General features: G+C 42.0%; 1 protein-coding gene across 3 annotated transcripts; it reads left to right on the plus strand.

Annotated features, from left to right (window-relative positions):
• The first annotated feature begins 25296 nt into the window (after positions 1-25296).
• G2E3 (G2/M-phase specific E3 ubiquitin protein ligase) lies at positions 25297-54591 on the plus strand. Of its 3 annotated transcripts, XM_048485471.1 has the most exons (20): positions 25337-25428; positions 25565-25630; positions 29533-29695; positions 31004-31141; positions 32111-32207; positions 34265-34320; positions 36024-36121; positions 37078-37179; positions 38098-38222; positions 39141-39303; positions 40923-41029; positions 41693-41809; positions 44430-44554; positions 44655-44787; positions 48814-48933; positions 49554-49864; positions 51491-51672; positions 51961-52133; positions 52840-53039; positions 53203-54591. In XM_048485471.1, the coding sequence occupies exons 6-20, from the start codon at positions 34284-34286 to the stop codon at positions 53460-53462; spliced, it is 2253 nt and encodes a 750-aa protein (XP_048341428.1). In that variant the 5' UTR covers positions 25337-25428; positions 25565-25630; positions 29533-29695; positions 31004-31141; positions 32111-32207; positions 34265-34283; the 3' UTR covers positions 53463-54591. The 3 variants fall into 3 exon arrangements, with proteins under 3 accessions (XP_048341427.1, XP_048341428.1, XP_048341425.1); XM_048485468.1 differs by lacking the exon at positions 31004-31141; XM_048485470.1 differs by lacking the exons at positions 25565-25630; positions 31004-31141 and having other exon boundaries at positions 25297-25428.
• The last annotated feature ends 8127 nt before the right edge of the window (positions 54592-62718 follow it).

A 62718-nucleotide genomic window follows, 5' to 3' on the forward strand; every position in this document is an offset into this window, starting at 1 on the left:
TTAACGCCTACATACATCATTTCAACAACGCTAAAACAAGGCATCAAGCATTCAAATAGAGCTACACTTACTGTACAAAATGTAAAGGCTGTGACAAGCTTAAAAAGGCAATAAAATGTGAAGTTATGGCTGTGTGCTTTCTCCACCTATGATTCCTGTAAAACTGTGAGTCACCACACGCAACAAAAACTGAGATCTTTTTAATACTGGCATCTTGCAAATCAGTCAGTTTCTCCCATTTTAAAAGTCCTAGCAGATCAAATCCTTTGTAGGGTAGAAATATCTGGACACCATGGACTGGTAAATCTGGAAGTCTTTCAAAATAAAAACTGGAAAAAATTAAGTACTTTAGTCATGCACTAGTGATTTTCCCAAGGGCTAAACCAATTGGGATTTCACCATGCACCAACAGGAAAGGTGGGATAGAAATGTTTTAATAAATCTATATATATATAAAGCTAACCATTTGTTTGTTGGTCTTGCCCTAACGCCAAAATGGCTGGACGGATCACCCCCAAATTTTCACGACGTCCCTCCCTGTTGCGGGCAGGTAATCGGACCTTCAAATCGCCAAAGGTCCATACATGAGCCAGATAAAACGTCTTTTTCCTGGCGCACAAGGCCATGAAGCTGGCTGTGTTTAACTGTCACCCTGAGAATGTTCATGCAGCCTGTCTGCGGCCTGAGGACTTAGAATGTTCGTGCAGATGGGCAGAGATGAGCAGTGAAAACAGTAAATAGGTAATACTGTTAGGTAATACAAGTGGAGGTGAAACACATACACACTTTGCCGTGTGAGACGTCAGGTGGGGTTCCCCCCCTCCCACGCAGGTAACTTTCACTCTCTGTGCCTCACCCACTGCTACCACACAATACACATCCAGCTCATCCTCACACACCTCACTCTGCCCTCCCTCACATCCAACCACCACTTACCCACTTCCTCACCCATATTCGCCACAGCTCTCTTTTACTAAAAGCAAGCTGGAGTTTGCCTTTTTCTTCTAAGAAAATCCGCGGGGTGGGGGCGAACCAACACTACTGGCTCCACTTCTTTTGCACATGGCCCTTTAAGAACCCAGGGAGCTGGACTCAATCTGAGCCCCTCACTACCCTGCCTCTGCTGCCTGACTGGGATAGCCTCCTTGCCCCAGTTCTGCCTTACCCAAGCCAGGACTGTGCGTGTCAACCAGCCTCATGGACAGCAGGATTCGCACTCTGGACAGTTCCATTGTGGAATGGAAAGGGTTACCTTATACTAAAAACCAAGACAGTACCATATAATAATGTGAATTGAAAAGGGAAAGATGGACCACCCCAGAAGAAGAAGAAGAAGAAGAAGAAGAAGAAGAAGAAGAAGAAGAAGAAGAAGAAGAAGAAGAAGAAGAAGAAGAAGAAGAAGAAGAGGAGGAGGAGGAGGAGGAGGAGGAGGAGGAGGAGGAGGAGGAGGAGTTTGGATTTATATCCCCCCTTTCTCTCCTGTAGGAGACTCAAAGGGGCTTACAACCTCCTTGCCCTTCACCCCTCTCAACAAACACCCTGTGAGGTGGGTGGAGCTGAGAGAGCTCCGAAAATCTGTGACTATCCCAAGGTCACACAGCTGGTGTGTGTGGGAGTGCACAGGCTAATCTGAATTCCCCAGATAAGCCTCCACAACTCCAGCTACAGAGCTGGGAATCAAGCCCGGTTCCTCCAGATCAGAGTGCACCTGCTCTTAGCCACTATGCCACTGCTGTTCCCAAAAGGCTATGCTGAGGATCATTGGACCTACATGGACATCTGTGTGGGTTGCAGACTGTGATGAGAAGGACAATTGCCACGGCAACGTGTGGCCGGGCCCCGCTAGTAAATAAATAAAATAGGTACATTTTATAAGATTAAAAAAGGTGAGGGAGTGACAGTTGCATTGTAACAAAAAAGCTGAAGAGGGAGTATTTAAAGCTTGATTCATGTTACATTTGATTTATTTACTTTTTCACTGTATTTCTATACTGCTTTTCCTTACTGTTTAAAGCAGTTTTCAGTCAAACAAGTAAAAAAAACCTGATTGGAAATATGACATATTAAAAACAGTAACACAATTAAACGCCATTAGCACCAGTAAGGAAACAATACCGTTTTAGACTCAATTGGTTGAGAGAAGAGGCAGCTCTTACTTCAACTGGCAACACATTCCATAAAAACAAGGCTACCACACAAAACATTCTTGCCCAGGCAATGATGGCTCTTACTGCCTTTTAGGAGGGAAAAGAGCACAACCCTTCTGGTGACTCGTAAGATGAAAGGTATGAAACTGTTAAGAATTTTAAAGGTCAAAATTTTCTTGAGACTGTACACCTGACAATATGTTTTCCCTTGTGGGCTTTAGTTCATGAAAATTGTCACAATACTATAAGTAGTTTTAAAGGTGTCTCAACATGAAGTGTAAAGTAATCCTAATTTAAAGTGTACATTAAGTGCACTAGAATAATGAAAGGAGTTTAGCCAAGGCTTACTGAGGGGGACACAAGGGGCCTAGAGCCCCAGTGCCACTACCTGGCGATGCATTGCTGCAACCCCCCCTTACAACTGCTCCCCGGTCCCTTTTGGGCCTGGAACACAGTTAAAGAGCAGCTATTCCTGAACTCCATGAGAAGCTTGGGAGGGAGTCAGCTGGGTTGGCCCAACCCCCATACTCCACATGGATTTCGTGGGGCCAGGCACTCTGCCTCAATCTTCACATGGAATTCAGAGTGGCCATTTGTTTCTGGCCTCAGCTGGCTGGGGCAAACTGAATACACAGCCTGACCTCCTCCATTTTTATACTGTTGGCTCCATCCCCAAGCTCCACCTGTGGTCAGGAGAAGTCAAAAGTATAAATGTAGAGGAGGACTGGCTGTGTGCTCAGTCTGAGGCCAGGCACAAATAGGGTCTTGCTGCCTGCTCTGATCTCCAGGTGAAGATCAGGCATAACTGGTCTCACACCCAAACTCCAAATCAAGATGGGGAAGGGCAAGCCCCTGCTCCCAGTCACATGGAGGTTTGGGGGGCAGGGTGAGCCGTGCTCGCTGGTATGCTCCCCAACAGGGCAGGCTCCAGCTGTGGAGGGGGTCATGGCATCAAGGGCTTGCCCAGAGCATAATTTAACGAGCTATGTGGCCTATGCCCCTGCATGTAGTATAGCTTTTTGAATATCAGATCTTCCATTTAAGCAAAGTTTGGAACACCACATACTTGGAAACATTCAATTGGATTCACCCAGCTTTTCTTCTGGTGAAGGCAGATTTACAGGAACTAACGCCATGTAGAATGAGGGCTGTACTAAAGAGGGGATTAAGATGAGATTGAGTGAAATGTGTGGCTGGATCTAACTCATAGTCTAATTAATTTATGAGATTATATTTAAAAAATTAGGACATTTAAATGTTTTATTTATTCTATGGGGCATCTGATGTACTTTAAAAATGTGATCTGCATGACGATGAATGGAGCTAATCTTTACACCAAGGCAATTCATTGCAAAGAGGCAGAGGTATGTTCTGTCCCCAACAAAAAATTATCAAAATGAATCTGAATTTAAAATGTTATAGTAGCACTAAAGTGAATGGATCTAAATGGATTCAGACAACTTGCCCATGCTACCCATCAAGTAATGGAACAAGAACAAGAGGATCAAGGCCTCAATTATAATAATTACAGTAATAATTCTTTCACTGACATAAGCCATCAGAGAAGAAACAGGAGTGCTGAAGGGGCAGCAAAAAAGTACTGTAACAGAGTGAGCATAATCACACAACACAAAAACATTCACACACATTTGGACTCCCCAACTTTGTTCAGAGGCTCAAACATGACTAATTCTGCATAAACCTGGTGAAAGGTACAGTCAAATCATACCCAATTTGTGGCAATGCCATAGGGTTTTCAAAGCAAGAGACGGTCAGAGATGGTTTGCCTCACATAGCAACCCTGGACTTACTTGGCGGTCTCCCATCCAACTACTAACCAAGGCCGACCTTGCTTTCCAGCCAAGATTTGATGAGATCTGGATAATCATCAAAATTAGGACAAATCAAAATTAGGACAAATCTATCCAGGCACAAATGTACTCAAAATTAAATCCCATAGAAACTCAACAAGATATACTTCTGAATAAACACACTTAGCACTGCACTGTGAAAGAACAGGTAACTTTTATAAAATCTATGTTTTCAATTAGTTACATTACTATGGAATATTTATAACACCACATACTTTTATATGCAAGAATTAATTCCATTTTTAGTCTTTGCCGTATTTTAAAATCTTTTCTTCCCTTCCTTGCAATATGTCAGTACCTCTCTAGCAGGTTAATCCCAGGAGGTCCTGTAACCGCAATTACTGCATTTAAATATTCCACATATCTGTCAAGGCTCAAAAGTATTCTGTGGTGTCAGTTTAAATATAAATACCTATAATTCTAGCTAATCATCATCACTTCTAGTCAGTTTTGAAAACTCACTTGATGTCTATTTTGTGTTGCGACCGCATGCCGCTTAGGTTGCAGCGTTCACCATTGATTTATTGGTTAAGAGTTTACCCAAAGCACTTCTGCCACACGTCAGTGTTCCTGTACAGACAGTACAGACCTTTTCACAGAGGTAAACTTGTCAATATAATTTCCCCACCTAATCGTTCCAAAAATTGCTCTGGTTTTTATACAGAGCTGTAAGAGCGGTTGGAGTTGTTATACAAATACTGTATAACAGGGTCTACTGACAAAAACACAAGCTTTTCATTGCTGTTTCCTTTGCTTCTAAAAAGGAGCCATTTATATTTACTAGCAATGTACTGGCTGTCAATACCTTTCGGTTCTTTTGCCTTTTTAAGCCAGGGCCAATTCTGTACTGTTTGTAATGACATCTTGTAAACGGCCTGAATGACCATGCAGCGGAAAACAAGCCTTTGAATTGTCGGTGGAGTTCCAGCCACATAATTTTGACCTGAGACATGTCACAAGGGCACCATGTTTACCTCAAAGTTGGATGTGTCTGTGTGTCTACATTTATTTATCCTACTTCAATAGCCCTTGCAGTGCAGATAAAAGTGCAATTATTTCTACAACAATGAAAGATTCAGGGTGCCAGAACTAATATCCTTGTGCCCGGCACCAATGAAAAGCACTTCAAAGCTTTTAATCTCCATGACAACCTACATCATATTCTTCAATAAAACGCCACTTTACACAAACATACTCTTTATGCACACCTATTATATGTTCATAAATATCACTTGCATTGCACACTGAACAACCTGTTCTTTAGTGCCCTTGAGTTCTTTTTCTTGCAAAATTAATCAATCAGCTGCACAGTTCAAATTGAACTTAATTTGATGTTCTTATGCTTCTAGTTCACTGCAGAATAAGTAAGAGAAACAGATAGTGAAATTGGAAAGGCCTCTGAGTTTCTCAAAGCCAGTTATAGTCAAGCCAGATTTAACATTTCAGCTTAGCTAAGGACAGGATTGCCAAAAGGTCTGAAGGAAAATGTCCTGTCTATTGAATAGAGACTTAATGTGTGGAAATTGGTCGTCGTGGAATGGATGTAAATAAAACTGCATTCTAGTAAGCCTCTATTAAAGTGAAGGAGATTTTTATAGCTAAGGAAATGAACATGAACCTATACATTTTCATTTCCTTGGTAGTTCTTCAGTGTTTTATCCCTATCTTGAGTCCTTTTATCTTAAACATCAGAATTTGGAATATACTTTTGTGCTACTATGACATTTGCTTATGCTTTTTGTCATCTGTTTTATTGTTTGTTTGGCAACCAGCTGTCAAATGCTTGTTTTCCATTGCATGGTCATTTAGTCCATTTATAACAGCCAGCATGGTGTAGTGGTTAAGAGCAGTGGACACTAATCTGGAGAAGTGGGTTTTATTCCCCACTCCTCCACATGAGCAGTGGACTCTTACCTGGTGAACTGGGTTTGTTTCCCCATGTCCTCCACAAGAGGCCTGCTAGGTGACCTTGGGCTAGTCACAGTTCTCTTTCATCTTCACCACCTCATAAGGTACCTGTTGTGAGAAAGGGAAAGGAAGGCGATTTTGAGACTCTTTACAGCCATTTTGAGACTCTTTACAGGAGAGAAATGTGTGGTATAAAAACCAACTCCTTCTCTTTCTTCTTCCTCTTCTTCTTCCTCCTCCCTTTCTTTTCATGAATTAAAATGTGCCTGAACTAAATACCTACTTCTATCCTAAAGCTATATGTGGGCTGGCATTATCCATTATCAGTCTAGTTTTGAAAATTTGAGAGGGATACCTTGTTTGGGGGTGCAGGGCAGCCTGGTACAATATGGTTAAGGCTTTACCCTTCCTGAAGTAAGTAGTCACCACCTCTTTGATCCAACCCAACAATATGTAATTTACTAGGATGGTCAAGGATCAAGCATCCAAGTGAAGGATTGTTCCCCTCTCAAGAACAACTTCAGGACACAACAACCAAGGAACTATAACTAGACTGGCTAACTGCTACCAACTGCAAAGATGAAAAGTTTGAATGCTGAGTTGCAAACAAATATTGAATGTCATATTGTGTCCTCCACTCTGAAGAAAATGTGAATTTCAAGCACACTAAGTTCAATTTTCAAACCTGCTCTTTGCAACTAAAAACATCCCCATTTAAAAATATACATTCAAGAATTCAGTTATCAAAAGCAATGCAAAACACATAAGTAACAATCATATTTGATTCCACATTCAAATGTAGGCCTGGGGAGGGAAGGAGGTGGCCTGGACAGGTGCCGTGGCTGTCTTTAGGCGCCTCCTTCCAAGCTGGGTCAGCGCAGAGGAGGAGGGGGGTGGGGGTGAGTTTGCACCCCCTTCACATCATTGTTTGACCCCACCTGTCCACATGGGTGGTACGCCACTGCTGTGTGTTAAATGATAAAAATAACATCACAAGAAGAGCCCTGCTGGATCAGAACATGGGCCCATATAGACCAGAAGAACACTGTTTCATGCAGTGGCCAGGGAGAGATTGTCTATTCAGACCACCCAGAAAAATCCTGGCACAATGATGGCCTGGAGTGACCACTTCCCACACACACACACTACCACCACCACCCTAACCCCAAGTGAGGGATGGCCATAGCCCCTGTTTGGGTGGGACTTGCAGCTACCACTCTGGCAAGCTAATAGCTTCAGTGAGTGAGACAGCTACCTCAGCCCCTTCAGGGGTGAGGGAGCCACCACAGTGAAAGAGATGGCTGCCCTGCCTCCATGCAGGGCAGAGCAGCTGGCCCCATGAGCAAGTTACAACACAAAACAACACATGCACCAAATCAGCAGTGAAAACTAACTTTATTCATATACTTTTAAAATGGAAATGGAAGACGGATGAGCTGCAAGCAGAGGAAACCTCCATGGCAACCTTCTGCAAATGGTGGGTGGCATAGAGAGTCCTAAAGCAGCAGAAAATGGCTGGTGCAAGTTGCTGAGAAACAAAACATGAGAGCTTTAAAGTCAGGCGGGAAAAATAAAACGTTTCCTGCTTTCCACACAGAAGGCAGAAACCATCTTTAATCTGTTTTGAGGTGGGAAAGATCTAAAAAAACCTGGGTTGAGCAGAAATAAAATATCCTGAAGACATGAAATAAAATAAAATATCCTGAAGAGATAAAAGCTGTACAAACTTCCTCCCCAAAACACTTATTTTAACGTGCTCAAGATGTTTTTTTCTGCTGTGCAGAAATGATTTTCTTTTAAACTTGATAATGATTCTGTCTTTAATAACAGTTTCTACTAATTTGCTTGGGACAGTCATTAGGCTAACTGCCCTAATTTCCTGGTTCCTCTCTGAACCCCTTTTTAAAAATCACTGTGGCTCATTCCGCACATGCAGAATAATGCACTTTCAAACTGCTTTCAGTGCTCTTTGAAGCTGTGCGGAATGGCAAGATCCACTTGCAAACAGTTGTGAAAGTGGTTTGAAAACGCATTATTTTGCGTGTGCGGAAGGGGCCATTTGACATTTGTTAACTTTCGAATTGGCCAGTGCATTGGCCAGCACACAGTCTGATTTTAGCAACCATTAGATCAATATTTCACATTTGAGAGCCTTTAAATAACCTCCAGTATCATCTGAACATGGAAACATTAGTTTCCAGTTTACCTCACAGGTCTATAACTTTTTCTTCCTCCAGAGAGCTTCCATGGCAAAATGAGAATTTTAATCTGGATCTCCCAGATCCCAGCCTGATACTCTAATCATTCTAACTGTACAATCCTGGCTAATTATCAGAAATCCTTCTCAAAAATAACAGATTTAGGATGGGAATGTACCCATTTTTTACGGTGAACACAAATGTAAATATTCAATCAGTTTCTCTGCCATTCCTCATCCATTTTTAAGCAATCCTTGCATTTATTTGTCATGCAAAGGTTCAACTGCCTCCTATGTGATATCCTCCTGATATATTTGAAAATTTTTCTTTCTTTCTTTCTTTCTTTCTTTCTTTCTTCTTTCTTTCTTAGGAGTGGGTAATGGTTTTTAGCAATCTGGTCCTCCAACTGTCTTTTTTCTCACTAATATCAGCATAGCTTTGTTTTGCCAGACCCTGTGCTCCTTTCTGTTTATCTCATGCACAGAAACCTTCCACTATTAAAATAAAGACTGACTTAAACATGTGTAGGGGAAATCTAATAAATGGAATGAAAGGCAGAACTTTAAACCTTTAGACTGCCCAATTAAATCAATGCAAATGCTTTGGAAAAAACTTCAGCAACTTTTTTTGTGATATTACCAAGATCTTACAGGGGTATGATTCCTCAAAGCCACCAGAGTGGGCTATGACATCACTATAGATAAAGGTGGGGGTTTTTTAAAAAAAAAAGTCATGCAACATATACAATTGGCTACAACTAACATTATACATTGAAACAAATCATGCCCATCATCAGGCTGTGAAATAACATAATAAGTATAAGGTTTAAAGTGGACCAAAGGACTTCCTTATAAAACACATTTATGTGAACCTAGCCCTTTTCTTGAAGAAACTGTTTTATATACTTAGTGCCTAACTATTATTTGCACTGTGTAAGAGGTCCTGAGTCAAAGATCCAGTTTGTAGAAATTCACTGCTGACATTTACAGGACCTTCAATTAACTAATGAAATCATTTCTTGCCTCCTTTTTTTCTGCTTTATTATACTGCCGTGAAAAAATTACATACTTTGCCTCTTCAGAAAATGGGCTCATTCTTTTTTCAGCACACTGCCTATGGAGAACAAAAAGTTTTAGGAATGGGGCGAAGATAATACTTGAAACTGTAGTTTCTAGCTATATATAATTATTTTCAATGGAGCAAAATCATAATGAGAATAGCTTTATTGTCATATTTTCACTAGTGGGTGTGAAGAATGATTTAACTTACAAGTGCTGATTATGTAATTGTATTGATATAGGGCACACAGCCTACTCTGCCTCATGTATCATCGAGACTGACAAGAGGAGGTGTAGAAAACCCCACATACTTCTGGTTTCACAAAGGAGAAAGGTGCTTTTCACAGTGAGCCACTAAAGTTCTTGATCACAGATATGCATATAATAAAGAGAACATTTCAGTTCCATGTGGTGCAATTTAGAAATTAATTAGGTGAAGCAAAGCAGTGTATGCACAATGTGGCTGCATATGAGAGATTACCACTGATCTGAAAATAAAGCCATAAGCTCTGCTGAATTGAATTGGCATATGATCTACATCCAAATAATCTTCTTGTTTATTTTGTTCATGCTTTACTGATGACATACCATAATAAAGAAAGCTTCGGGGGTAAATATACAACGCTTACAAATATTTGAGTCAGCTGAATGAGGCAGTGCTTGAAAACTAGCACCCAAGGGGTTTACACAAGAACAGAGGACAGTGCACAGTTGTAAAGATCCTCTAGCTTTTGTGTGACAACAACCACTGAGATCTGAGGAGAATTTGGGCGTATCTAAGCAATTACAATATTGATGAGCCTTTCAAGCCATGGTCTCTGTAAATCAAAAGTGGTGATGGAGCAGGGGTGGACTGAGATATCAAAACAGCCCTGGAAAATGTCCTCTCTTCCCTGTTAGAGGGAGGACTTGTTGGGGCCAAACCTGATGGCATCCATTATACATCTCTCTACTGCAGAATTAGTATGACTCAGCAAGGCCCTGTGGTGTCAACCACATGAATTGCTTGGGCAAGTCATTGCCACATGACTTAGCCAGGACTGGTGGCAGCCACTGTGGAATACATCAAGGCAACTTGCCCCTAAACAAGTCTGCTGAGCACAGCAGGGGCTGTTAAGCTTGGTAGCAGCAGCTATCACACAACTCTGCCAGGCCTGATAGCAGACACCATCATATGACTCTCCTGGTGACTTACTACCAGCAATTTGGCTAGGCCCAGCAGCCACTTCTAACCACTTGCTACTCACCAGGGCTTAGCAGATGACTTGCCCTGCTGCTCCCATAGAGGCTTCCCGGTGACATGGGAAGGCTTGCAAAGTGCAAAAGTCTCCTTGCCAATGAGAAACTTCTATGGGCTGCAGTGGAGCTACACCATCTAAAAGGGTAACTTAAGTTCCAACTGTTGCCCACCGGTATAACGTCAACAAAAGCCAGGAGGGAGCCAACTAAAGTCGGCTCCTCCCCTGGCCATGCCCCCACTACATCAGTGGCAGCAGGGGAATGGGACACTGGTGTGGCACCAGAGGTGGGATCCAGCAGGTTCTCACCAGTTCCCGAGAGTGGGTTACTAATTATTTGCATGTGCCGAGAGGGGGTTACTAATTGGGTCTGCTTTTCCATTAGAAATTCCGTTCGGTCCAAAAATCATAAAGTCCTGTTGTTTCCTATGTGGCTGGTTAGTGAAGGTAGAAAACGGAATAATTCTCCCTGTTGGGCCATTTTAAAAACATGTTTTAGAAATATGGTAAAGTTCCTTGTTTAAGAAAAGTATCCTTCTTTTGATTTGTAGAAACAAAATTAAGTATTTGAATCCCACCACCGTGGGAACCTATTACTAAAATTTTTGGATTCCACCACTGCGTGGCACCCAGCACAGCATTGCAATGCTGGGAGCGGTAGTGGTGGCAACCACACTCCAGCAGGATCAGCCCTCTGCCGGGGTAAATGCCCCAGGGAGGACAAATCTGCTGATGCAGTGCCATGCCATTCCCAAGAGTAAATTTGAACACCCACCCACCCCCTTTGGATGGGGCTGTATATCTGTTTGCATTCTTTTTCTATTATTTATTTATTTATTTTCAGTAGGAAAAACAGAAGTTTATCTGTTTTCCACCAAATTGGGAAAAATAGTCCTTGCCAACATAAGAATTCTTTGCCAATTTCCACCATAAAGGATATATCATTCCCATTTTATGGAAAACCTTGGTTACACAGAGAGCATAGGGAGCCAAAAATAGCTAATTTTTCCTCCTTTAAGTGGTAACATATGTCAGTGTATGAATAAAATACAGCGCATAGATGAGGAGAACAAATCCTTGCTGTGCTTGGTTGATTTCACCATTTTGCTCCTGTCCCGTTATACTTCTGCTGTTGAAGCCTAGACTGGAAAAAAAATGCTTCAATAACCACAATATTTTTAAATATCCTGCTTTTCTTCCCAGTTGGGATCCTAAGGGACTTTTCACATTGTTCACCCCTCCTCCACTTAACCTGCTCAATAACATTGTCTGGGTAGGTTATGCTGTGGTGGCCATAGCTCACCTGGTGGGTTTCCATGGTTAAGAGAGGTCACCCCAGTTCCTAGTCCTATACCACACCAGCTCTCAGTAAGGTACTGGTGGCATCACTGGCGTAATGCCCATTGGGCAAGGTGGGCAGCTGCCCAGGGCATCACCTTGTGGGGGGCATCAAAATGCTGCGTTCGTTTTTGGGTATTTTAATGGTTTTCCATTTTTAGCCTGCAGGGGGCGCAGTTTTTAGGCTAGCGGCACCAAAATTTCAGCGTATCACCAGGAGACTGTTCTTATGCTACCCCCCAAGTTTGGTGAGGTTGAAAGCTTTGAGACTGTGCCTTCAGAAATGTGCCCCCCGCAGCCTGCAACCTCCATTGACAGCAATGCAGAAAACTCAATGCAGAACAAAGATTCTTGGGCAAATTTCTAGGATGTTCTTGCAGGGGGTGCATTTTTGGATGTATCGGCACCAAAATTTCAGGGTATCATCTGGAGATGATGGCACCCCTCAAGTCTGGTGCAGTTTGGTTCAGGGGGGCCAAAGTTATGGACCCTCAAAGGGTAGCCCCCATCTCCTTAGCAAAGAATGGGGGATGGAGCACCCCCTTTGAGGGTCCATAACTTTGGACCCCCTAAACCAAACTGCACCAAATTTTGGGGGTACCATAAGGACAGTTTCTAGATGATACTCTAAAATTTTGGTGCCGATACATCCAAAATGCGCCCCTTGCAGGAACATCCCAGAAATTTGCCCAAGAATCTTTGTTCTGCATTGAGTTTTCTGTATTGCTATCCATGGGGGTTGCAGGCTGGGGGGGGGGACATTTCTGAAGGCACAGTCTCAAAACTTTCAGGGTCTCATCAGGAGACTGCCCTGATGATACCCCCCAGGTTTGGTGCAGTTTGGTTCAGGGGGGCCAAAGTTATGGACCCTCAAAACTGTAGCCCCCATCTCCTATTAGCTCCCATTGGAAACAATGGGGGATGGGGCACCTCCTTTGGGAGTCCATAACTTTGGACTCCCTGAACCAAACCTCACCAAACCTGGGGGGTCGCATAAGGACAGTCTACTGATGATACGCTGAAATTGAGGTGCTGATATGTCTAAAAATTCACCCCCTGCAGGCACCAATGTCCTGGTGCCAAAAAAAATTGGTCGTGGTGGAGTGGCCGTCCATGGGGGGGGGGGGCATCCAACTCAGGTTTTGCCCAGGGCTACAGTTTGCCCAGGGCTGCCTCGTTACGCCCCTGGGTGGCATAGAGTTTTGTTTTCCTTGCATGTACACTCTATTTTCACCAGTCACAAGGAGAGGTTACCTTTTTTCCCCTATTGAACTAACAGCAATTGGAGAAGATGTATTGTCGAAGGCTTTCACGGCCGGAATCACTGGGGTGCTGTGTGGTTTCTGGGCTGTATGGCCGGGTTCTTGCAGCATTCTCTCCTGACGTTTCGCCTGCATCGGTGGCTGACATCTTCAGAGATGCAAGCGAAACGGCAGGAGAGAATGCTGCTAGAACACGGCCATACAGCCCGGAAACCACACAGCACCCCAATTGGAGAAGACTTCCAGGAGGTGAGGAGGAGCCACTGGTTTTACATGGAATTGCATTGGGAGATCTCAAATCACTTACACCAACGAATCGGTAGATGGGTCTCAAATCACTTACACCAACGAATTTGTAGATGGGTCTTCCAAGTGGCTAACATTCTTGCATTTGGGTCTGCACAGCTACAAAGACCACTCATCTAATTTAAAAACACAAACTATACATTGCCAAAATTAGCAGGACCAGTTGAGTAAAACTATGTATTTTTTGTACATAGTTGCACGTAGGATTGTGCAATTATCGTGCAACTAGTTGCACCCAGGATCGGAGTCTGCAAAGCAAACATCTTAGGGCAACCTTCAGCAAATGGGGGCAGGGAGAATCCCTTCAGCCGTACAGAAAATGTCGGGCACAAACTGAGGGTGAAAATGACCAGAGAGCAAAATGGTCAGGCAGAAAACAGCCTCTTCTCCCCTCTGACACCTTAGCTGTCTGGAAAGCACACCAGAACTTACCACTTTTTAAAACATCCCTCGGACGTCTTATTTTTGGGTGTGCGAAATTTTTAAGACATCCCACAGACATCTTTTTTGTGCCAGGAGGAATGGATAAATGTGTTGCTATGATGTTTAAAGAGGATCTAACCACTTGCCAGTTATCACATAGTAAAGAACACAGTCAAAGGCTCACTTGCCAGAAAAGAATTTATTTTATTGCATCTTGGGAAGGAACAGAAGGTAGATGATGACATAACAAGAATGATAGTTCAACATTAACCAAGGAACTGCATAGCAAGGGCAGAGGCCTGATTCTGAGAAAAGCCTGGTTCAAGAGCAGCTTTGCAGTGGGAGCACGTCTGTTCTTCACAGTTATGCTTAAATTCCGGCTTGGATACCCCCTCACCTCTGCTTAAATTATCACATCCACGCAACAAGATATATTTGTCAAGTCATTTTGTAATTAATAACATTATCCGCAAATCTCTCCTATGAACTAAGAAATTCTCTGCCTCCATCTAGTGGTGACTTATTTGCAGACCTTCTATGAAGTAGAGTTTATAGTTCTACTACTGAGGAGAACTTTACAGACTATTTTCTATGTAGATATCTCTTGAATAGGAAATTGTGCGCATCCCACATTTTCACAATCAAGTATAATGAGTATATCTATTTTGCTTCAGGAAACTGACTGTACTCAGGGCTTCCCATCACATGTACATGTAATTAATGTTCATGCGTGTGTTTGTCACATATGATAATATTAAGATACGAAAATGGTAATGGGTTATGTACAGTGGTGGGATTCAGCCTATTCGCACCTATTCGGTAGAACCGGTAGCTAATTTTTTGTCTAGTTCAAAGAACTGGTTGTAATCCTGCCACTGAGTCCTTTTGGAATCGGTTGTTAAATTATTTGAATCCTGCCACTGGTTAAGTGGCTCTGAAAACAGATTATCTGGGTTTTTCTTTGTGTTTTACCTAATCCCTTTCTTTGCTATAGTCCCATCCCACTTTGCTATTCCCCATCTACATCACATGCTCCCCCATATAGCCTTGCTGGTGGGGGATCAAATTGCATCCCTCATACATTTTTCAGCCATGGAAAAGGTGGTTGGATACAACCATATTATATTACTAGTAATAAAGCCCATTGCTAGAGGAAATTCAATGGGGTCTAGAAAAGGGGGGTGCAGTGACCAAGCATTTTCCCCTGCAATGGGCTTTACTGCTGCTTCACACACACCCCACCACCACCACTGGCATTAGCAAATGTTGAAAGCTGCTTGTAAGGATGGCAGAAGCAGGGGTGTGTGCGGCAGAAGTGGCAGGGGTATGGCAGAATGTACACTAATGAAAGTTAGAATAGTACAGTGGCTAGCATGTCAGACTACAATGAGGAAGACTCTAGTTTTAATCCCTGGAAGCTTGCTGGGTACCCTTAGACCAGTCACCACATTCAGCCTATCTCCCATGGCCTAAAATGGAGAAGGGAAAAAAACTGGGGTACATACAACTGGGGTGGGATTCAGCCTGTTCGCACCAGTTTGGGGGAACCGGTAGCTAGATGAATCCCACCACCCACTCGGCTCTTCCTCCCCCTCCCTCCCCCCTCATCTGGCTTCCCATCCCCTCTCCAACTGGGGCGCTCCCTCCCTCCAAAAATCTCCAGGTTCTGCCTCCCTTTTCCCTCTGCCACTCCACCAAAATAGCCACAAAGTCAAATGGAGGAGTGCCCGCCGCCTCCTTGTCCACTTCACTGGCACACCAGGAGGACAGCAAGGGCGGCAGCAGAGGGAGAGGCAGCGTGGCCTGGACCCCTGCCAGGTTGCTCTGCCACCCCTGCCCCTCATGGGCCTGGCCAGCCCCTTACCCAGGGGGGCGGCACTGGGGGCAATGTGGCAGCCAGGCCAGTGGTACAGCGTAGGTGACTGCTGCTGGGTGCTAGGCGCACTGCTAGTCTTCTCAGACAGCGCCAAGCACAAGCAGGCATCCACCTCCCCCGAAGGCCACGCCTACCTGGAAAAGGCCCCCCTGGGCCACAGATCAAGCTGCAGCTGCTGCCTTCCTTCACCTTCCCCTGGCCCAACATTGAAAAGGAGGGCACAGCAACCAGGTAAGTGGGCAGCAGCAGTGGCAGTAGGTGGGCAGGCGGGCAGCGGGTGGGTACTCGTCATGGGGGGTGCACCATAGGGGTGCAAACCGATGGTTGATTTATCAGAATCCCACCACTGGGTACATATGGATCCCACCACTGGGTACATACATTTTGATAAACTGAAGTTGAATCCTGAGAAGATGAAAAGGCTACTGATGGACAGAAGGGTTACTACTGACCTGGGGTTAGAGGAGTCACCTGTTCTGGGTTGGATTGCACTGTAGACCTAGGGCTACTGCTGGATAAGCAGGCAGTGGTGGTACCCACAACAGCCCTTTAAAAACGTAATCTGCTTAGTCAGAGGTAGAATCCCCACAGTCAATTAATCACGTGATACTCACGCGAAATATCAATGTTTCAGCAAGAGCTCCCCACTGCTCAACCGCCAAACACGGATTCATCCTGATTCTGGAGCTCCCACTCCTCCTTATCACGTGTTTTCTAAGAACCTGCATGGAAGTGCACCTTTTTAAAAAATACACGCCAAAACCAGATTGGTGGGGAGGTTCGGGGGTTGAAAGTATACTTATTTTCCCACCGTAGGGAGCCTTCCAGCCAATCAGAGCATGGCAGGCTGTGCACAATGCGCGCGCAGCCCTTTTTTAAATTTCGCGCCAGTGGCGGCTATGTTGAAACGTGGCTGCATGGAATGTGATTTCTGTGCCAACTGTAAACTAAAATTAGACCTTTGTGCCAATGCAACTGCATGGGTAAAGAGTGCCGAAAAACTTGAAGCTGCACAAAAACATAGCTTAGCGTATGTGGGGAAATTCTATCTATGCATGCGCGTAGTGATGTAGCTGTGCAAAAAAAGTTTTTAAAAATTCCTGCCCCAACACAACACAACAGGCAATCAGGACGAGGAAGAACAGAGCCACTGAGCAGATCACGCGTTCGTGGGGAGTGCTGCACTGTTTGAAACTGTGATAGACATCAATGTCCCCATCAGACACACGCTGTAGTGGGGAGGGTGAAACTGCGAAGAAAAGGTTTTGTTTCTTTTGAAACCTGGTTGTATCTGGCTTTAATTTCTCAGTGGGGATTTCACCAGATACAGCCTTTCCTGGGCAGGAAAGATCTGACCACTGTGTTGCATGCCCTGGTAACACTGAGTCAGATTGCCACAATGTCCTCTTCTGTCCTTGAAAAGTGTTCAGAAACTTCAGTTGGTACGGAATGCTGCATCCAGAATATTAACTGGAGTGTTAATTAGAGGACATATCACTCCAGTCTTGGTCCATCTGCACAGGTTTTCAATTTGCTTCTGTACCCCATTCAAGGATCTATGAAGTTATGGTGGACACCAATGCAATGCATTGTTATTAATCTGTTTTAATGGGGTTTATTGTAATTATTGTTTTTGTCGTGTTGTTCACCGCCCAGAGCTCTTCGGGGGAAGGGCGGTATATAAGACTAATTATAAATAAATAAAGAAAGAAAGAATAAAGGAAGGAAGCAAGGAAGCAAGGAAGCAAGGAAGCAAGGAAGGTAGGTAGGTGCTGGTATTGACCTTTAAAGTCCTATATGGTTTGGTAACAGCATAACTTAAGAAATGTCTCTTTCTATACAAACCTACCAGACCACTATAGTAATCTTCTGATGCCCTGTTTTGAGCGTCCTTGTTTTATAAGGATAAACATGGAGCAACCTGAGAGAGGGCCTTTTCAATCGTGTTGTCATAATTCTGGAAATCCCTTCGCAGGGATATTCATCTGTCCCACTCTGTCATTATCTTTTGACAGGTAATGAGTTCTTTTATGTTTTGTCTTCTTTTCCCCTCAATGATCCCCCCTTTCCTGCGTTATGCTTCTATTTGCTGTCTTGTCTTTTATATGTGTGTTTTTAGCTCTGGCTTTTAAATGATTATGATGCATTTTTATTAGGCTTGTTTTAATAGTTAGTTGCCTTGGTGGCCCTGACTGGGCAGAAATGTGGGATATGAGTACTGTAAATAAATTTAATAGGAATAACTGTCTCCAGAATGAAAGTCTGCATGTGAGTAACTGACATCAGTTGTGGCCAGAGGTGTTCAGATGAATCCAAGCCACATTTATAGATTGTTTCAAGTGATTGCAAAATGAGCCATTCACAGAGTTTGTTAGCATGTTACTGTTACTGATAATAAACAGATACCTTTGCATGAATGGGGGTACAGGTTTATATACACACTAGTTGAAAAGATTAATTAAACAGCCAGTCATCATATTTCTCACAATCACTAATTTGCACATCTAAAATTACATTTTCAGTTTGCAGATAAATGTTGTAACAGTGAATGCTGCTTAGTCTCAAAGCATGGTGCAAGAAATTTTTTTATTAGATGCAACAGCAACCCAATGTCTACTGTGTTCAGTGGACTCTCATTTAATTGGGCTCGTGATAAATCTGAACACTCACATCCAGATGCACCATTAAAAGTGTGATTGAAGAAAAAGAAAATGAAGAACAACTTATCCTACTCCCTGTTTCAAAGTCCAAGGAATGTAGCAGGATGTTGCTGCATTCATATAAACACATTATGCTTGTGACCCATGTTAGAACAAAGTAATGCAAACGTACAAGCAACATCTGAGTTCTCCTTGGTGAAACCGTATGGTCACACAGCAGGGGAAATATCATTCCCAGACACTGCAGCTCACGTAGCTATTATCCAAGCAACCCTGTAACAAGAGACCTGAAATTGCTGTTTTGTGAAAAATTTCCTGCTGCTAAGAAGGTGGTGTGTTTGAATTTAAAAGGCACCCAGCACAGCCAGAGGTTATTTCGGGATCAAAACACTCACCCAAGGATGTGAGAATATAACAGACGAGATTTTTTTTCCAGTCATGTTCTGTGGTAAACAACAAACTGATTCACCTAAGAAGTGCTCTACTGGAAGAGAAGAACTGGGAAATGTAATGACCACAAAGGAGTAGGGAAACTCAGCTTTATATATTTTTCCTCTTTAAGTATTACAGCCTATGAATTAATTATCTATTGATTTGATAATTAAGGTAGCATTTTATCAATAGTTTGGATTTGTTAGTCTTAAACTCCCTGAAAGTTTGCACTGTGAAAAAAGAATGTTCAGTGACCAACAGCAGCCGAAATGTCATCAGGACCATAGCAAACTAGTATATGAACACTAGTGTCCATAATGCCTCATTATGAAGAAGGTATCCACCAACATTTAGGTGTGATATAAGTGCAAGGGGTAGTCTAACAGTGAATGGGTAGCAGATCAGGAGCATGACGTGGGCTTATGCATTCCTTCACTCACATAAACTCCCCGCGTCCTTTCCTTGCTGAAACCAACATCATGTTTGCACTAATCATGGTTAGCTTTTAAATACCAATTCAAAAATATTATTGCATGATGTTTTGCAAACCCTTGTTAAGAACACACAAGGGATGCAGACATAACTGTATGCCTTGTTAATGTTAACAAGGGAAAGTAAACTGGAACTAGGCAAAGGAGATCACTGTTATATCCCCAGTGGCTTACACGGCAACCCTGGAAGGGTGGTTGCAGCGAGGTCTCCAGTTCCATGGCCAGCAAGTCAAAAGCTACGCTCCCCCGACCTCTGTGAAATCCCCCTATGCAACACAATGGGCTGTGTCTCCCATTTTGCCAGTGTAAGTCTGTGCCAGCAACTGGGGACATGCTTGAGCTGAAAGGGCTCAGGAAGATGACTACAGCCAGTTTCGCCCCTACCAGTACTCCTCTGGTGCCAGCACAGGGTCCTGATGCCATGGCTGCATTTGCGCCCAGGTGTTGAGCTGCTGCATGGCTCCCTAATACCAATGAAACTCCCTCTGTTCTGGCATATGACCCTGCACTGCCACCAGTGTCACACCACCTCCACGAGTGTTTTGCCCCACCCCTACCCCAGGATTGCACTGTTAAAGACCTCAGATGCCCAGGCTGAGAATTATAGGACCAGAAAACAAAGGTACTCGTGCACTGGAGATGCAACACTAAAAAAGGGAGCGTAAAAAAGATTTACCGTTGAACACATTGGTTCATGAACATCAACACTCACAAAACTATAAGGAGAAAAGCACCTTACCACATATAGGTAAAAAGACATGTTTTGCAAATTCTATAAGGATAGCACATTAAAACAGCAAATCACACAATACACATTCAGCCACTGATCGTGATACATTCAGCTAATATCACAGTGGGGACAGGTAGCTAGCTGGAATCCATTCTGAAACTGATCTTCAGAAAACTGCCAAGTTGTTTGCAGGATCCCATCTGTTTATTTAGACACCTTGGTTCATTGTAGCAATGGCTATAATTCAATTTTTTAAAAACCCATTATTGTCTATCTACTTTCAAGAGGCCTTGGATAACTTCAGCAATATTTATAGCTAACAATTATATATACGTAGGACTGAAAGCCCAGAGGCTGACCAAAAAACTTTTACAAAACTACTTTATGAAAAAGATGAGAATGGGAGGGGATAAATTTAGTTCAGAGATAAAAATTTCCACAGTTCTCTGTATGTGAGACCATACCAATAATACAAATAGAATTTGAAAAACAAATCCAAAACTCCAAATTGTGTTAGGATATACTACAAAATTACAGCTACTAGACTTATTTGAATTGTTACAACTTCTTTCTTTCCAAACTGGTTTCCTGCAGATGCAGGGTCAGTTTTGTCACTGTCTCTTCCAAGCTCACAATTTTGAGTGTCTTCTGGGGTAAGGTTCTTTGCCCAGGTCTTCATTGAAGTAGGTCTTCATTGATTGTGTCCATCCACCGTTTTTTGGGTCTGCCATGTGGGAGGCATCCACCAGGTTCAAGGTGCAGAGCTGTCTTTGCTACAGATGTTTCTTCACAGCGCATGACGTGGCCATACCAACTTAGCCGTGCCTGCCTCATATACTGGTCAACTGGTGTTATTTTAAGTCTTTGCCGTATGTCATCATTCAGCACATGGTCGAACAGCGTCAGGTTTAGCATCCATCAAAGCATCCTCATTTCTATGACATGAAGGGCTTGTTCATGTTTTCTTGTTGCTGGCCAGCATTCGGCTCCGTACAGTGCTACTGGGAGAACAACTGTTTTGTAGATTTTGGCCTTGAGGTGTTCAGGTATTTTCTTGCCACACAAGATGCCAGTGGTTTGCCACCATTTAAGCCACACAGAGTTGACTCATGACGGGGCATCTGTCAATGTGTTTCCATCAGCTAAAACCAGTGATCCAAGGTATTTGAATTCGGTGACCTTGTTTAATTCCTGGCTGCTGATTTCGATTGTTCCATCTTTTTGGGGGCCACATTCGAGGTATTCAGTTTTTGGAATGTTCAGACGTAATCCATATTCTGTGAGCCGATTGTTCCATGACTGCAACTGTTGCTGTAGCGCCTGGCAGTCTTTGTTGGCAAGTACGACATCATCAGCATACAGAAGTGTCCATGGGTGTGCCGTCTGCAAGTCAGCGGTAAGAGTATCCATGCAGAGTATAAACAGCAATGGTGATAGGGCAGAGCCTTGATGTACGCTGACAGATTCCTGCTGGACACCGCACCTTGCTTGTTGCTTTGCTATATAGCATTTGCATCCATTGCACATATTCTTCTGAGATTCCATGTGTTCGAAGTGCATGCCATATAAGAGCATGAGGGGCCCTATCAAAGGCTTTCTCCAGGTCCAGGAAAGCCAGGTGCAGCGGTATTTTCTTTTCTCTATGTTTTTCCATTAACAGCTGGGGGGCTTGTACAGCATCAGTAGTACCACAGCCCTTGATGAAGCCACACTGGTTTGGTGTGATGGATATGTGATTTTGCATTTGTTGATCTAATATTCTCTCAAATATTTTCATTGCATGACAGAGTAGGCATATTGCTCTGTAGTTTGTACAGTCGTATATGTCTCCTTTTCTTTTCCAGATAGGTATGGTTGTGCTGGTTGTCCAGGGATTAGGGAGTTTCTTTTCTTCAATGATGCAATTAAACAGAGAAGCAAGAAAAGTGGCACCCTTCTCTTTGAGCATTTTTCATATTTCTATTGGAACGTCATCTGGGCCAGGGGTTTTCCTGTTCTTCATTTTCTTGGTGGCCTCGTTTACCTCTGTGGCAGTGATCAGTGGAACTTGGCCTGAGGTTGGCAGTGCACTTATTATTGGTGGATGGGGGAACTCCGTGTTGCTGAATCTAAAAAGCCTCACTTTGGAATAACAATTTGTTTAGATCACAGTAGCAATAATGCCTAATATGTACTATCTCAATAGCCTAAAATAAAAAAATCCCTAGATTTATGATGTTTCAAAAAATATTACTCAGGACTTCAGATGTTGTAAATTTACCATTTTAAAAGTCACTTGTTTTTATCTGTACCTACATTAGTGTTTAGCCCTGATCTGGACAGCCCAGGCTAGCCTGGTCTTGTCAAATATAAGAAGCTGTACGTAGTCAAACCTGGCAAGTATTTAGATGGGGGCCTCCAAGGAATACCAGGATCATGACACAATGGCAAACCACCTCTGAACATTTCATTCTTTGAAAACCTCACTAGGGGTTACCAGATTTGTCTCTCCACGCCTGCATTTCTGCTGGGTGACCTGGAGCTAGTCACAGTTCATTCAGAACTATCTCAGCCCCCCCTACCTCACTGTGTGGGGAAAGGAAGGGAAAGAGGTTGTAAACCCCTTAGAGTCTCCTTACGGGAGAGAAAGGAACGTATAAATCCAAACTCTTTTTTATCTTGCTAACCAGATATTATATGCTACTGATTTTTTAAACTGCATTTCCATGTACTATTCTTTGATGCTCTTTTTCTAATCGATATGATAGCAAGCCTAAAAAAAACCCTCTCCCCCATTTTAATGATCTCACCAGGAATTCTAATTCTGCGAAGACACTAATTGCTCTATCAGTTTGATAAAATGAACCATTAGCAATAGCCTGATATGGAAAATTAACTACTGAACTGAGGCATCAAATTTATAAAACACATTATAAAAACACATTCTGGTGGTGGTGTTTTAAATCAATGCTTGCTAGCAAGTTTTTTTGAATTGCTTTCTTGGGGATGTACTAAAAAGAATGATAGGATTTCCTGCTGAAAATAATGAGAAAGGCATGAAGGGCCATTGGAAGTATCGGGAATGCCAAATGGTATTGCATGAGCTCCATTGAAATACAATACAGAGCCAAAAACAGCTGCAAAGAAAATGTGGAATGATTTTCAATTGCAACGGGGGCGCGCCTGGGGGGGGGGCGAAATTCAGGTTTGGGGGTGTGTATTTTTAGTGTTTTTTCAGTTTTTGGCCTGCAGGGGGGTGCAGTTTTTAGGCTAGCAGCACCAACATTTCAGGGATTTGTTGGGAGACTCTTCTGATGATACCACCCTGGTTTGATGAGGTTTGGTTCAGGGGGTCCAAAGTTATGGACTCCCAAAGGGGGTGCCCCCATTATTTCCAATGGGAGCTAATAGGAGATGGGAGCTGCACCTTTGAGGGTCCATGACTTTGGACTTCCTGAACCAAACCTCACTAAACCTGGGTGTTATCATCAGGAGAGTCTCCTAAAGATACCCTGAAATTTTGGTGCTGCTAGCCTAAAAACCGTGCCCCCTGCAGGCCACAAACTGAAAAAAATACTAAAAAACAAAACAGAACAAACAAGCAAAACTCAGTTTTTAAACCGGGCTCCACTTTCCCTAGCTACGCCTCTGTTAGCTGAAGTGATGAGGATGGGAAGAAAAGTGGTACTTTGACCCGTTCCCTTTGCAACTTTCCCTTACTCCACATTTTTTCCAATATGAACTGGTGTGACTTCAACCAGCACATTGCTGTCTGAGGGTGGACCCCTTTTGTGCGAACCCTTTACCAATAACACACACCACTCCATTGCTGGGGTAACAAATTGGCCATAGCCATTTTATTGAGCAGAAGCGTGAGGCTAAGCATGGGTCTGGATCTGGTCATGCGGGTAACGTGCTGAAGCTCCGCAGGGCGGATGTCCCGTACCCGAGCTTCGCTCAACTGGGGCTCTGCCGGGCAGACGCTCCTGGCAAGAGGTGTTCCCCCTTGGCCCTGTTTGGCAGGGTGGTCGCCTCTTGCCGCTGTCGCCGTTCCCAAGGGGAAGGCCTAGCTCCCTAGCTCCCTTCCCCTTGCCCTTCCAGATCAATACCCATGCGTCAAACCACCAACGTATCTAGGCTATGACAAAATAAGCATGCATTAACAATTAAGAAAAGTAGGGAAAGGTGGGTGGGCAAATCACAGCCAGTGAGCAGCCGGTGAGTCAGCGGCAACTGGAACACGCGTGCTGTAGGTAGCGGGCGGGTAACCAGGCCCAAACATTCCCGCAACGGGGTGAGGGGGGGGAAGGCCGCACGCCTGCTGGCCAGCAGCACCCAGAGCACGCCCCTGCGGTAGCAGATTGGGAAAAACAGAGCCCCGCTCACCCCTTAAATGGGGCGAGCAAAGAGGAAGGTAGCCCACCTTCCCGGCCGGCGGCATCCAGAGAACGTGCCCTGCAGGTAGCCGGGGCGGGAAAACAAGGCCCCACACGCCCCCACAATGGGGCAAGTGAGGGGGGCACATGCCTGCCCAGCTGGTGGCAGCAGGGCGGGAAAACAAGGCCTGCTCACCCCCACGAAGGGGCGAGTGAGGGAGGGGACCGCCAGCCTGCTTGGCCGGCGGCGCCAGGGGCATGCGCCCAGGAGGCTACTGGGTGGCAAAACAAGGCCCTGCTCACCCCCGCAATGGGGCGAGCGAGAGGAGGACACGCACCTGCCCAGTTGGCATAGTCAGAGAACACGCCCTGCAGGGAGCGGGGCGGGGAAAAACAGGGCCCCCACCAGCCCCTGCACTGGAGTGAGCAGGGGGGCTGTACCTGCCCGGCCAGCGGCAACAGACCACGTGCCCCGCTGGCAGCAGGGCGGGGAAAACAAGGCCCGCTCGCTCCTGCAACGGGGTGAGCGAGCGGGGGGGGGGGCACCCGCTGGCAGCAGGAACACATGCCCTGAAGGCAGTAGGGTGGGAAAAACAAGGCCCCGCTCACCCCGCCCTCTTTAAAGTCTTGGTTCGCTCCTCCTTTCTCCGGTGATGCCAGCCCTTGCCAGGCATGGCTCCCTTTCCATTTCCGTCCCTACTTGGGCGGCATCTACTGGTTTCGCCTCACCCCACCCTGACAGCAACCTCAGCCTGGGGTGATTCCCAGCTTTCATTCACACTACAGCCGTGAGTGCAGAGTGGAATGACAGTCCCTAGGAATAGAATCAGACGAATGGACGGCCTCCAAACCAAACCAGAACTGTCAATCACCTACCACGTCCCGCAGTCCAAGGTAGCTGCAGCCGAGCATTCGATCCATGCCTCCAATCCCAATCCGTTTCCCTCCAGGCATCTGTAGTCGATCTATAACAATAGTCGATGGGAGAAACAGACCCAAAGAAGGCGTGGTTTAGTTCTCTGACTCTTTTGTGACGCAAGTGGATGTTGGTGTTTGAATGTTCCGGCGGTTATTTTGGGGTGGAACGAACTGGGCTTAAAAGGGCTGCGGAGGCGTCTGGCCAGCGCGGGTGGAGGTAAGTGAGCAGTTTAGCGGAAGAAACTTCCAGTGGTGGTCGTGAGCGTATTACTGAAAGAAGAGGCTGAAGAACAGAAAGAGGCGTCCCCTTCCCCCCATGACGCCCCTCGTCCACTTTCCCCTCTTTCTTTTAGACAGAGTCTGTGCACTATCCCTGACTGGCATCGCTCCCTTGAGAATGCCTCTCCATTGGGACTTAGGTGAGATCTTAACAAATACTTGCTTACTTGGGAGTCAGAATCACCTGCGTTTAGTGGGTCTTACTTTCGAGTAAATAAGCGCAGGATGGGCCGAAAGGAGAGGCACTGCGACGGCCGCTGCTTTGGAAAAGCTCTTTTGTTCTTTGTCTTCTCCATGTAGATGTCTCTTTCTGTATTCTTGCTGGAAACGACCAAGGCGAGGAAATTCCCGCTTTTACTTGTGAAGCGAGGAGACTGCCTTTCCTTTAGGTAACTAGGTGACGTGCAAACAAATGAATTGCAGATGTAGAGATTTTCTTTCCCTCGTTGCTGTATATGCGAAGCACAAAGCTGCTTCAATTGAATTGTTATATTGCAATTCTTAAAACTTCAAGGATTTCAAACAGACGGGGAAAAGAACCCCACCTGGAGAAGGGTCGGTTTTTCCTTTTGGATACGTAATGTGAAATAGTTTCTCAGTTGCCCCATCCCGTTTTATCAAAGGGGCTCAGGCCCCTTCCTCACATGCAGAATAATGTGCTTTCAATCCACTTTCACAATTGTTTGCAAGTGGATTTTGCTATTCCGCACAGTAAAAATCCAGCTGCAGAGGGCATTGAAAATGCATTATTCTGCATGTCTGGAAGGGGCTCGACAGTCCAGTCGCCCCAGTCAAATGCTTTAGGCACTCTCCTTTGTGCCAGACAAGTTGGTGTGAAGCTCTGCTGCAAATGTTTTCTTCCTTGAGCCCCATTCTCTTTTATAGGAAAAGGGCTGAGGCAGTGTATGTATTTCCCAGACTTTGGTGCTCCCTGAGTGAGAGTCTCCAGTACTATAAATCGCCTTATAATTATTGTGTTGTCCCTCTTCCCAGTAAGGTTCTAAATTACTGTTTTTGGCCTCCCAATTCCCAAGTTGAAAGGAACATGTGTTTATGCTGAGACTCTGAATCCTAAACATGCTTATCAGAAAGTGTTTCTGGATATTTGAACTCATTTAATTCTGAGTAAATGTGTGTAGGGTTAGGCTGCAAGACTTTAAGATGTTTCCAGTGTTCAGGAATTTGAGATCTTTTCAGACTTGCAAGGCACAGTGCACTTGGAATGATTATTGCCGCTAGGTGCTGCTATTTACCTCGGTGAGCATTTCTGCTGAAGACTGAATATGATTCGCTAAACAAACAGTTCAGTAGTTTCTTTCAAGTGATAGCATTAGACTGCCACAAACCAAATGTGCACCTAATTCCCTTTCATGTTTAAAATCAAGGCACGTACTTTGAATTGAAGTAGCGTCTGTGAAATGCCCTAAAGCGCAGGCTGCTTTTGTTGCCTATTACGATACTCATTCTCACTAAAAGACAGGAGATTTTTTAATCCATCTGCTCCCAGTTTCCAGGTCTTCTTCCTTTTAGAATGTTCCTGTTGAGTCCTAGTTCCTCCTGTTCTCCTCGTCTGAACACCAAGCTGGGTCAGCCAGATAGCAGCTACAAGTTGCCTCGTCCCACTGGGCCTGGCAAAAGCCTCCCCATTCCTCCCCCAGCCACTCTCGCCCCTGGCCCAAACACCAAAGCAGGCCCACCCACATCCCCATCAATTCACCCCTCGCTCCATATGTGTACCTTGGCCACCTACCCACTCTCTCCCCACCTTGCTCTGCTGCCTTGATGTCTCTCCTGCCCATAGTCCTTCAGAACTATTTGCTACTGCAAATAGAAGCATGCACTTCTTCCACACCACTAACAACCACACTTTTATCTTTTTGAGAGACAAAGTGCAAAACATGCTTCTGAAATTCTCCCTCTTTCTCTTGTTTTGTGTGTTTGGTAGATCTAACTTTTTCATGTGTGGCAGTGCAGGCTTGACCTTGAAATAAGACTTGGCTCACTGTCCAGCGTATTGCTTTTTTATGACTATTTTCAATAGCTGTTGTGAACTTCAGGGTTTATTTTGTGTATTTGCTATGAAATATTTGTGTCCCATCTTTTCCTCCTGTAGGATTTCAAGAAAGCCAATACAATAAAAACAGAAATGTAGCTGGCTTTATAAAAAGAAAGATGTCATATGATTTATATGAATTGTTAAAACGTTTTATTTTAAAGCTACTGGAAATACAAAATAGTTACATTTTTATGTCCATAAAATAACACTAACAGTCCTGTGCAAAGTAGTATAAGCCCATTGAAATGAATGCTCACCTTAGAATTTCACTGTAAGTAAACATACAGCTTCAAAATGGTCTTATTTTGATTCTGGTTATTTAAAATTCTCATCAGGATTATTTTATCAAGACCAGGGGGACTAAATTCTTAACAAAAATCTAGCAATACTATTTTTTTCATTATTTTGCTCGTATTATTAATTTTTAAATCATTCTTTTTATCTTGCTCTTCCTCAAGGGAGTCTTCCTCGAGGGATGCACAATTGTGCATCTCACAAAAGCCTTTGAAGGTAAATTAAGCCTAGAGAGAGTTTGGTCCTAGGTCAGTAAATGACCTGGCTTGAGCTGGGATTCAAAACCAGATTCCCCTAGTTTAGCATTAACTGCTGTGCATACTGGCTCACCTGATATTTGCCTAATAGAGATACATTTTGGCTGTAGTTTCTTTACCACAGTGGGAATGACACAAATAGTTCTTTCCTTCAAAGTGAAGTACAGTGGTACCTCGGTTTTCGTCGATAATTGATCCGAAAGGAATCGATGAAAACCGAAATCGACGAAAACCAAGGCACAATTTCTCATAGGAATCAATGTAAATCCAATTACTGTATATACTCGTGTATAAGCTGACCCGTGTATAAGCCGAAGCACCTAATTTTACCACCAAAACCTGGGGAAACCTATTGACTCGTGTATAAGCTGAGGGTGGGAAGCTGGGGTTTGAGGAAGCCCAGCCGGCAGGCAGAGGAAGCTCCTTATTTGGGCAGTAACATCAGGGGGAGTCACTGCCCAAATAAGGAGTTCCCTCTGCCTGCCAGCTGGCTGGGCTTCCTCAAACCCAGCGGGGAGTCAGAGGGAGCTCCTTATTTGGGCAGTGACTCTCCCTGATGTCACTGCCCAAATAAGAAGCTCCCTCTGCCAGCCAGGGTGCCTCGGGTTTCCCCCTTCACCCTCCGAGGAGGGCAGCAACAAGTGGCTTGTGCAGCCGCAGGGAGGTTGTCCCGGGCCACGCCCCCAGCCTCGGCAGAGGCCTGAAGAGCCCGCTGGCTGAGGGGGTTTCCCCTTTGCCCTCCCAGGAGGACAGCAACAAGCGCTTGTGATTCCTGGTAAGCAGTGACTCGTGTATAAGCCAAGGGGGCATTTTTCAGCCTTAAAACAGGGCTGAAAAACTCAGCTTATACGCAAGTATGTATGGTAATTTGTTCAAGGCACTCCCAAAAGTGCATCAAATGGATTAATTGGCTTCTTCAAACCCCAGCCAGGAGGCAGAGGGAGCTCCTTATTTGGGCAGTGACATCAGGGGATGTCACTGCCCAAATAAGGAGCTCCCTCTGCCTCCCGGCTGGGCTTCCTCAAATCCCAGCTGGTTCCGTTTTCGTGGACTTTTCGTCGGTTTCAGTTTTTGTGGACTTTTTCTGGGCAATTTTTTTCTGGGTTTGAGGACAAAACCTATATAACGGACTCGTAACGAAAAATCGGTATCACAAATTTTGCCTCAGAAAAAAGTAGATCTAAAAACTGAAGTCATCGATAACCGAGGTACCACTGTACTACTAAAGTTATTTGAGTACTATATGTATATGTAATCATGTTTATCTAGTTGCTGGATTTAAGAAGCCTGGTTTGCCAATACTTGACACTGTACAGCATCTAACAAAAGATCAAAACGCTGCACATAAAATTAAAAGTTTTTTTTTCTGTTAAGCAGAAAAGAATTAAGATGAGAGCAATTGGTAACCAAGTATTTTTCTCTTCTTATTCTGTAGGTGCTATTTCCAGACGTATTAAAATGGTATAACCCTTGGGCAGCTGTGCACGAAAAACCACCCATACAGATGATTTTGTTGAATTACTTACAACTTGTGGATCTTAAATGCCACTGGGCATTACTGGGAAAATAACATCTTGTCAGTAGAAATACTGGAAAAGGTAAAAGTTATTTAAGCTATATTTTTGAAATCGGAGAGTAAAGAGAAGTGATATTACTGTATTTCTTACATTTCTAAAGGCCTGTTGATATTGAAACAAAAAATGCAACAAGCACAATTAAATAATGGCACATTTTTTTTCTCCTGAGAGCTGATGTAGTAACAAAGAGGGTGGCAGTGAACTGGGAAGTCCCTGATCTAAACATTGCCTCTGTCAATAAGCAGCTTCGGGCAAGCATCATCTTTAGTAAAAAGTCTATTGGTATATTAAGGCTTGTGAAGAAATGTGAATTCAGGTTTTGCAGAACTAATCAATTTGAGAAGGAAGAAAAATAGAACAGTCACATTGGTCCCTTAGACTGGTTGGTTCGTCTCTAATCAGACAGCCTGGAGAAGGTAGCAGTCCTATTGCTTTAGCAGACTTTGATAGGAACCAATCACATATTAGATGTTTCTATCATTCTTTGAAGCATAAGTAGAACTAGCTTAGCAAGAGGAGATAGAGAGATGTCTCTGAAGGACTTGAGAAAACAGGGACAGATCTGAAATTTAAATATTTGCTGCAGAGAATTCCCTCAGGAGGTGGAATGTGTCTAAGAGCTGAGGAAGCTGTGCCCCAGGGTGGGTTGAATAGTTGTGAAGAGAGCTGTTCTCCATTTGAGCTTGAGGACATCTGGGTTCTCTCCATCTACCAATCAGAGAGGCAGGATTCTTTGGTTTTCTTCTGTGCAAGGACCACCACTCTCTGCTCCAGTTCTCTCTTCCACTAAAAGATTAAATTACAGTTCTATATTGATTCATTACATGCTGGATCTTTTTTGTCATGGAACACTCCACTTGAATCCTAGGGCTTACCTGGTTTTGCTCCCCCCCAATTCACCTTTTGCCATCCCTTCTTTTTAAGCTGGGCATGGGGCATCGTGTCTATCTCTGCTGCAGCGTAATTGGACACTCTATCTATCCTTCTGCTCCTCTGCCAGCCAAGCCTTGTTCCTCCTGCCAGCTAGACAGAAAAATTTTTTTTCTCTTCCCTCCAGGTTCCTGCTGCTGCCCCCCCTTCCGCCAAGCCTTTGTTGCCACCGGTTCTTCCCATCTTGCTGGGAGGTTGCCTGAAGTTCTCTCCTGGAGGGTTCCTGTCTCCTGCACCCAAGGAGCCATATTTACTGGCGGCATAGAATAATGGTTTTCACGAAGGCAGCACTTAAAAATCAATGATAATTCTCCTATTCACTCAGGACTATTTTCTAATGCAGAAGCATACCATTTCCTCTTCTGCTGCACCACAACTGAACGTACTTTAATCTTTCAGTGGAAAAGAGTTTAGGCCCCAGCACCTGACAACAACCTGTCTCAAGGCAATCCACAAAGGGAGCTGCTACACTGAAGTGTGGGGAAGAGGAGGTTCCCCTCCCCATAAGAATACTGGCAGAAAAGGCCTCAGAAGATTGTAAGTTTGAGTTGATGTAGAATTAGAACAGAGACTGTTCCCCTGTTCTACATTTCTCTATTGTTATCAAGTTGGATCTGGAGAGAAACCAGTTGTTCCTTTACTTGAAAAGCAAGCATCTAAGGCAGTGGTGGGATCCAAAAAATTTAATAACAGGTTCCGATGGTGGTGGGATTCAAACAGTGGCGGCGCTGCACACATGCACCTCCAGTCCCTATTGGGCAGGGAGGTTGCTTTAGTAACCCCTTCTCGGCACTCAGAAAAAATTAGTAACCACTTCTAGAGAAGTGGTGAGAACTGGTTGGATCCCACCGCTGATCTAAGGCCTAACTAACCTAAACAACTGAATAACCTGAGAAGGCTGTAAGAATATAGGCCGACATGAGATCATGGCACTAAATATGTTTAGTTGCATTGTGTGATGCTGTGAAAAGGGAAATGTAAATATAAGCTTTAGGTCTCAGTGTCTAATACTAGAATTGCGGCTTATATCCTTCAGAAACCTTTCATGTCGTTTTATTGCTGGAATGCTTAGCAGCGATGTTATATAAAATAGTGCAATGAAATATGCATGGTTATGACCTATCACATATCAGGAACAAAGCTTTAATGTATTTCCAAAACAGCATAATGCTGGAGCTCGCTGAATTGTTGTGACAAATAAGACAGCTGCATATTATGCTGGAATCTGTCATGGTTCTTTTCCTGAAGTAATGAATGTGATCTGAGTTTCTAAGTGACAAAAATACACAGAAACTATCTCACAGGATTATTAAAAGAATGGTTGTTGTTCCTGAGTAAAACTGGAGATCTGAGAGAATCCATAAGCAGAAATCAGAATTACAGTCAACTAATTAAAAGAAAGGTTTGCTGAAGACATTGTTCAGCAATAATTGAAAAATGTGTGAGAGGGCAAAGCACAAAGGATTTTGTTTTTTAGACCTAACTTTCTGTTTTTCTAACCTCTAGAGCACTTAGATGGACAAACACTGATGAATGACAAACGAAGTGGATCACGCTGGTGGTGTTAGTTTCTACTCATATAAGGGAAACTACTGTGAGATCTGTGAGTATTTTCTGGCTCTCTCTGGCTATTCATGCATAAAAGGTTAATGTAAGTTACTATTTGACAAACCAACATTCATCCCTCACAAACCCTCCAAGTAATTAGTCTAGTTCAGGAATAACTCCAGTGTTTTCAGGATTCACACCCTTATCAAAGCTTCGTCAGCATGGCCGATTGGCCATGCTGGTAGGGGCTGATGGGAATTGTAGTTCCTGAACATCTGGAGAGCCGCAGGTTCCCTACCCCTGGTCTAGTTTTACACTGAGAATAGATTGTCTTTGTATGGCATTCTTGGGTTGACACTGGCATTTTCCCTCTCACAGTTAAATTACCAATACCTGTTGTTATCCTTGAAGGATTTTCAAACTAAGTACAAATTGTTTATACAGTGAACAGAAATGGCAAATGCAGTTCAGTGTAGCTAAATGTAAAGTGATGCACATAGGGGCAAAAAATCCAAACTTCACATACACGCTACAGGGGTCAGTGCTAACAGTCACAGACCAGGAAAGGGATTTGGGCGTCTTAGTTGATAGTTCCATGGGAATGTCAACTCAATGCATGGCAGCTGTGAAAAAGGCAAACTCTATGCTGGGGATAATTAGGAAAGGAGTTGATAATAAAAATGCAAGGATTGTCATGCCCCTTATATAAAGCAGTGGTGCGACCGCACTTGGAGTACTGTGTTCAGTTCTGGTCGCCACATCTCAAAAAGGATATCGAAGAGATAGAAAAAGTGCAGAGAAGGGCAACGAGGATGATTGAAGGATTGGAGCATCTTCCTTATGAGGAGAGGCTGCAGCGTTTGGGACTCTTTAGTTTGGAGAGGAGACGTCTGAGGGGGGATATGATTGAAGTCTATAAAATTATGCATGGGGTAGAAAATGGGTAGTATCAGAGAGAAATTTCTCTCTTTCCTCACCAATACTAAAACCAGGGGCATTCCATTGAAAAAATGCTAATGAAGAATTAGGACTTACTGGAAAGGAAACACTCTCTTCACTTAACGGTGATTGGTGTTTGGAATATGCTGCCACAGGAGGTGGTGATGGCCACTAACCTGGATAGCTTTAAAAAGGGCTTGGACAGATTTATGGAGGAGAAGTCAATCTATGGCTACCAATCTTGATCCTCCTTGATCTCAGATTGCAAATGCCTTAGCAGACCAGGTGCTCAGCAGCAGCAGAAGGCCATTGCTTTCACATCCTGCATGTGAGCTCCCAAAGGCACCTGGTGGGCCACTGCGAGTAGCAGAATGCTGGACTAGATGGACTCTGGTCTGATCCAGCAGGCTAGTTCTTATGTTCTTATGTTCTTAACAGATTGTATAATTTATACACAAACTAAGTACACATTGTGTAATTGTTTAAGTTTCTCTTGTTTTTCATATATAACTGGCATCCTGCAAACATGAAGGAATTCCTTGTATAAAAAAGTGGCATCTCTAATGCCTTTCTGGGTTGTTCTGATGACAGCTATATTGCCTCAGAGCAGCAGCCTTTATGACCAGTTTTCCTGAGAGTAACAGTGTTTGTGAACTCATTGCCCCAAAGTCTCTGGTCTGTCATCTGGCTGCTTTCCCAGCTGACACCATAGCAGCAGCAGCAACTTCCCCCTCATTCCCTTCCCCTCCCCCTCCTTCCTTCTTTCTTTTTTTCCTCATTTAACTGGATGAAAGAAGAACACCAGAGTTGCCTTCAAATCACAGAGACCAAATAGCTAATAACAAGGATATTAAGAGCATCTTTTCTTCTGGATAATTTTATACCAACAAAAATATAATGTATTTGCTTTATGTGAATTTCAAGAGTTTTGGGGGAATTCTTTGTTATTAATTGTGAGGATAATGGAAAGTTTAAGTGAACTTCAGATTTTTTAAGGCCAGATTTGACATATGTACATGCATGTGAATAGTTAATGTAACAATTATCTGTCATTCCCCTGGGTTTTTAAGAGTACTAAGTAATATGTAAGAGTATTATGTAAGAGTATTAAGTAATATGTTTGGCTATGATTAGTGTGGTACAATTAATTTTTTTTTCTCCCATACTGAATAGTTTGAAGAAGAAAACTAAGATGAGTGAAAAAATTATTGGCTATCTTGAGAACCTGCGTAAGTAGTTTTAAAACATGTATCTTAAGTGGTATAGATGTGCTAATCTGCTCTATTTAAATGCTAAAAGCATCTTTCTGAAAGGAAAATGTGTTAAAATCATTGCTTGGTGGGGGCCCTCTGGGGTTATGGTGTCCTTTGCCAAGTAATACTAGTTATTTTCCTAAGCAAGAACACATTTAACTAAACACATTTTGTTTCATCTTAAATAGGGATTATTTAAGTGACATTTTAGAAACAACTGTAATAATATAAAAGGTGTGATCCATCCTGGTAAATTATGCTGTCTCTCTTGCCTTTTCTGATCCTTGGTTGAGTATGAATTTTACTATGTATTTTGTCAGGTATCCAGCTAATACCCCATAAGTTCAAAGTACTAACTCTGTGGGAATAAGAAGAATATTCCTGCACAGTATATGTAGCTAATATTGGCTTGTGAAATGGTGTACAAAGGTTTATGAAGCTATTTAGAAAAAAATACATACTTTCCTAAGCGTAAAAAGCGATACTACAGTGAGCCTGATTTAGTCTTTCCAACTTTTGTCAGTTCCCCGCAGTCTACTGGCAGTGCCACAAACTCCCCACTCCAGCTCTCAGAAGGGCCTTAATTATCCAAGTCCTTGGAGCAGAAGCAGATTGTTTGGTAAACTGTAAGAGAATTGTAGCAGGACAAAAAGAATGAGGAAATCTCCCATATACAATAACATAGTAGTGCAAGATTTCTGAACCCTGGTCTAGTTTCCTGCTCACCTGCTATTGAATCTTCAGCACCTTAGCACTGTATTCCATTTACCCCATAATGCTGGCTGTTGGGTTTGAGGCAAGGTGAGTAGGATGTTCTAATCTAATCTTGGACCTGAGTGGTAGAGTGCAGGGAGGGAAGCTTGAGGGGCAGAGTTGGGCAACATAATGTACGCCCTCATCCTATTTCCCCCCTGTGGGCATCTTTGGAATTCTGACACATTGTGGTGAGCACAGCTACAAAATGGCTGCCACAAAAACTGCTGCCGTAGAAGGTACAGCCAGCCACAAAATGACTGCCACAGCTTACTTTTGGCAGCCACTGCCAAAACAACATTTTTAAAAATCTACACTGCCAATCGGAAACTTTGTTGGGCAAAAGCCACCATGTGATCCCTTCTAATTTCTAAAAGTACTTAGGCACTATGAAATCTCTTGGTGTATGTCATGGTGCCTATGGGCATTACACTGGGGATCTGTACTCTAATATATTCCCAACAACCGAGAATACAGTTCTTAAATGGCAGTGCTTTCAGTCAACTTTGCTTTACTGTCCCCATGCATAGTGTGTCCACTCTTTCCTTTAGCACTACAAGAATCAGCCATGACTTATCATTTTTGAATGTTTAAAAGGTGTTAATACAGGGCAGTCTGTTCTCCACAACAACTACTGTAGCCTGTTCTCAGTGTTCATGGTCATGTGGAGAAACTGAAGAGCAATCTGAGCTATGCTTGGCGGCATCAGCAGCAATCTGCAATCATAGCAACAGTTTATGTGATTATACAAATAGCTGTAGCTGAATTATGTCACTAGCACATTAAATCCATATTGAAAATATTGTGCGCAGTTTGAGTTGCGCTGTCTTTGAATGGTATGGCTTATTTGCCACTGCTGAACATCTTTTTTGAAAGTGATATTTCATAGTACTTAAAATAGTTTTAAATTTTATTTTATTTTTTAGCCTGTGACTTCTGTCAACGGACTGATGACTGTCCTGAAAAATATGGGGAAAAAAGGACTTATGAGGAATTCAATCTCTCTGTTCATTATTACTGTTTAGTAAGTAGTTCCTGTTGTACCTGCAAAATCTTAATTGTGTTCGAAAATGCTAATAACTGAAAAGCTCCCTGTCAATAAAACCTTTAGATTACACACTGGTAAAGTAGCATTTGTCTCCAGGGTCATTCAAGCAGTTATGCATTCTTTTGTTGGCTCTCTTAGATTATGCTTTAATGTACTTGGTACAGAGTTATATGTGATGTGAATCAGAAACACATCAACCAGAGGCAACTGTATGTCAGCAAAGGCCAGTCTTTGCAATGATTAAATAAAATTTTATTCGTTTTTGTCATTTATAGTCCACTTTTTTTCACTGGAACTCAAGGTAAATTACATACACTGGAACTCAAGGTAGATTACATAGAGTGATTTAATACAATCAATAGGATGGGACAGTTCAATTTGATCTATAGAATCAACCAGAAATTTAAAAAACAGAAGTTGAGCAAAATATAAATATTAAATTAAATGATGCAAAATGACATAGCAGGATCCAACTAACAGCAAACTAAGTAACTCTGTGCATTGTTTTGTCGAGTGCTACCCAATTGCTTACTTAGAAAATCCTTCTTGAATAATTCAGTTTTGCATAGTTTGGGAAAAGTCAGGAGAGTGGCAACCTTCCTGACCTTGTCAGGCAGATCATTCCACGAGGTGGGTGACCACAATGGAGAAGGACATGTCTAGACAGTTGTTGATTTTGCCCATTTGCAGGTTGGCACCTTGCTCAGATGAGCAAAGCTGTTGTGGATGAGCACAGGAGAAAAAGTGGTCTCACAGATATGAGAGTCCAAGGCCATGAAGGGCTAATGCTTTACATTGAGCCCAGTAACTGATGGGCAGTCCATGGAGCGATGGCAGTAATATGCATACTTCATCTGGCTCCCAATGATGTTTCTGCATAATAATGTTTGAAATGTGCCATTCAGTGTCAGTAATTTGTTCCTTTTTGTCAGTTAATGTCAAGCGGGATTTGGCAGAAGGGTGAGGAAGAAGAAGGTTTCTATGGATTTTTAATTGAAGACATCCAAAAGGAAGTAAACCGAGCTGCAAGACTGGTAAGGATATCACTTGCAAGTCTTTGGATCAGGTTGAACCATGCTGGGTCAGAGGGATATAGCAGTAGGTATGGCAAAGCAGTAGGAGAAAAGATAAATGTTGTCACATACTATGTTGTCACATAGTAAGGATGTAATGTTGCCACAGCATCGTTGGCAATGTTCTTCTAAGTAGGAATGTGTGTTCATAATTCAGAAGAACAAGCACTACTTATAGACAGTGGGAGGAGCCATCTGTTTTTTGTTTTGTTTTTCCCTGGGTGTTATGGTCTTCTGAAAGAGAATTGCAGAGGATCAAATATATTCCTAATGTGCGACTAGAAGGCAGTCTTGCTGAGGCTCAGCAGGTCTGGGCCTAGTCAGTGCCTGACTGGTGAACATCCTGGGAACTCTTTACTTTTTCTTTAATTGGATTTAAATCCTGCCCTTCTCCACCTGATGTATACCTGGTGGAGTTCCACGATAGAAGAAAGGCAGAAGCGAAATGTAATAAGTATGCAAGCTGTCTTAAATTAAGTTTTATTGCTTTCAGAAGGCAAAATCTGTCTTCATTTTTGTCTTTTTGAATATAGTTTCTTCTAACAACTGCAATAAGGGAGCAATTTTACTGAAAATGATGACGTACTAGCAGTTTTACTGAAAATCAGCAATAAGATATTTGGATAGCTTCTTAAAACTGTCCTTCCTGTGTTTCTAAAAAGATGTAGGCAATGGGCCTGCAGCAAACTGTGAAAATGTGTATGTTTTTAATAAATTTTGTTTATATTTTTTTAAATAATCAAAGAGCCTAACTGTGTGGTCTCACCTTTTGGGACAACAGTTTCCGTAACAATTGGTCATTCTTTGAGAACAAAGAAATGGATCAAGATATTTTGTGAATTACATGGAACTAAATACACTCTGACTTTTTTTTTTTAGAAGTGTAATATCTGCAAGAAAAGAGGTGCTTCAATTGGTTGTGTGGCATCCAGATGCAAACGAAGCTACCACTTCCCTTGTGGAATAGAAAGAAAATGCATTTTCCAATTCAGGGAAAATTTTCCGTAAGTTGTTTTTAACCTTCTGAATTGGCTGAATTAGGTTATAAACTCACTGAAAAGCGGTAAATCTGACTGCACTTGTTGACATTGTCTGGCTATTATGTACGATCTTTTAAGGTTGTATTATTTTATTATTATTATTTTGGAGCCATCAAGTCACATCTGACTTATGGTGATCCCATAAGGCACAGGTGTCAAACTCACGGCCCTCCGGATGTTATGCTGGCAGGGGATGGTGGGAACTGTAGTCCATAACATCCGGAGGGCCGCAAGTTTGACACCCATGCCATAAGGTTTTCAAGACAAGAGACGTTTGGAGGTGGTTTGCCATAACCTGCCTCCACATCCACCTCTGCTATTCCTTGTCTGCCATCCAAATACTAGCCAGGGCTGAACCTGCTTAGCTTCTGAGATATGACGAGATCAGGGTAGCCTGGAGTTATCCAGGTCAGGACTATGTTACAGTCTATTCATATTTTATTTATTATTTAAGTTTAGGAGAGCTGTACATTCCAGAAGGGCAACAGTTTTTGTTTCAGCAGGATTTGGTTCTTTTGTTTTTGTATTCTGCACTTGTGCTATGTACACCCCCCTCTAGAGAAGCTGCTTCAGACATTTAACGAAATGGAATCTGGCCAATGAAAACTTAACCCTAAAATATTTTCTTGATCTTTGAGATGCCAGAAGACTCCTTGTTTGAGAGAACTACAGCCTTTTCAAACTAGTAAACTCTGAGATGCAATAACCGGTAGATTTGAAATCTGCCTGAAAAATGTCTTGTCTACATCAAATAGTAATTTAATTATGTGAAGTGTTGCTATTTTTAATAGAGAACTTTTTTTTAACATGAATTGCATACTCTAGCATGGTGATAGCTATAAAAATTACTTGACCATGTGGAACTCTGGCTCTGTATTTAAGGTCATATTGTTGGAAACATCGACCCATTCAGAAACCTCCCTCAGACTCTACAGGGTGTTCACAGTGTACAATATGTTTGGAACTGGTTGAACATTCACCGTCACACACCATTTTGACAACTTCATGCTGTAAGAATGCCTGGTTTCACAGAGACTGTTTGCAGGTAAGTCATTTTGTAGATTTTGTATTTGGCTTGGAATGCAATAATATCAGTGTTCCCTTTTCATTCTAAATAGGAACATGTTGTAAAATAATGGAGTAGAATAAAAACTTGGCAGCCAAATCTCTAATATTTGTCATTGAATCGAAGTAAAATGTCATGATAGAATGCCTTCAGTACTACAGTAGACAGCTCCATGATTTCACCGGTGCTCCATGCTTATGTTGGTCAGATTGCTATAATGTGCTTTACATGAGGCTCTCTCTAAAGACACTTTGGAAACTTCAAGTTGTCCAAAATTCAGGGCCATATTAAGAGCTGGAGGTAGGGTTTGTATTAGCTCTGTGCTGGAAAATTTACCTTGAAAGTCTGTTGGTTTCCAAGCACAATTCAAAGGGTTGGTGCTTGCCTGTAAAGAATCAGGAACATCTTGAGAAAAGGGTATCCATACTGTTCAACTCACTGTTTAAGATCCTCATGTCTGTGTCCCTGTCCCTAGAGGCAAGGCAGGTGATGACAAGGGATAGCTTTTACTCACTGGTATCACTACGGCTTGGCCACCTGAGGCCTACCAAACTGGCTACTTTCTCAGGCTTTTAAGCTGATTTTATTGGTGGTTGCTAATATGATCTTGTGTCTATCGTAAATTACATCAACAAAAAAAGAGGAACTTGTTCACTCATCTTGCGTACCTAGCCTGGAATCTGGGAACAGTGCATGCAGTATTTTGACCATATCATCAGTACTTGTCCCAGGAAATCAGAACGCATTAGCAGATGCATTAAGCAGGCTGGTTATGTGGCACACAAATGGTCCATGAATGACAGGGTCCTGACAAAAAATGTTTGCTCAGTGGGGAATCTTCATACCAGGTTCCTGTAAAGTGGCCACTTGGGCATGTTCTTCAGCTTTCAGACAATATATGCAATGGATTTCAGAACAAGGTGAGGTATAACATTTGGAAAATCTGTTTGTTACTAGTGAAGTTCACTTAGCACAGCTTCACCTGTCACTGCCTCAGTATTTTAAACTTGTTAATTTGTTCTATACTTATGCTGCACAGAGACCACAAAGAAGAAAAACAGGTTGCTTACCTGTAAAGATGTTCTTCAAGTAGTCATCTGTGTTGTTGGGAAGAACTGATGGGTGGGTGTGGCTCTGCCCACTAAGTGTGTGCATGATGACCAGCTGTTGTGGATAGAGAGGCTCTCTTCAAGTTTTATAGTTTTTATAGGTTCTGAGGCTCTGTGCATGCATGCTTGTGATCCTGTATGTGTGACTGCACAGATGACCAATTGAAAAACGTCAGTCACAAGGTAAATAGTCTGGTTTGGGTTTAAAAAAAATATTCAGTACAACAATGTTTTGTAATTGGCCATGGCTACTGACAATATGGACTGATGCTGAGTGGGAAGTTGCTTACCTAGAAAGTGTTTACAAGTTCAGCTGTAGTAGTTGTGCATATGGGTGAAATGATATAGCAGTCATTGTCTAGTTTTGCCTGCTTGATAACTGAAAAAATCATTACCATTGCTATAGCTATCTTTAAAGTGTGTGGTAATTCTTCTTCCTCTTTTGTAAATAACTACATTAAACATCATTGTCTCTCTGTTTTAAACCAGCGTCAAGCTCTGAGTGCAGGAGTGTTTTTCTTAAGGTGCCCAGTATGCAACAATAAAGAGAAATTTCAGAACGAAATGTTGAGAATGGGTATCTATATTCCTGAAAAGTAAGTACTTCTCAAAATAATAACATTCTGAAATGTCAGAATATTGTCTGAAATGGATGCATTTGTCTGAAATGGATGCATTTTTAGGTTTTTTACCCACTGGCTTTTATTTATATAAATCTTCTATAATATTAAGGCATGGTGAAAATAGCTTGCTAAGTTCTGTCAGTTAAGCACTGCACAAATATTTACGGAAGTTCAGTTGATGAGGGATGAAGATGCAGAGCTCAGTAGGATGAACCAGGGTTGATTCCACCCATTAAAATAAAAACAAAATGTAAATGCGTCCTAAAACTAAAGAAGATAGATTTAAATCTTTGCAAACTTAAGGCTGGCATTTTCTCTTGATAGATAATTATTTAAACAGTAAGAATAGGCAGGCAAGGAGAGCTATAACTATGTCTGGTTTGCACAGATGTAGTATGAAATCTTGGCCAGCAAATGAAATCTTCCTTTGGAGTGGAGCAAGTCGACATTCACATGGTGGGCTTTTGTTAGCCATGGTTACAAAAGTAACTGTCCATTTAGGTCATTAGCTAGAATTTCTGAACTGCAAACTGTCAAGAGCTGATTTTTCTATTCTTATGATACTGTTCAGATTATTTTAGGAACAGTGAGCAAATTAGAGGCCTAAAACATTCTAAAAAGTCTGAATATTTCTAGAGATGCCTCCTGGGAACTGGAAGAGAATGCATACCACGACCTTCTTCAGTGTTACCAGCATTGTGATATCAGAAGGTGCATATGTAAAAATGGAAGAGACTACAGTAAGCCTGACAGGTATTAATAGATGTAGTTCTTGTAGTTCTTGAATGTTTAATATACTTGTAACCCAGTACTATATGGATTCTACTGTTCTGCAGTGATTATTTTATCTATTTATACCTTGCCTTATACTAGCATCTCTAGGCAACTTAAAAACCACAATAAAAACATCAGCAATAAAATATAACAGCATAGGAGACCAGACTGAGCCTCAGGGAACTTCACAAAAGCATCCTTGTACTAGGACTGCAAGTGTAAGTCCCCCAGCGCTATCTTTGGGAACTGACCCCAAAGGTTGAAGGAGAACCACCGTAACACAGTGTTCCCCAACCCTAGTCCCTGGAACCGGTAAAGCAAAATATCAAAAGCTGCTGAGAGATCAAGGAGAATCAACAGGGTATTCCCCCTGTCTCTCTCCTGAGAAAGGTAATCTGTCAGAGTGACTAAGGCTGTTTCTGTGCCATAACCATACCTGAAACCCAATTGACATGGGTCCAGAAAACCCACTTCTTCCCAGTAAGCCTGCAGTTGAGCCACCATCTCCAGGATCTTGTCCAACTTTTCCTGTAACAAACTCCAGGTTGAGTGCATGCCCAGCTGAGCATGTTGAGCAGGGAAAAAACTGAAACATCCCCATGGTGGCCATGGAATCCCAAGCTAGACCAACAGAGGCATCCTTGGGATGTGGATTGAAATCCTTCAGAACCACTGTATTGGGAGCCTCTAACACCACCTCTGTGACTGTCTCACCCAACTCAGGCAGGGAGGCAGTGGGGTGAGCAGCAGTCCCAACTTGTCTCTCTGACCAAGCACCAAGATCAAACTCACTACACCAGCCACCAGGTGTGAGGGTTGTCTGGTGAAGGTGATGGAATCTCTATAGACAACAGCCAACTCTCCAACCCCATCAGCCTAGACTGGTGCTGCACACAGTAACCCAGGGGGCAGAGCTAAGTGCCAGGCCCTACAGCTCAACCACCCAGGTCTTTGTGATGCACACTAGGTCAGTTCCCTCATCCAGGATCAAGTCCCAGATGAAGACAGATTTATTTTGTACCAACCTGGCATTCACAAGCAGCAGCACCAAGCCAGAGGCCTGAACAACATGTACCTCTGCTCTCGCAAGTTTGGGGGGCAGAGTAGGAGTGTTAGCATACAAACATCTCTGCAACCTATCTCTCTGCACCCTAACACCATAGCTCATCAGCATTGGAATACGGCTCCCAAACCCCACCGTCCTCCCCATCTAGGCACATGCCCCCTCAATCAGTTTCTTCCTGACCTCAGATACTAAGCTCCCAAGATTAGACACCATCTCAAGCTATGGTGGCTGGCAGTTGGACCGTGCCCTGCATCTCCCACTTGCAGGAAGGATGCTTGCGAACTGCTCTTCCACCTCCCACTCAGGATTACAGTCCACCAGACAGTTCAGTTGTATACTAAGTCAGTGCTTCAGTAGTGTAGTTGTCCTCTGTTTCTTTTTTCTGTTTGTTACAAGGACAGGCAGCAGTGATGCACCCTTTCATGATGCCTGGATCCAGTTTCAGCTGAAACCATTCCTCCATTGAGCTAGCTGTTAGGAGAAAAGGCAGCAGTCATCCATCCGGCCACCCTGTCTAGACCCAAATCTTGCTGCAACCACTCCCTCATGCATCTTTTTGTACAGCACTTTAATTGGTTTTTGTAGCATTAAGTGCTGTAGCTCTAGAGAGCAGCATTAAGTGCTGTAAAGAACAGCAGTGGCATAGTGGTTAAGAGCAGGTGAACTGTAATCTGGAGGAACCGCTCTGCTGCTTGAGCTGTGGAGGCTTATCTGGGTGACTTTGGGCTAGTCACAGTTCTCTGAGCTCTTCAGCCCACCCACCTCACAGGGTATTTGTTGTGGGGGCGGGGAGAGGGAAAGGAGATTGTCAGCCCTGTTGAGTTACAGGAGAGAAGGGGGGGTATGAATCCCACTCTTCTTCTAAATGTTAATTTTTGGCTAAAAACTAGATAAAACTTAACAAGATAAAATGTTAGACCTGTGTTGCTGGAAAAAAATAGCTTATACTGGATACACTAATTTGAATTTTCCTGCATGAATTCTGCTTTTAAGATGCTGATTATGAAAGCTTCTGTTTAAAATATGAAAGTCATGTGGAACCACCATGTTACCAAGCTTCCATCCCTACCATTCATTTTACCATACCAAAAAATGTATATGGCAACTAGAAATTGGCAAACTCCCCCTTTTTTCTTTTTGCCATCAAGTCTCAGCTGACTTATGACGATGGCCTTGTTGATCTTTCAAGGCAGTAGAGATTCATAGGTGGTTTGCCGTTGCCTGCCTCTGTGTAGCAACTTCCTTAATGGAACTCCCTCAAGTACCAGCCAGGCTTGATCCTGCTTCGTTTCTGAGATCTGACAAGAATGGATTAGCCCGAACTGGCCGGGTCAGGGCCAGCTTCTATTAATAAGCTTCAGTTTATGCTTAATTTTTGTCAGTTTTCCCTGCGCACGCACACTTCATGGAAAAAAATTCCTGTAAAAAGAGTGTAGACTGTTGTGTACTAACGTCTAATTCTGTGCAGTTAGAGATATGTTCAGTTTATTTTACTTTGATTAACTGTCATAATTTCAATTTTTTTTCTTTCAGTAAATGGGAAATAAAACGTTGTCAGTGTTGTGGTTCCAGTGGAACCCATTTGGCATGTTCTTCATTAACACGGGAGCAAAACTGGGAATGCATGGAATGTAGAAGCATCCTTGCTTCATCAGAGGGTATGAAATATTTAATTTATTGTCCCCTATCCTTGGATTAATTGAAATATTTTAAAAGGTCGCGGGAAAAATAACACGAGGCTTTCATTTCATTATACAGGTAACTGCCAGAAGTGGCGAAAACGTTCCTTGACTGTCTCAGAAAAAACAGACATTGGAGACAGTTTGCTTGAAGAACCGTCACCCAAATGCCCAAGGCAGTCTCCTGGGTCTCACCTTGGCTTCCTAGTCAGGCATGCTATTTTCCTTCTCTTGCAACTGTTAGAAAACATAAGCAAACAATACTTGGGTTTCTAGAAATGAAAATGTTTGAAACTTGTTGGATCATCCAGTAACTGTAGCCAGTCAAGTCTGCTTAATAAATTTGAACCTTCTCAGCTAGATCTAGAGTCTACTTTCGGCTGTATTTCCAGTTGTTTGGAACAAACGGAAAGATTTGGAAAGCTTGCATCCACCATTCTTTCCAACAGAAATTCAAGATAGTGCTTTTTCAAAGTGTTTCTAAGGCATCAAGGTATTTTGTTGTTAGCTGGACTGTCTTTCAAAATTGTGTCTGGATTTTCTAAACTGTGTCTGTGTTCTTGTGTTTGCTGCAGTTGTGAAGGATGAATATTTTTTAAAATGTATTTGGTTGTTTGCCACCTTGAATAAAAGAGTGTTGAGAGAAATCTTGTAATAAATATAAATCTAATGGCTGCATGGTGAACTTTGTGCACATTATTGTGTAAAGCATCTCCATATGCCCTGCAAGCTGTTCCCAAACTTGGGAAAATCAGAAGCAGCAAGAAGTACACTGTAAAAGAAAAGTAGAACTTTGCTGAGAATAGAAAATTATCCTTGGATTGTGGTGTATTAATATATTAGTGTAAGAAAGCAAAACATATTTGCATGTATTAATAGATTTCAGTTACATAAGTTCACATTTTTAGGAGTTTATTATCCGTCATTTGATTACCCAGAAAGCTCTTCCGGAGGGTGAGTTCTTCCATCTCCATCATTACACCCCTGCATTTTTGGATGCATGCCCAAAAAGAGACTAGCCAAAATGATACCTCTGGGTGTTACTGGATTTCTGACACCTGATGTCATCCTTTGGGCCACTGCCACCTCCTCCATTAGCCTGCCTTGTCCTGTTGGGAGACAGTTCTGCTGGAGCACTCGCAAGCAATTGACTTGCTTGTATGCCTGCTGTGTAGGATAGCTCTATAGATCAGAGTGGGAGTGTCCCACGAAGCATGGTTGGGTTTAGCCTTTGTCAATTCCTCTGGATAGTGCAGGAGGGAGCAAAAGACTACAGTATTCAGCCCATTTGATTTAATCAGCAACCCTCATTATGTGTGAATGTCCAATGGCGCACAAAACCTTTGCTATTGTAATTACATTTTTCATCATATCCCAGAATATTGAGAAGGGTAGGTTGCTGTATTCTCAAACCTTTAATTGGTTCTAAAAATTGAGAAGAATTTAGCCTATAATTACAAAACTTGCACTATTATAAAAGTCAATAGTTAAATGCAATTACCGCTTCCAAAATCATAAAGGTCTTCAGCATTCTGAAAATTGGCCTTCATAACTACCCTTCTTCATCGAGTTTAGTAAATGTTGTTAATGTTACTGTTCACATCTTATATCCAAGAGTATATTTGAATACCTAACTTTTTTCTCAGTCTTTTTAGTACCATTTTAGCAGGAGTTAAAAGAATTAAGAATTGTATTTTTAGAAGTATTTGGGGCATTCTCTGGGTAAAAAAAAGCTTTAAAATTTGATCCTTCATAACCTAGTATACAGAGGAAGCGCTTGCTTTTATGCCCCACTTTTCTCTACATTTAAGGAGTCTTGAAGTGACTTACAATTGCCTTCCCTCCCCATTACAGTCACCTTGCGAGGTAGGTGGGACTGAGAGAATTCTAAGAGAACTGTGACTAGACCAAGGTTACCCAGCAGGTTTCTTGTGTAGGACTGGGGATGTAAAGCACTCTTTACACCACTCTTAACAGTCACACCATACTGGCTAGTATATACTGTATTTCCCTTAGCTTTTTCCAGATTATTTTTACTGAACGCAGCTGAAACATGCCTTAAGAAATTACTACTGCAATTAATTGATTTTTAAAAAATACATTATAAATTTTGCTTTAGTCTTCAAGAAAGGAATGGGGATGAATATTTTTTTAAAAGAGCTGTGTTTTCTAAGCAATATCATAGAAACGTAGTTCAGTATTAATACAATTAATTTTGGAGGTCCTCTTCCATTCTATGTACGATGAAACACAGGAGCAAAACAAAAATAATAGTGCTAAGATTACTAGATTCAGAAGAGGTGAGCGAGTAATGGTGAGAACCGGCCAGTAACTAAGATCAAGCGGGCTGATCTACAAAAGAATGCATGTGTGTAATCTCCATTAACGTTGTATGAGGTCCATATACACCAATAGGATTATATATTTAGCTGTTATTTATAGTATCTAACATTTGAATGGAAGTGTTTCATGGCATTGTCTGTTGGAGAGAAGATCAGTCCTGTTTGATGAGATCAGTGTTGCCATGCTGGCAGGGGCTGATGGGAATTGTAGTCCATGGACATCTGGAGAGCCGCAGGTTGCAGACCCCTGGTCTAGGACAACATCTTTTTTCACCCAGCAGCCAACTCTGGAAGTCCAACAACAGGGCATAGAAACAAAGGCTTTCCTGTGATGTTGTCTCTGAGCACTAATATTCAGAGGCTTGCTGCCTCTCAATGTGTAGGTTCATTTTAATCACTACGGTTGATAGCCCATAATGGACCTATCCTCCATGGATCTGTCAAATCCCTTTTTAAGACCTTTTGCTGTTGGCCATCACTTTATCCCCACAGTAATTCTGTAGTTTAATCAGTTGTAGAGTGGGGCAGTATTTTCATCCTGAATCTGTTGCCAATGGACTTCACTGCATGCTCCCAAGTTCTAGTGTTTTGGAACAGTGGGAAGGCCCTTTGTCTCTTTATTCTTTCTACTCCATGCCCAAATTTATAAACCTCTATCATTCCCATCCTTGGTCATCTCTTTTCTAGACTGAAAAGTTCCATACTCCTCAGCCTTGACTTCTAGGAAAGGTGCGCCAACCTCTTGGTTGCCTTTTTAGATGCTTTCTCCAACTCATCAGTATCCTTGTTGAGATAGGCAACCAGGCCATTATGCATAATTCCAGTTGATGAATCTATTTTAATCCATGGGTCTATAGATACATGATTTTGGCTGCTTTGTTTTTAACTTTTTTTGTAATGATCCCCATCATACATTTTGCCTTTCACCAGAGGGTCAACTCTTTAATCGACCTGTTTGCTGTAACAGCAGAATCATTCTGCCTCAGCCAGTGCAGACTCTGATCAGCATAGATTTCAACGTAGGATTTTGGATCACTTCATAAAGTAAATTCCTTGTCATATTTCCCATCCAATTTGGAGGATTTCTCATGGAGGTCTTCACAATCAACCTTGGGTTTTGTCATTCTAAACAATTTTATCTCATCTGCAAATTGACCACTTCATTGCTAACCCTCAATTCTAAATAATTTAAGTAGCATAGGCCCAGTGGTGATCTTTGTGGAACCCCTCTAACCACAGCCCTCCATTACTCGAACTGTCCATTTATTCATATCCTCTATTTCCTATTTAATCAGTTTTTACTCCAAAAAAGGACATGCTAGGTTTACATGGGAGTTCTTGAGGTACCTTGCCAAAAACCTTTTAGAGTCACAGTAGATAATGTCTGAGATCACCCTCATGTATCTACAATACCAAAAGTATGGTGAGGGAGGACTTCTCTCTGTAGTAGTCATGTTGATTTTTCCATAAGTTTTGTTCATCTATTTGCTTAATAATGCTCTCTTTAACAGGTTCTGTGAGTTTATCTGGGACAGATGTTAGGCTAACCGGATTTTAATTCCTGGAACCCCTCTTTAAAATTTGGTGTATTATTTGCTGCTTTCTAGTCCTCATGCACAATGACCAATTTTAGCAAAAAGTATACATACTGGCTAGTAGAACAACAGTTTCATACTGAAGTTCCTTAAGAACCATAAGTTTCTGGGAACTTTCTGATTTCAGTCTAAAAAGTACCCCTTGCTGTAGGAGAAAGACTTTTGGAACTGATGAATTAAAGTCTGTACATGTATGTTTGCAATTATGTTTTTTGTTGTTGAAAAATAATCCCTATAGTATTATCTTCAGTTTGAAATTATGCAGTTTTTATATAGAAATGTCTCAATATTTTCCATTCAGATCTCCAAAGAAGATGTGCAACAGTGGTTTGACTCCACTGGATCTTCCCTCTTCCAACAGACTGATGTCCCCAACTTCTTTGATCAGTCCTTCAGTGAGGAATCTGTCACTAAGGAAAATGTAAGTAAATATCGAGTAGTCAGTGAAAGATTATATTTTTTTTTGATGAGTGATTGGGTTTAATGGGGGAAATGGTAGGATCCGAACAACTGCTTGAGCTTGCATTAGCTCAGTGTATTTTTTTGCTTTGAACACTTGGCCATATATTTTATCTCCTACTGCTTTTAAATATATTCACCCTCAGATCTAAAGCAACTTTTTCATTCTGCAAGAGGGGAAAGGAGCAGCATTGGATTCACACCTTAATTTCTTTATTCTTTGGATCCCTACTCATAGTTTTTATGATGATGTACTTTTGTCTGATTTTTAATATCTCATGGCACTAAATATTTTTGACAGACCATAGACAAAATATCCATCAGCATTTGGGGGCAGGGATAACTATATGGTTTTCAAGTTACTGTACTTACTAAGAGGCTGAATAGATAAACTTCAGGTTTGTCTTAACAAGAGATATAGAATTTTCACTGAGTTGATGACTACATCTTGAACACAGATTTTTTCAAACATTCAAGTATCCACAGGGTACACAGTTATGAGTATTCAAATTCAGAATTCTTACTTCATGTGTTCAAAGTAGTTGTTGCACTACTCAAATAACTAAATTTATATTATTTTAGGCAACTTGGAATGCAAAAAAATGAAGCTTGCAATCTTCTAAGGGAATTGAGATCACAGATTAATACCAAACCACTCACGTTAAATATCAATAAGCAAAATATTTGGGATAGCACCATAAAGTGTTTTCGAAAGCGAAGCTTCAATCCTGCCAATACTATCGAAGTAAATTACATAAACTGCGAAGGTAAAGTAGAGATGAATATCTGCCATTCACCAAAGGAAGATTTTTTCCAGTCACTGATGCTTCACCTTCAGAACTCATCACTCTTTGAAGGTGGTTCTTCAAAGAACTTATCTTTCGATTCTCAAGGTAACGTGCTCTTTAAAATTTGAAAAATATATTTAAAACAAAAATAATAGGACAGTACAGATTTCATTAGCTTTCTTCAGAGGGTACTGCAAGACAGTTATTTGTCAGAGCATTTCATAGATCCCCCATCCAGGGGTAAACAAACTGTATAACAATAAGCCATTGAATATCATGTTCATGAATACTAAGCTGAAACATTCATTAAATGTATTACCTTATTGCCTTTGTCCATTGGCTATGAATACAACTCCAATATGTACAAGAATGTTGGTAAAAACATTGCATTGGCCTGATCTTTGTAACCGTACCTGTTTTGCATTATTTATGTACAGTGTTGAGAATAAGTTTGTCCTCCTTGTTAGTAATGAGGTGAAAGCACCAGGTGGAAGGGGAAGGGTTGTTGTTGTTTTGGTTGAGTTGTGTTTAAAACCTATCTGGATACATATGCCACTGGTTATGGAGCCCATCTAGGATCTGCTATTGTTTAGGGAGCCTGTCTGGAATACTGCTTGTGGAGCAGTAATCCTCTCCATTTTAATGTAATGTAACCATCTGTTCTGGGAACTGATGCGAGTTCTTTACACTACTTCTTCAAGTTGGTAGTTAAAAACAAGTCATGTTTCTGGGGTGCTCGGTGTTTAAAGAAAATGTTGTTTATTAAGCACTGGTAAATGTTTGCTGAGATCCCTATACCCAAGTTTTTATACCTACTGAAGAAGAAGAAGAGTTTGGATTTATATCCCCCCTTTCTCTCCTGCAGGAGACTCAAAGGGGCTTACAATCTCCTTGCCCTTCCCCCCTCACAACAAACACCCTGTGAGGTGGGTGGGGCTGAGAGAGCTCCGAAAAGCTGAATATTAATTGGTTTTTATCTCAAGCTGCTGCCAGGAATTCTCTGGTTTTAGGAACAAATTTGCCAGGAAAAGAGGAGTGGGTGGGACAGAGCTCCAGTAGGGGTGTGCATTTGGTAAAGCCAGACCAGAAAAACAAAACAGGGTTAAGCTGCAACCCGCAGTCTGAAAAAGCTGGGAAAATGACCTTTTTCAGAATCCCTAACTACAGCAGTAGAAAGAGTAGAAAACCCTGTTCAAAGAGGAAAAACCCACTTTGATAGGCACATTAATGGATGGCGGCACCCTCTTTACCAAACTTGGGGTTCTTCTAAGGAGAGTCGCCAGCAGCTATACTAAAAATTTGGTACCTCTAACCCCCTCCATTCCCGCCAAGAGTCCTGGAAAGATTTTCCCTAGGTTACAATGGAGCTGATTTTTTTTTCAGATTCCCCCCCATACACACACACAAAACCCCTATATTGGTATGGGAATTCAGGAATTTTCAGGAATCCCCCCTCCCTCCCAAAAAAATTGTCTTCAGTATACTTGGATCCAAATTTTCCTGATTTTTTCTTTTGCACACCCCTAAGTCCTCCAGTGCAAAATTGAACTTGAAGAGGCTAGCTTCTTTAATAATACATTGCTATAAGATCTGGTCACAACTCACAGAGCTTTAAGACAAGGATTGCCAAGTTACTCTTTAGTAATAGCTGCTTCAGGGCTACTAGTATGTTTGAGTCCCTGTTGCAGTTGGTCAGTACAATAGTTCTTTTTATGTACTTTGTACTTTCAGCTCTTAAAGATGACTTGTACTACGAGGCTGGAAGAATGATTGCTGTTTCCCTGGTTCATGGAGGCCCATCTCTTAGTTTCTTCTCCAAAACCTTGTTTAATTGTCTTGTTTATGGCATAGAGAATGTGAAACCAACAGTGGAAGATGTTGCTGATGTGGATGTTTTGCAGGCAATAATGAAGGTAAGCTGTTGTTCACCTGTATAGCGCTATAGAGATGAGTTAAGTGTTAGCCTTGTGATTAACATCTTTGTTTAGAAGGAAAGTTCAGTGGTTGAAGTTGTTGATTTTCCATTCAAAAATATAGTGACAATAACAGTGGGTAAAGATCTATAGGTCAGCCAAAGAGGACCATGTATAACATGAGTGAAAGCTAAAAAATAACATGAGCTTATACATCTCTTAGTTTGAAATGGATGTGCTGATTCATTCAATAAATTAACTAGTTAATATTTTATTTTTTACTATTAGATAAAATCTGCAAAGAATGCAAATGATTTGGAGTCAGCAATAAGTGATCATAATGGATATCTCCGCACTATTGGATGTTTGAAACATATAACAGCTTTGTGCGATAAGGATATGTTGGTGAATGAAATAGTGGATTACCATGTCATCAAGAGAACACTTGCCCCTTTTGAAAGGTGTGTTTACACATAGAATTCAAGTTGCTATATTTAAATAATAAAAAACATCTTTTTCAATTTGTAGTCTAGAACAGTTTTACCACTTTTCATTGACATTTATATAACTATCTGCATGTATTATCTCAAGATTTGTATAATCTGTCCCATGTTTTATGAATTTGTTGTTCTGTTACTTGCTTTCCCCTTTTTTAATTTATTAATAAACTATGTATAAAATATATAGTTACAACCCATAAGTTAAACAATATATCACAAGTTAACTCAGAAGATCTGAGAGATAGCGAAACTGTTTTGAAAAAATATGAGGTTGAATAAGCCCTTAAATGTAACCTCAGCTGAGATCATGTTAACTGTCCAGAAGAGGAGGCCCAAAAGAAGGGTTTTGCAACTCTGTTGTTCTAAAAATACTTTCTGATAGGTTCTGCTGCTTTGTGAAATAATTGATTCATAGCAGAAATTGATATCTGACCCAGAAGGAATGTTCTTCCTTGATTCCTTAATTCATGAAAACAGTAATGCAAGCAAAATGCAAATAAAAGAGTGAGTTCTAGCTTCACTAGAGATGTTAAAGTGGTATTTATTTATAATGCAAAAAAAAGAGTAATCTGATAGTCTCAGGAAGAATTGTTTTACTTATTTCAAAAATTCACAGGGCTGTTTGTGTTTTCTGTTTGTGTCTTGTCTCTCCCCCTCCCCTTTCCAGATTTAGACAAGGTCTGAGAACTCTTGGTGTTTGGGAAAAAATGCAGATGAATCCTGATGCATTCTGTAGCATATTGTGTCACAAACCTGAGAAACTGTCAGCAAAACTTCTTAGTGACCTCTTTACAATCCATTGTTTACTAAGCACACACAAAGCCAGAAGTCTTGAATTCTGGATGGGTTATTTACAAGAGACAGAAGGTAAGGGACTTTAAAGGGTAATTCTCCTAGATCAAGCAGTAATTCTTCCAGTTCAGGTGATCTTGGGGGCATGTACATATATTGGAATTTTATTTAAAGTGATTTGGAATCTTTGTAAACACTATGTACAGCTATTAAACACTTTCTGACTTTTTTGGACTAGATGGTGAATCAGCAGTAACTCTGGAAGACATATTGATGTTTGCAACTGGCACCGGCAGTATTCCAGCCATTGGGTTTGAACCTGAGCCCACAGTGAAATTCACAAATGTGAACTACCCTGTTGGAAACAGACATCTAAACTGTTTAGAGCTTCCAGTAACAAGGTCTTATGAGAAGTTCAAAAGAATCCTAGATTTCACCATCAGAAGTATTGTGAGATTAGAAACGAAGTCTGTGCAGTGGATGCTAAAAATTGAATGATGGAACGACGCGAGATAATTGCCAGCTGCTTCTGGATAACTTGCACTTATCCATACTCACAAGTTTACCACTTAACTATGGAAATGGACTGATTTCATTCTTTGCATTTTGAACTTGGTTTCAAAGTGATGAGCAAACAAAGCTTTTAAAACACTGAATCGTATTTTGTTTTTTGAAAAACCCTTGGAAACCTCATTCTCAGTTGGCTATTTTTTAACAAACCAGCAAATGATCACTTCGTAAAGTAATGATCTGAACCCGTAAAGCTGGCTTGTACTGTGTCAGAACACGTGAAGCTGGCTCGTACTGTATCAGCCTACCAAAGTCAGTATTGTCTACTCTGACTAACAGCAGTTCTCCCGGTTTGAAGCAGAGATCTTCTACATAATCTGATCCGGGATATGCGAGGAATTGAACCTGGGACCTTTTGCCAGGCAAAGCAGATGTTCTACCAGAGCTTGTCATCTGCTGCAATAAGGATTTTCCATTTGTATTACAAACAATTGGAAACCAAAACTTCTAACAAGTATATTCAGGAATCCCTCTGTAGTTTAATTTGCAAACCTTAATGTATGGAACATCACTTTTTTGTGACATTGAATTGCTGATGGGGTATGCTTACATTTTTCCAAGTGAAAAGCCATTGTTTTTCTAATAATTTGTTTTATGTGGAAGCTAAACACATTACCTCATTTTATATGTTTTGTGAAGTATTTTCAAAAGGAACGACAGACATTATAATGTAGCTATGGTGTATTATACCATCTATGGATTTCCGTTCTACAGTCTTTCCAAAGCTTTTCCTTTTGATATACTAATGGTAATGCGTTGAAATAGATTAGAAGAATGTATTGTCATATAAAGAATTTAAGTTCAGAAAATGTACAATATCAGACATTTCCAGGTGCCAGTTCACCTGTGCATTACGTATATTAAACACATTCCGTTTTATCAGTAATTGGAAAAATATCCTACTTCCAGTAAATATAGACTAAGGTTCAGAACTTTTAGCATTATGTTTGCCCCTGTCAGTATATATAGAAATATATAGTTTAAACGTTCCTTATATACTCAAAACTGATTTGAAAATTTGTGCACTTCAGATTTCATTAAAATTATGTTTATCTAAGAGAATAATTTATCTGCATTTGTAGATATGCCTTATACAATGTTAAACTTCAGCCTGGTATAACCTGTTTTAGTTGTATCTAGATAATATGTTGCATCCAGCAATCCATCAGTAGAATGTGCTAGTGGGTGGATTTCTTTGTCACGCTGTGTTTCTCCAGCAGTACTTTCAGACCCTGTGAAAAGTGATTCCTAGGGTTGCAGAACCCAAGTGAACTAAGGTGAGAGAAGAGGGCAAGATTGTCTCCCTTCCTCTATGCAACCCATGCCCATGGCTGGCAGTAACCCTGACAAAATGGAAGCCCTGCTGGTGAATGGAAGGTCTGGGATTTGAGGTCTCCAACTCTGGATGAGATTGCATTTCCATTGAAATAACAGATCGGTAGTCAGGGTGTTCTTGCACCTAGACCTGCTGTTGGATAAGCAGGTCTCAGCTGTGGCCAAAAGTGACTTGCCAATTTCAATTGGTTTAGCTAGCAGCTATGGCTTTTCCTACACAGAAAAGATCTGGTAACCATGGTGCGTACCCCAGTTATTACTGTAATGTTCTCTGCATGAGGCTGCTTTTGAAAAGTATTCACAAACATCAGTTGATACCATCTACACTGGCTTCCAATCTGTTTCTGGGCACAATTCCAAATGCTGATTTTGATGTGTAAAGCCCTATACTGTTTGGGACGAGTATATCTGCAGGACTGCCTGATCCCCTTATCACTATGCCTGACCACTGTGGTCATCTTCAGAAGCGCTGCTTCAGATGCCCCTGCCTTCTGAGATTAGATGGATGGCAACCAAGGGAAACAGCACCAAAACTGTGGAACTCTCCCTAAGAAGATTTGGTCTTATCCCCTTCTGCTGTGTCATCTGCCATCTTTTTGTTTGTTTTGCTTGGCATTGCCTCTGTGAAGCCTCCTTCCTGCTCAATTGTTTTAATGTTTTTGTACATGTTTTACAGCTTTGGTTTTAATGGACTCGGTGATGTGCTTTTGTTGGCTTAGAAACATGCGCAGTAAAATCATATCATAACCATTCGAGGCAGAATATCAGGATATAAATTTTATAAATATTAGTCTCATAGCACCAGGAAAACACCTAAGTGGTTTGAATCCAAAATAACGTGGGGATGCATCTGCTAATAAATGGGGAGCTTTCTTAAAAATAAATAACACCTTATTGGGAGGGATCCTCAAAGGGAATAATGGAACTTATTCTTCACTATCCGTAGCCACTAGAACATGTTTTGTAGATGAGTGGAAACAAAAAATCTGGCTTGGGATAAAGGAAGTCTGCATACACATTCTTCCCATTCTTGTGGTGGCTGGCTATATTGAGTACCTGTGTGCGTGTACTGATGGGGGGGTGGGAGCAGAGACTAGGCCTCTGGGGAAGTGCCATGCAGGGAACAACTTACGTCTACTATAATACAGGCACAAATCTTGCTACTGGTGATGACAAACTTAAATCTAGGATGGGCAGCCTAATGCAGAGGGGTGGACAAAAATGTTGGGAGCAGTGTGGGCCTGAGCCAGCCTGTTTGCCCTCCCTACTGGTATGTGGGACCTATGCCAGCAGAGAGAGCAATCATATCAGTGGACAGGTATCACACAGCTCCACAGCTCACAGGCATGGGAGAGCACACCAGCGCAGTAGGGGACATTCCTGGGGGTGGGGCTGACTTTAGTCGGCTTCTACCAGGTTTTCAGCCCAGGAACACCCACCTCCCCAGCCGCAGACTTATGCCACTGAAAAGTGTGGTGTAAGCCTGCTTGGCCTATGGAGTTATTTGGGTGGCAGGAGGTGGTGAATTCCCTCTTTCCTGTGTCATCTGAAATTCTTTGGAGGTGGTGTAATGGTGTCTTTGCTGTGCTGTTCCCAGGTGCCACAGAATTCACACACACGCCCAGTTTGGATTGGGCTGTAACACAAATAAGTAGACTATGCCAGTAATTCTAAAGAATAGAAGAGAAATGCTGAGGGAATTATGGTTTAGGTTTACTACATAAATTTTAACCATATAAAAATAACATTATGTTCCCCAAACATTTTAAGTTGCCATATATCAATTACCTGTACATGTTTTTATAATTAGGTACCTCAAAATGTTGTTTCCTTTTGTTTTATTAAGCACTTATTGCTTTTGTCATTATTTAACCTGTAGAGTAGGAGTCAACAAATGCTCTTGCTGTGTTGAGTCTGCTCATCTCTGACAAGCATGACAAGCTTCAGCACTTCTGCACTAGAGTTAGAAAGGAGGCTGAGAAACATCCACATGTTTGTATTTGACTTAGGAATGACTTCCTGTACCAGACTGAAGTTTAAAAGAAGGTCTCCAGATTATTCTGCGTTACGATGTCATGGTGAACTTCTGTTCTAAGTTTGAAGCTAGCAAGTGGGATCAGGTATTGTTCCTATGATGCTCCCCCGCCCCACAATTCCTACAAACTTCAGGGTAAAATTGAAGACAAACTGGAAATGAGCAGAATTCTTGCAGATACAAAAATAAGCCCAAATCTGTGGACCCTGCTTTTAGTGGAAACATTTCAAGTATAAAAGTATATTAATTGACTGTTGGCCTTCTTTATGCAAGCCTTTTTTCATTTTGTTTATTAAATTCCATTTGTGAGATTAATTTGCTTTTAATAAGAGATTTGTTCTGATGGCCTCTGATTGCAGAAGTGTCTTGTAATGGTAAACTTTTTCAGTGCTCCATAGGTAAACTGATTATTGTGTTTGTGATGAACTGCACAGTAAAATAGGATTAAAGGTATAAGTCAGTCTACAGTCTAAGCCTATGGGGCGGGGGGGGGGGGGGGAGTTCCTAGGAACAGGAAAGTGCTGATTGGGTAAGCTAATATATGCTCTGATTGGTTGAGCAACCAGTTGACTCAGAGAGGGAGGAGGTATCTCTCTGGGAGGAAAACTTTGGGGAGCGTTTAGATTTTGATTCTTGCGTGTTAACATCAAGTTGGTTTAAGAACTGTACAAAAACAGATGTTTGCATAAAATTAATGCCTGTCTGATTTCCATCCACTGAAATATCTCCTGACACCATCTAGTTTGTTTAACAAGTACTTTTTAACTTGCCTCAGTTCTTGGGTGCCTTGAAAAGGGGGATTTGCCATAGGGAAAAAAGGTTCCCTTCACCTTTCTGAAGTTTCTGAGCAGACAAGCATAAAACATACGTTACCATCAGTCGAAGGCCGTTTCCGCACGAATGCGGAAGCGGCCGGGTTGGCGTACTCGACGCTGACCCGACGACGCTAGGACCGTCCACACAGACGGTCCTAGAAAGAGCCGGGCAGCCGGCGTTTCCCCAACAAGTGCGCTTCCGAGCGCACTGGGGAAACGCCGGCGTGGGGACGGGTGGGCAGCGCGAGGGCAGCACGGCTGCGACGCAGCTGCGCCCCCTGTGCGAACGGTGGCCTGGGGACGGCGTTATTGCCGTCCCCAAGCCGCCGTTAATGGCCCGTGTGGAAAGGGCCATAGAAAAGGCAGGAAAACCTGCCCAGCATAGTTAGGAGACTCTTTGAGCCTGCCACAGATAGTTAGGAGGGTGAAGGGTCGGCAACAGTGTTATACACTGATTTCCTGGAGAAGGTCCGAAGCTTGCAAAGGATTATGATGGTTAGTAATTTTTTTAGAGACTAATGTGAGAGGATTTTAATGTTTATGGTATTAAACATCACTTAGATTTCTTCCTTTGTCTTGCAACAAATGGAACCCCAATAGTAAACTTTCATTTCATTGTAAAGGAATTTTATTAAGTCTTGAAACAAACCAAATCTGATGAAAAATTATTGCTTTTTACATATTATAAAAATGCTTTTCTGTAGATGATATAGTTTGCTTTATTTCCTATCAAATAGAACTCTGAAAAGTAGTCTATCAATTAATCCCAAAATCAGTTTTTGAAAATCCATAGTGAGTTAGAAATATTTGCTCAAATAAATCTCTAATATGATTTTAATATTGGATTATTATTTCAGTTAATCAGTGGTGTGATAAAGTGCTGGTTACTGACAGCAGATAAAAAGCTAGTCATCACTTAAAACCTGAATGTTGTCTTCTGAAGTACATGCAGATTATTTTGTCATTGTCTCCCAGGATTTTTGTTTGTTTTGTTCTTTGAGTACCCAGGTCCCTTTCCCCCAAGCTATTTTGCAAATATTTGTAAAAGTGGCTGGCCGTGCTGTTTGAGAAACATTACTGCAGAATCCCTTTTGGTTATGTAAAACTAGTTTGCAACAGTCATTTTGGGGCTAGTTTTGTGTTCTGGCAATACCTCCATAAGGAGCTAGGATCCTTGTAGAAGACATCATGTCCCAGGCCATGCCTCGCTGGCCCTAGGAAAGGATGAACTTTCTTTCTTTCTTGGATTTGATATACTGCCCCATCCCCTAAGGGCTCTGAGCGGTGTACAAGTCAACAACAAAATCAGCACAACCACAATAAATAATAAATTACATCTTATTAAAAACATATTAAAATATCAAATAACTCCAACCTTACAGATCTAATAACTTCCGTAGCCCAGCTCAGCGGCATTTATGGATGTAGTTCCAACGATGGAATGGAACATAAAACAGCATACCAAGGACAGCACCTCAGCGGCTGGCCTTCCCAAAAACCGGGTGGAACAACTCCATCTTGCAGGCACTGCAGAACTGTTCTAGGTCCCGCAGGGCCCTGATGATACGGGGGGAGGTTGTTCCGCCAGGTAGGGGCCAGGGCACTGAAGGCCCCGGCCCAGGTGAAGGCCAGCCGAATCATGGAGGGGCCCAGGACCACAAGGAGATTAGCCTCTGCTGAGTGCAGGGGCTGAACAGAGACATATGGGAAGTATAATTATGAAGTATGATTGGCAAAATATTGAGTGCCCTTACGAGATCCATCTTTCATCCTTATGGAAATGCAGGTGCTTGAAGAAGACCTTATTCAATGGTTTGATAAAAAGAATATGAACATTTAATGACTCATTTTAATGTAATGCAACTGTTAATTTGATAAAAGAAGATAAAAAATGATAAACTACTTTGAAAATGGAAATCTCTTATTTTGGTAGTGATACCTTTTAGCATTAATAAGTAACCTAGATGTGTGAAACATTTTGCATGTATAGTTACAAGTCTGTAAATTTTCATCTCTCTGTATTACTTCTTGAAGACTGTTGCTTTAATATTATTTGTAGTAATATGTTACAGGAGAATTGTCATATATGATGTGCAATAAATCAAGACTTTATTAGTTCAACAGTATTAAACAGACATATGTGCATTCAGTTACAGTCAGATTTGATTCCTTAAAGGATATATTCTAGGTATAGTGAGTACTTGTGTGATTGTATCCAGCTTTGAAGCACATTAAGTGCTCTTACATTCTTAACACACACAGGAAAATAATATATATTTGGCCAACTAAAAAAATGTCTGTTCTTTGTGTAGAAGAACCATGTTGGTGGTGGGAGTAAACAGAGATGATTTACAGAAAAGGAAATTATAGAGATGAACGGTTGGCAGTAATCTATGAGTCATGTATAGATTTATGACGGTGCCCCAAAACATCTGTGCAGGTTACTTCTCTGTATATTTCTCACTTATTGTGAGTTGTCATGTACCATTGACTTATAAAGAACTTGCCAGCAGTGTTTGGGTTGTGGACATTTAATGAATTATCGGCATGTCAGTCATCAGTAACAAGTGGGGGCCCTGCCAGTGGAAAGTCCCATCCTTCCCCCTTCACTAGTCCACCAACTCACCTTGGAGCCCAACTGCCTTCAGCACAGCTGCCGGTCATACCCAGGTCATGTGGCCAGGTGGTAGTAGCTTCAGTGGCTCGAGCTTTCCCCCACAGCCCTATCTGCAATTGCCTGCCTGCCCGGTTCATGCAGTAGTGGCACTGGCTCTGATTCCACCCTCCCCACCTGGCTCATACAATTGTGGCTCTGTCTCCCCATTCCCTGCTTGCCTGACTCAGGCAGCAGTAACTGTTACAACCTCCTCCATCTACATGCACCAGTGGCTCTGGCATAGTAGTTAAGAGCAGGGGCATGGGAGGTACCAGGTTTGATTCCCCGCTCTGCCGCTTGAGCTGCGGAGGCTTACCTGGGGAATTCAGATTAACCTGTGCACTCCCACAGAAGCCAGCTGGGTGATCTTGGGCTAGTCACAGCTTTTCAGGGCTCTCTCAGCCCCACCCACATCACAGGATGTTTGTTGTGAGGGGGAAAGGACAAGGAGATTGTAAGCCCCTTTGAGTCTCCTTTAAGTCTCCTATCCAAACTCGTCTTCTTTTGTCCACCCACCCAGCTCAGGTAGCAGAGACTCCCTCTCCCTTCCCAACTTTCAGTCCAGAGATTCTCTTTCCCTCCCTCTCTTTTTGCATTTGACATTTTCTATAAACCTTAGAGGTCCTCCAGGTCTGCAGAATACTCCCTATCTGAACCTGCCCATTTTCTGGATCAGTTATGCCGACTCCACAAATTGCAGAGAGCCATATTAACAATTCCCATCAACCAAAAGAAGAGCCTCAGTGCCTGAAACAAACACAGCCAATATTTCTGACCCTTCTAATTGCCAGAATATCTCAGAGCATGTAGAATTGTATTGAAGGCTTTCACAGCCAGAATCATTTGAGTGTTGTGGACTTTCTTGTTTGTATGGCCATGTTCCAGTAGCATTTTCTCCTGATGTTTCGCCTGCATCTGTAGCTGGCATCTTCAGAGGATCCCCTGAAGATACCAGCCTCAGATCCTCTGAAGATGCCAGCCACAGATGCAGGCGAAACATGAGGAGAAAATGCTACTGGAACACGGCCATAGAATCTAGAAAAACCACAACACTCCATAAATAATTTTTTCCCTTCCACTTAGCCAGCAAAGTTACAACACAAAACTGCAAGCTTTTGAGTTCTCTATGACACTTATTAGTCTGGTTGTTTTTAAAGCTCTATATAAAATGTCCTCTATTTTCAAGTTTTTCTTTAATTGTGGGAAAGAGTAATTTGACCCTCTCTCCATGCTAAGATTTCTACTTGCAAGAGTTTTGTTATGGGCTAGCATTCCAGCAGTATGCCCCATTCTACCACCTCATTCAGCTGCATGCATTGACCCAAACTCACAGAGCCCTTGCATATCTACAACCTTGGTATAACTGTCACAGACGTTTCGTTTCATTTTGGGACTATAATTATAATGAAATTGTATACAACTATAGAAATTTCTAAGAAAGTTGCCCACTTTCATAGAACAAGAGTTGGGTGCCATGGGAAAGTCCTCAGAAGAACCACAGATGGCTCTCTAGCCACTGAGTATCACTGTTCTGGGCTGCTAGAGGGGCTTATACATACCAACTTGTACATCTTCACTGAAGCAAATGGCCTCTCTTATGCTGAGCTCTTTATCCCTCTTGCTTTGAATTTTGAGGAAGCTGGTCTCTGAAAAGCTTGTAGGGTAGAACAAACACTGGACTCGCCACCCGTCTTTGTGTAATTTAAAGACAATGCTGACTTTTAAAACGATTCCAGTGGACACCCAAAAGATTATCCTTTATTCTCAAATTTTCACTTTTTAGCAATGCATCTATGTGCACCATCCATTAGGTTGTTTTTCCTATATTCACAATACAAAGTGGAGTGAAGGGGAGATGGTACGTGGTGAGATGGGTTAAAAACAAAATCCACTGAAAAATTCACCTTCGTTAGTGACTAAATTTGAAGGGGGGAGAGAGCAGTAGCTGTCCCAAATGGTCCGTAATAAAAGCATCCTTTCAGTGCTGTCAAGTAAGTCTGGTGAGTCTGAAGAAAATCGTTTAACCAGTATGTATATATGTATAGTCATTGTTTGCATTGGGCCAATATGGTTGCTATGAAATATTTATATTTTACATTTACACCCAGCCAAACTCCCAAGGGACACAAGACAGCTTACATATATATAAAAATATAAAATGATAAAAGCAATACAAAATACAAACATTAAAAATTAGTTAATAACAAGATGGCACAAAAATAGTGTTATGCACAAGCAAAGGCCCATAAACGATGGCCAGAAGTGCTGTTTTGCTTGAATATGCACCTCCTTGGGCAAATCCAGCCTTATGCTGAAAGTTTCTGAGAAAAAGTCAGAAAGATA

This window comes from Sphaerodactylus townsendi, linkage group LG02 (assembly GCF_021028975.2).
Source record: "Sphaerodactylus townsendi isolate TG3544 linkage group LG02, MPM_Stown_v2.3, whole genome shotgun sequence".
Lineage (NCBI taxonomy): Eukaryota > Metazoa > Chordata > Lepidosauria > Squamata > Sphaerodactylidae > Sphaerodactylus > Sphaerodactylus townsendi.

Excerpts from the sequence above, each read along its gene's own strand:
- G2E3 (XM_048485470.1), top strand. The coding sequence starts at position 34,284 with ATGAGTGAAAAAATTATTGGCTATCTTGAGAACCTGC. Across the intron at positions 37,180-38,097 it reads TAAACCGAGCTGCAAGACTG|AAGTGTAATATCTGCAAGAA; the intron begins GTAAGGATATCA and ends TTTTTTTTTTAG. Across the intron at positions 48,934-49,553 it reads AATCTGTCACTAAGGAAAAT|GCAACTTGGAATGCAAAAAA; the intron begins GTAAGTAAATAT and ends ATATTATTTTAG.